Raw genomic sequence first — 59965 nt, forward strand, 5'->3', positions numbered from 1 at the left:
AATTGCCACACTGTCTTCCACTAATTTAGGTTGAACTAATTTACACTCCCATCAGCAGTGTAAAAATGTTCCTATTTCTCCACATCCTCTCGAGCATCTGTTGTCTCCAGATTTTTTAATGATCACCATTCTAACTGGCTTGAGATGGTATCTCAGTGTGGTTTTGATTTGCATTTCTCTAATGACCAGTGATGATGAACATTTTTTCATATGTTTGTTGGGTGCATAACTCCAGATGGATTAAAGATTTAAACCTAAGACCGAACACCATAAAAATCCCAGAAGAAAACCTAGGCAATACCATTCAGGACATAGGCATAGGCAAGGACTTCATGACTAAAACACCAAAAGCAATGGCAACAAAAGCCAAAACAGGCAAATGGGATCTAATTAAACTTACGAGCTTCTGCACAGCAAAAGAAACAATCATTAGAGTGAACCAGCAACCAACAGAATGGGAAAAAATTTTGCAAGCTACCCATCTGACAAAGGGCTAATACCCAGAACAAAGAACTTAAACAAATTTACAAGAAAAAGCAAACAACCCCATCAAAAACTGAGCAAAGGATATAAACAGACACTTTTCAAAAGAGGCCATGGATTTTTTTTTTTTTTTTTTTTTTTTGAGACGGAGTTTCGCTTGTTACCCAGGCTGGAGTGCAATGGAGCGATCTTGGCTCACCGCAACCTCCACCTCCTGGGTTCAACCAATTCTCCTGCCTCAGCCTCCCAAGTAGCTGGGACTACAGGCATATACCACCATGTTCAGCTAATTTTTGTATTTTTAGTAGAGACGGGGGTGTCATCTTGTTGACCAGGATGGTCTCGATCTCTTGACCCCGTGATCCACCCGCCTCGGCCTCCCAAAGTGCCAGGATTATAGGCGTGAGCCACCGCACCCAGCCGGCCATGGATTTTTAACACATATTACTTTAGGCACCATGATAAAAGAAAAACGCTGTTTACTAAATTTTGACAAAAGTGTTAAAAGCTAAAAAGTAAGTCTCAGAATAAATGAGATCCATTATTGTCTTCCGTGCACGCCTGTGGCTTCTTTCCTTTCTCCGTGTCCGGGACCTCGTTCTGTGATGCTGGGGATGCCTTTGTCTGTCTGCACATCCCATCCTCGGACTCTCTGCAGGGCTGCTCTTCAGTAGAAACTCAGAGATAACTGCTGAATGAGCAATGCACACGGGAATGCGTTTTACTTCTGAAAAACGCACGTCGTCGCGTTGACAATGTCTGGTCTCCTACCTCTTAAAATTTTTTTAAACTTAAAAACTTAAATTAGAGACCGGGCGTGGTGTTTCACGCCTTTAATCTCAGTTTTTAGAAGGCCGAGGTCAGGAGATCTAGACAAGCCTGGCCAACAGGGCGAAACCTCGTTTCTAATAAAAATGCAAAAATTCCCTAGGTGTGGTGGTGGTGGGCACCTGTGGTCCCAGCTACTCCAGTACAATGTGATTTTTGTTGTTTGTTCGTTTGTTTGTTTGTTTAGAGATGGAGTTTCACTCTTGTTGCCCAGGCTGGAGGGCAGCAGCGTGATTTCAGCTCACTGCTGCCTATGCCTCGCCTCCCGAGTCCAGGCTATTCTCCTGCCTCAGTCTCCCAAGTAGCTGGGATTACAGGCACCCGCCATCATGCCCAGCTAATTTTTGTATGTTTAGTAGAGATGGAGTTTCACCGTGTTGGCCAGGCTGGTCTCAAACTCCTGACCTCAGGTGATCTGCCCGCCTCAGCCTCCTAAAGTGCTGGGATAACAGGTGTGAGCCACAGTGCCCAGCCTGATGCTCCAGGCTTCGGTGGGTAGGGGTGGGGGATGATGGGGACGTGTCCAGCCTGAATCTCCCCTACTCCATCCTACAGGAGGGCCTGAGATCTTCTGTGCCATGCAAAGGGAGAGGAGCAGATGGGCAGGGGAGGGTTTCAGCCCATCAGGGGCTTCCAGGCTGTGTAGGAAGCTTAGAAATTGAGGATGTAGTATTTTTAGTCTGACAAAAACACGATTTTTCTGGCATAAATTTTCTTTCAGTCTTGAAGAATAGCTCATTAAGATACAACTTGGGGCACAGTGACCTCTGGATTCATCCAGTGTATCCATGGCTGCTAATCTTGACATTTTCAACTAAAAACAAGCAAACCTGATTTTGCTAAATGTTTCCAGCTATATGATATCAATTGCTACAATTTAGTTTCCAGATGATCTGCCATTTTGAACAAACTGTAATATTATGTTACATTCTTAAAATTAAAAAAAAAAGAAAACACCTATCTTCGCTTGTCACAGCTATCTAGCATTTTATGAAAGGGACGCCTGACCTGCATTACTCTGAGGTTGAGAGCTTTTGTTCAGCTCGCCTGAGGATTGAAAAAGAACTGTTACAGCTTTGCTTACCATAGTTCCTACGTTTCATAATAGGTAATATTCGTCTGTATTTGAACTGCTCATGAGAGGTATTTTGTGTTTATCTAAAGGTAACAATCAGATAGGGATGAGATGCCTATCACAGAATGCAAAAGGTTCTTACCCTAGTCTAAAATCATGGAAGTAGAAATAGACTAATTACAAGTTTTCAGATTTTTTTCCAGGTTACTCGGATTTGATTCATAGCAAATATTCTTTGTTTTAAAACAGGCTCATTCCAAAGTGTATACATTTTCCTTGGTGGGAAAATAGAAAGAAATTTCTTTTGTGTAAAAAGAATACTGTGATAAAAAGGAAAATCAGCACTCTGTGTTCAACAGTTACTCATGAAGTAATTTAGTACAGAGTTATCTCTGCAATTATCATAATTGGGTTGCCACTTAAGACCATCTTTGTTTCAAAAATGTGTGTTTTTAAAATGTTATTACTCTGTGCAAGAAAATTATTTAATTTTATGCCATAAATTGTTCTATACTCTGTAGACATTAGAAATAAGTTTTTGTGCCTGTGTACGTAGTATGTAGACTCTTTAGAAATTAATTCAAGAATTTGTTGTTGCCTTTGATAAAATACACATACAAATATGGGTCCTGTAAAAATTTTGCATACCTTTAAGCATCAAGTCTACACATCCATCTTAGCAATTAAGCAGTAAACTATGCAATCTCAAAAAAAGTATTTGTTGTTTATCTGAAATTCAAATTTACCTGGGCACAGCCAGGTGCAGTGGCTCATGCCTGTAATCCCAGCACTTTGGGAGGCTGAGAAGGGTGGATCACCTGAGATCAGGAGATTGAGACTAGCCTGTTCAACATGGTGAAACCCCGTCTCTACTAAAAATACAAAAATTAGCTGGGCGTGGTGGCAGGCACCCATATTCCAAGCGACTAAAGAAGCTGAGACAGAAGAATTGCTTGAACCCAGAAGGGGGGATTGCAGTAAACAGATCCCACCACTGTACTCCAGCTGGGGACAGAGCGAGACTCCATCTGAAAAAAAAAAAAAAATCACTGGGTAGCCTGTACTTTTATTTGCTAAATTTGGTGATTTTAAAGAGTGGCAAGAACAATATTAATAATAGTGGCAACTGTTTTTTAAATGCTTAGTGAGTACCAGGACAGCTAATGTTCTGCACTATGCTTATAATTTTTTAATTATAATTTAAAAAAAAATTTTTTTTTTTTGACAGAGAGTCTGTTGTCCAGGCTGGAGTGCAGTGGTTTGATCTCAGTTCACTGCAATTTCCATCTTCTGGGTTCAAGCAATTCTCCTGTCTCAGCCTCTGGAGTAGCTGGGACTACAATCCGGGCATGGTGGCAGGCAACTGTAGTGTCAGCTACTCGGGAGGCTGAGGCAGGAAAATCGACTGAAGCAGGAAGGCAGAGGTTGCAATGAACTGCAATCGTGCCACTGCACTCCAGCCTGGAGTCGACCAACACTCTGTGTCAAAGAAAAAAAAAAGAATTTGAAATTATAATTTATATATTATGTTATATGCATGTCACAGAACATTAGCTGTCCTGGTACTCAGTAAACACTTAAGAAACATGTGCCACAATTATTAATACTGTTCTTGCCCCTCTTTAAAGTCACCAGATTTAGCAAATAAAAGTAGAGCCTGCCCAGAAAATTTTTTTTTTTTTTGGGGGACAGAGTCTTGATCTGTTGCCCAGGCTGGAGTGCAGAGGCGCAATCTCAGCTCACTGCAACCTCCACCTTCCGGTTTTAAGCAATTCTCCTGCCTCAGCCTCCTGGGTCCCTGGGACTACAGGCACATGCCACCACCCCCAGCTAATTTTTGTATTTTTAGTATAGACGGGGTTTCACCATGTTGGCCAGGATGGTCTCAAACTCCTGACCTCAGGCAATCCATCCTCCTCAGCCTCCCAAAGTGCTGGGATTACAGGCATGAGCCATCACACCTGGCTGTACCCATTTAAATTTGAATTTCAGATAAACAACAAATACCTTTTTTGAGATTGCATAGTTTACTGCTTAATTGCTAAGATGGATGTGTAGACTTGATGCTTAAAGGTATGCCAAATTTTACAGGACCAATATTTACATGAGTATTTTGTCAAAAGCAGCAACAAGCCGGGCACGGTGGCTCACGCCTATAATCCCAGCACTTTGGGAGGCCGAGGCGGGTGGATCATGAGGTCAAGAGATCGAGACCATCCTGGTCAACCTGGTGTAACCCCGTCTCTACTAAAAATACAAAAAATTAGCTGGGCATGGTGGCGCGTGCCTGTAGTCCCAGGGACCCAGGAGGCTGAGGCAGGAGAATTGCCTGAACCCAGGAGGCAGAGGTTGCGGTGAGCCGAGATCACGCCATTGCACTCCAGCCTGGGTAACAACAGCGAAACTCTGTCTCAAAAAAAAAAAGCAGCAACAAGTTATTGAATTAACTTCTGAAGAGTCTATGAACACAGGCATGAAAACTTATTTTTGATGTCTTCAGAGTATAGAAATACAACAATTTAGGAATAAACATTTTACCACAACAAAAGGTATAAATATGTCAAACCATTTCCTTGCACAGAGTAAGAAATTTTAAAAACACACATTTTTGAAACAAAGATTCAGTGGCAACCCAATTATGATAATTGCAGAGATAACTCTGTAATAAATTACTTCATAAGTAACTGTTGAACACAGAGTGCTGATTTTCCTTTTCATCACAGTATTTGTTTTACACAAAAGAAATTTCTTTCTATTTTTCCACCATTGAAAATTTATTCACTTTGGAACGAGCCTGTTTAAAAAACGAAACAAAGAATATTTGCTATGAATCAAATCTGAGTAACCTGAAAAGAAATCTGAAAACCTGTAATTACTATGTTTTTCCTTCTGTGATTTTAGACTATGGTAAAAACCTTTTTGCATTCTGTGAAATGATCATTACGTTTAGGTAAACATAAAATGCGTCTCGTGAGCAGCTCAAATACAGTGTTTTTACATATTACATATTATGAAAAGTAGGAACTGTGGTAAGCAACACCATGAGAGTTCTTTTTCAATCCTCACGTGAGCTGAACGAAAGCTTTCAACCTCAGAGTAACGAAGGACAGGCGTCAGGTTCATAAAATGTTAAACAGCTGTGACAAGCGAAGATTTGTGGGGTTTTTTTTGCTCACTTAAGAACGTAGCAGAGCCGGGCGCGGTGGCTCACACCTATAATCCCAGCACTTTGGGAGGCCGAGGCAGGTGGATCATGAGGTCAAGAGATCGAGACCATCCTGGTCAACATGGTGAAACCCCGTCTCTACTAAAAATACAAAAAATTAGCTGGGCACAGTGGCACGTGCCTGTAATCCCAGCTACTCAGGAGGCTGAGGCAGGAGAATTGCCTGAACCCAGGAGGCGGAGGTCGAGGTGAGCTGAGATCACGCCATTGCACTCCAGCCTGGGTGACAGGAGTGAAACTCCGTCTCAAAAAAAAAAAGAATGTAGTAGAATATTAAAGTTTAACGTTTGTTCAAAATAACAGATCACCTGGAAACTAAATTGTAGCAATTGACATCTTACAGCCGGAAACATTTAGCAAAAATCAGGTTTGCTTGTTTTTAGTTGAAAATATCACGATTAGCAGCCATGGACACACTGGATGAATCCGGAGGTCGGTGTGACCCAAGATGTGTCATAATGACTATTCTTCAAGATTAAAAGAAAATGTATGCTTGAAAATTGTGTTTCTGTCAGACTGAAACTACTGCATCCAAACGGGCACAGTGGCTCACGCCTGTAATCCCAGCATTTTGGGAAGCCGAGGTTGGTGGATCCATTTAGGTCAGGAGTTTGAGGCCAGCCTGACCAACATGGTGAAACCCCGTCTCTACTAAAAATACAAAAATTAGCCAGGTGTGGTGGTGTTCGCCTGTAATCCCAGCTACTGGAGAGGTTGAGGCAGGAGCATAGCTTGAACCCAGAAGATGGAGGTTGCGGTGAACCGAGATCATGCCACTGCACTTCAACCTGGGTGACAGTGAGACTCCATCTCAAGAAAAATACTGCAGCCTCAATGTATAAGCTTCCTGCACAGGCTAGACGGTCCTGCTGGGCTGCAGCCCTTCCCTGCCCATCTGCTCCTCCTCCTTTGCATCGCATGGAAGGTCTGAGGTCCTCCTGTAGGATGGAGCAGGAAAGATTCAGGCTGGACACGTCCCCATCATACCCCACCCCCACCCACTGAACCCTGGAACTATGAGCAGAAACCACCCTGCTCCTTTCCCAACAGAGGTTTCCTTCTGTGCTGTGGCAAAAAGAGAGAGGGGAGGAATTCTCAGGACACCGAGAGCTGGTCCCGTGCAACCTGACAGCAAAGAGGGAACCCTGGCCCACACCTGCCCTGCCCCAGTGAGTGTGTAGTTGGGGGTGAGAAGTAGGTGGTCCATGTCCTCCGTGATTCAAGGAAGCTCTGAATTTCCCCTGCAGTGAACTTAGTAGAATTCAGAGACCTATATGTGACAGCCAGAGACACCGAGGACTCTGAGAAGCTCTTTATTCATTCATTCATTCATGCCACTGACATTTACCTTGCTAGGCACTGGGGATACATTGGTGAAGAAGAAGACAGAAGAAATGTCCCTTTCTCATGGGGCTTATATTCTAGCAGGTGAGACACTGACCAGCACAGAAATCAATAAAAGAGCCATCTCTAACAAGAGTCACTCACTATACACCATTTGACACATAAAGCAAGCTGAGATGACAGTGGCTGGGCAAAGTGGGGAGAATTTCTCCAAGGAGGTGACATTTCCGAAAACCTTTGAATGTCAAGAATGACCTGGAGGGCGGGGTTGCCTGGGGAGGGTTGGCGGCGGGAGATGGAGACACTGACTAGAGCCCAGCAGGTGCTACGTGTGTGTTTACTGACTGCACTAGATAATGGTTTCTCTTTTTCTTTTTCTTTCTTTTTTGAGACGGAGTTTCGCTCTTGTTACCCAGGCTGGAGTGCAATGGCACGATCTCGGCTCACCGCAACCTCCGCCTCCTGGGTTCAAGCGATTCTCCTGCCTCAGCCTCCCGAGTAGCCGGGATTACAGGCACGCGCCACCATGCCCAGCTAATTTTTTGTGTTTTTAGTAGAAACGGGGTTTCACCGTGTTGACCAGGATGGTCTCGATCTCTTGACCTCGTGATCCACCCGCCTCGGCCTCCCAAAGCGCTGGGATTACAGGCGTGAGCCACCGCGCCCGACAATGTTTTTTTTCTTTGATCAAGATCTCTCTCCCACAAGACGCCCATGAGAACATGGGCCGTATTAATTTTTCAGGATTTGTTTTCGCACAGTTCTGGAGGCTGGAGGTTCAAGGTCAAGGTGTCAGCAGTGTTGGTCTCTCCTGAGGCCTCTCTCCTTAGCTCGTGCTCAGGGTTGTCCCTCTGTGTGTGTGTCTGTGTCCTAATCTCTTCTTACAAGGACACACACCCATTGAAAGAGGGCCCACACCTAAGGCCTCGTTTTAAAGTAATCACCTCTTTAAAAACCCTGTCTCCAGCCGGGTGTGGTGGCTCATACCTGTAATCCCAGCACTTTGGGAGGCGGAGGCAGATGGATCACAAGGTTTGGAGTTCAAGACCAGCCTGACCAACATGGTGAAACCCCATCTCTACTAAAAATACAAAAATTAGCTGAGCGTGGTGGCACGTGCCTGTAGTCCCAGCTATTCGGGAGGCTGAGGCAGAAGAATCACTTGAATCCAGGAGGCAGAGATTGCAGTGAGCCAAAATTGTGCCACTGCGCTTCAGCCTGGGCCACAGAGCGAGACTCCGTCTCAAAAACAAGGCAAAGAAACAAATGAACAAAAGCTGTCTGCCAATACAATCCCGCACTGAGGTCCTGAGCATCAGGGCTCCCACATATGGCTTTCTTTTGAGTGAACAGGACACAATTCAGCTCATAACAGGGACACAGCTGACGATCACTGCGTTCTGTGTATCTTGAACCCTTCCTGGAGATGTGGCAGATGTGGAGCGAGTGGGTGGAGAGAACAGATAATACCAATTTCAGTAGCACTCAAAGGGCACTGTGACCTCCAACTGTTTGCAGAGGCGTGAGCAGCTGTACTTCCTGCCCTTCTGCAGATCTTGGCTCGGGGACGTGATTCAGTGTGCCGGAAGAGGGGCCTGTGTCCCCGGCTGGGGTACAGTGGGTCTGAGCCCCCCAGTTCTCTCCCGCCATCCATCCACCCTGTCTTCCCCTGGGGAGCACCCACCTGGTGGGACCACTGAGGCAGGCTCAGGCTGTCACCAGGGAAACAACTACAGGTTATGGACGGTGAGGGAATTGAGGAATGTATAGAGGAAGCCCCCCAAAACCAGACTTGGAGGGTGAGGGCTCAAAAACCTCAGTTCGGCACACAGTAGGTACTTCGAAAATGTTTGTCGGGAGAAGAAATAAGTACCTTTCAAGGCATGACCTGTCCCAAGTGTCTGGACTGAAACAAGAAAGTCATTCTTGTAACGCAAAACGCTCTGTGACCAGCCTGCACAGATGCAGGGAGAATGGGGAACTCGTTTGTTCTCTGCTAACTGAAACTTATTAGTGAAAGGAAGACTTTAAACCTCAGCACTAAGTGGTCTCGGCATCGACTAATGTCCGAGTCACGTGGATGTGCTCGTTTCATTCTTAGAGTCACTCACTGTGTGTGTGTCCTGGGAAGCCAGAGAGGAACTCTCCGGAAATTGTAAGAAGGAAACCGTGGAATAGATGGGTTAGGAACACCTCAGCTGAGTTCGAGGCCATGGTCCCTGGCTCGAGCTCAGCAACCAGACAGAATATCCCAACCTCTCCTAGACCCATTTCCAGTATTTTACATGCTGATAGTACACACCACCACCCATCAATCCACATGCCCCATCCATTCACCCTTTCATTACACCTGTCCATCCACCATCATTCCATTCATCCATCACCCATCAATCCACATACCCCATCCTTTCACTGTTCCATCCCATCATCCACCTACACCTGTCCATCCACCATCATTCCATTCATCTACCCACCACCACCCATCAATCCACATACCCCATCCATCCACCCTTCTATTACACCTGTCCATCCAACATCATTCCATTCACCCATCACCCATCAATCCACATACCCCATCCTTTCACCCTTCCATTACACCTGTCCATCCACCATCATTCCAGTCATCCATCCATCACCACCCATCAATCCACATGTGCATTCCTTTCACCCTTCCATCCCATCATCCACCTTACACCTGTCCATCCACCATCATTCCATTCATCCATCCACCACCACCCATCAATCCACATACCCCATCCATCCACCCTCCCATTACACCTGTCCATCCACCATCATTCCATTCATCCATCCACCACCACCCATCAATCCACATACCCCATCCATCCACCCTCCCATTACACCTGTCCTCCATCCACCATCATGCCATTCATCCATCCACCACCACCCATCAATCCACATACCCCATCCATCCACCCTCCCATTACACCTGTTCATCCACCATCATTCCATTCATCCGTCCACCACCACCCATCAATCCACATACCCCATCCATCCACCCTCCCATTACACCTGTCCTCCATCCACCATCATTCCATTCATCCATCCACCACCACCCATCAATCCACATACCCCATCCATCCACCCTCCCATTACACCTGTCCATCCACCATCATTCCATTCATCCATCCACCACCACCCATCAATCCACATACCCCATCCATCCACCCTCCCATTACACCTGTCCATCCACCATCATTCCATTCACCCACCCACCACCACCCATTAATCCACATACCCCATCCATCCACCCTTCCATTACACCTGTTCATCCACCATCATTCCATTCATCCGTCCACCACCACCCATCAATCCACATACCCCATCCATCCACCCTCCCATTACACCTGTCCTCCATCCACCATCATTCCATTCATCCATCCACCACCACCCATCAATCCACATACCGCATCCTTTCACCCTCCCATTACACCTGTCCATCCACCATCATTCCATTCATCCATCCACCACCACCCATCAATCCACATACCCCATCCATCCAGCCTTCCATTACACCTGTCCATCCACCATCATTCCATTCACCCACCCACCACCACCCATTAATCCACATACCCCATCCATCCACCCTTCCATTACACCTGTTCATCCACCATCATTCCATTCATCCATCCACCACCACCCATCAATCCACATACCCCATCCATCCACCCTCCCATTACACCTGTCCATCCACCATCATGCCATTCATCCATCCACCACCACCCATCAATCCACATACCCCATCCATCCACCCTTCCATTACACCTGTCCTCCATCCACCATCATTCCATTCATCCATCCACCACCACCCATCAATCCACATACCCCATCCATCCACCCTCCCATTACACCTGTCCATCCACCATCATTCCATTCATCCATCCACCACCACCCATCAATCCACATACCCCATCCATCCACCCTCCCATTACACCTGTCCTCCATCCACCATCATTCCATTCTCCACCACCACCCATCAATCCACATATCCCATCCATCCACCCTCCCATTACACCTGTCCTCCATCCACCATCATTCCATTCATCCATCCACCACCACCCATCAATCCACATACTGCATCCTTTCACCCTTCCATTACACCTGTTCATCCACCATCATTCCATTCATCCATCCACCACCACCCATCAATCCACATACCCCATCCATCCACCCTCCCATTACACCTGTCCTCCATCCACCATCATTCCATTCATCCATCCACCACCACCCATCAATCCACATACCCCATCCAACCACCCTCCCATTACACCTGTCCTCCATCCACCATCATTCCATTCATCCATCCACCACCACCCATCAATCCACATACCCCATCCACCCACCCTCCCATTACACCTGTCCTCCATCCACCATCATTCCATTCATCCATCCACCACCACCCATCAATCCACATACCGCATCCTTTCACCCTTCCATCCAATCATCCACCTTAGCATTTGTCCCTGTACTCTATTATCCATCCTTCCACCCACCATCCTTCCACCCGTTAACCTATCTACTCATCCATCCATGGCGGGCTGAATTGTGCCCCTGTGATAATCACATGTTAGTTTCCAGAATCTGTGAGTGTCACCTGACAAAAGGGAATCCCTACAGTCTAGGCTACAGCAGCTCAACTCTAGCACGGAAGTGTCCAAGACAGAACACAAATGATGGATGTGTCCGTGTCCCAGCTCGACCGTACAGTACAAAAGCAAGCAGGCCATAGTTTGACAACTCCTGCTTCAGCCATCTTGACCTGAATGATCAGGCCCCCACTTCACTTCCTGACCAAACCTCTATCCACTTTTCCCCTAGCTCCCTCCACAGTAGCCACGCCGGCTTCCTCGATGGTCCACCAGCCTCACGGCTACCCAAGGATACATTCTTCTGTCTGGACTGTTTTTCTTCTTCGTTTTCCCATAACTGTTCCCTCCCTCCATTAGATTCAACTATCACCACCTCCAAGAAGGCATCCTTGACCCCCATTCTAAGATCCCCCCACCCCTGCTCTTTGAATCTGAGTCATTGTTCTTGGTTGCACTCGCCACCCCCTGGAGTCTTAACTACACACAGTTCCACGCGGCACCCCAGCTAGAGTACTCGTGTCCTAGCATGTGAATGTGTCTGTTGCTCTCTGCCACACCCACCACGCTTGGCCAGGGTGTACCACTAAGTACGTGCTCAGGAAACAGCAGCTGAAAGACAGGACGGGGCCGGGCGCGGTGGCTCAAGTCTGTAGTCCCAGCACTTTGAGGGTGGATCACGGGGTCAGGAGATCGAGACCATCCTGGTCAACATGGTGAAACCCCGTCTCTACTAAAAATACAAAAAAATAAGCTGGGCATGGTGGCACGTGCCTGTAATCCCAGCTACTCGGGAGGCTGAGGCAGGAGAATTGCCTGAACCCAGGAGGCGGAGGTTGCGGTGAGCCAAGATCGAGCCATTGCACTCCAGCCTGGGTAACAAGAGCGAAACTCCGTCTCAAAAAAAAAAAAAAGAAAAAAGACAGGATGGATGGACGCATAAGTGAGGATGTGAACAGGCTCCTAACAGTGCCCCGGCTCCTTGCCTGGCATCATTTTCCTCTCTGTGTCTCCAGCAGTGTCTGGAGGGACGGGGCTCAGTGACATGTCTGGACAAGGACATGAAATACTGAGACGACACTAGGGATTTCTGTGCACATCCATGGCGGCTCCTGCAGCCAGTTTTCTGTGTTTTGTGGACACACCGCTGCTGATGACGCAAAAGTGTCATGGACCAGCGAGGCAGACGCTTTTGACGTCCGTCACATACGCACAAGAACCACCGAGGCAGACGCTTTTGACGTCGGTCCCTCTGCCCTGTTCCCCGTGGCGCTCCCACCTGCTCCCGAAGGGTGCAGGATTTCAGCGTGTTGCCATGGAAACCCCAGCTGGAAGCGGGGAGGCAAATGGGTGCGGCTCTCTCTTCACTGTGGAGAGAGAGCCGCAGAGCACGGAATTTTCCAGACCCTGCAGTAAGATGTGATTCCACACTGAAGGCCTGGACCAGTCCTCCGGCCTCGCCACGTCTCCACTGACCTCAGGACTCCCTGCCTGCATCGCCCCTTTGGGTCTCCTTGTACTTGGGCCGTCTGGAGTTCTGGGTCCATTTCTCCTACGAGTCCCTTAGAAAGGCTCTCTGCCCCCTGACTCCCTCTTCCCTCTTCCCTCTCTCTTTCCTCTCCTTCCTTCTTCCTTTTTCTTCGGAGCTGGAGTTGATCAGGCTGGCACGATCTCAGCCCACCACAACCTCCACCTCCTGGGTTCAGGCAATTCTCCTGCCTCAGCCTCCCGAGTAGCTGGGATTACAGGCATGCGCCACCATGCCCAGCTAATTTTTTTGTATTTTTAGTAGAGTCGGGGTTTCACCATGTTGGCCAGGCTGGTCTCGAACTCCTGACCTCAGGTGAGCCACCCGCCTCAGCCTCCCAAAGTGCTGGGATCACAGGCGTGAGCCACCGTGCCCGGCCCTCCTCTCTCTTTTTCTTTTCTTTCCTCTCTCTCTCTCACTAACAGTCCTGGATCGCTCCAGTTCCCACCGCCCCAGATCCTCAGTTTTGTCTCAGCTCTTATCATCGGTTTGGGGGCGCCTGTGTGGATTTCTTTCGTGGATATATTGTGTGACACTGAGGTTTGAGGCATAAGTAGCAATAAGCACTGGACCCAACTAGTAGCTTTTCAGCTCCTGCCCCCTCCCTCCCTCCCTCTCCCCTCTAGGAGTCTCTGGTGGTTATTGGTCCATGTTTATGCCCGTGAGTACCCAATGTTGAGCTCCCACTCTAAGACAGAACGTGACGTGTTCGGTGTTTTGTTCCTGTGCTCCTTCGCTGAGGCCGTGGGCAGTCCCTTGAGTTTAACCATCATCAGCAACTTGATTGCAATGAATTTCCAGCTGAGTCCCTGGTCACAGGAGGGCTTGGTGTACCTTCTGAGTACATGCCCGTCTCTTCCCACTCTGCCAAAGTTGAGTCCACTCCATGATCTTAAAAATTATGTATTATGCGGCCGGGCGAGGTGGTTCAAGCCAGTAATCCCAGCACTTTGGGAGGCCGAGGCGGGTGGATCACAAGGTCAAGAGATCGAGAGCAACCTGGTCAACATGGTGAAACCCTGTCTCTACTAAAAATACAAAAAAAGAAAAATTAGCTGGGCATGGTGGTGCGTGCCTGTAATCCCAGCTACTCAGGAGGCTGAGGCAGAAGAATTGCCTGAACCCAGGAGGCGGAGGTTGCGGTGAGCCGAGATCGCACCATTGCCCTCCAGCCTCGGTAAGAAGAGCGAAACTCCGTCTCAAAAAAAAAAAAAAAAAAAAAAAAACCTATCACTCAACTGCCCAAGGTCTCACCTTGCATGAGTGTGTCCTGGATGTGGAGCATGGAGTCAAATAAGATTATTTTGGAGCTTGAAGATTTAGTGACTGCGTTCTCATTGTTCAACACCCGCCTATGAGTGAGAACATGCGGTGTTTCATTTTCTGTTCTTGTGTCAGTTTGCTGAGAATGATGTTCTCCAGGTTCGTCCATGTCCCTACAAAGGACACGAACTCATCGTTTTTGATGGCTGCATAATATTCCATGGTGTATATGTGCCACATTTGGGGTCTGTTGGGGGGAATAGGGGAGGGACAGCAGGGGGTGGGGAGTTGGGGAGAGATAGCAGGGGGAGAAATGTCAGATATGGGTGAAGGGGAGGAAGGCAGCAAATCACACAGCCACGTGTGTACCTATGCAACTATCTTGCATGTTCTTCACATGTACCCCAAAACCTAAACTACAATAAAAAATAAATAAATAAAAATAACAACAAAAAGAAAATTTAGTGGCTGTCCTACTGGGTTTTGGATTCGCATGGGGCCTATGGCCACTTTCTTTTGGCCACTATTTGCCTTTCGGCATATGAATATTTACCCAGGACTTGTACCCCCGTTGTACCTTAGAAGTAACTAACTTGTTTTTGATTTTTACAGGCTAATAGGTGGAAGGAGCTTGCCTTGACTCAGATGAGACCTGAGACTCTGGCCTTTTGCGTGAATGAGTTAAGACTCTGGGGACTGTTGGGGAGGCATGTTTGCCTTTTGCAATGCGAGAAGCACATGAGATCTCAGGTGCCAGGGGCAGAATGATACGGCTTGGATCTGTGTCCCCACCAAATCTCATGTCGAGTTGTCGTCCCCAGCGGCGGGAGGTGACTGGGTCATGAGAAGGCATTTCTCATGAAGGGGTTGGCGCCGTCCCCTTGCGATGTTCTCCCGGAAGTGAGTTCTCCCAAGATCTGGTCATTTAAAGTGTGTGGCCACCACCCGCTCTCTCCCATTCCTGCTCCGGCCATGAGATGCGCCTCTTCCCGCCTCACCTTCTACCATGACTGTAAGCTTCCTGAGGCCTCCCCTGAGGCTGCGCAGATACCAGCACCCATGCTTTCTGCAGTGAGCCAATTAAACTTCTTTTATTTAGACCTTACCCAGTCTCTGGTCTTTCTCTCTCTTTTTTTTTTTTTGACACAGAGTTTTGCTCTTGTCACTAAGGCTGCAGTGCAGTGACATGATCTCAGCTCACTGCAACCTCTGCCTCCCAGGTTCAAGAGATCCTCCTGCCTCAGCCTCCCGAGCAGTTGGACTACAGACACCTGTCACCATACCTGGTTAGTTTTTATATTTTTAGTAGAGACAGGATTTCACCATGTTGCCCATGCTGGTCTTGAACTCCTGACCTCAGGTGATCTGCCTGCTTCGGCCTCCCAAAGTGCTGGGATTACAGGCGTGAGCCACCGTGCCCGGCCCACATATACTTTTGAATGAAGAAACGAATGGATAATCTACCTGAGCACAGAGACTGAGTGTGTACATGTGTATTTATATTCTATGGATCCCGCTGCCCTCCCACGCAGGACCCAGCTATGATCAGGGAGACCGGGGCAGTTCAGGCTGCTGCCATGGGAACCAAAGCTGGAGGAGGAGGGAGGGGATGTAGAAGGGCCGACAGCCCCTTGCAGGCCCCAGTGTCCACCCCCCAGCAGCCGGGTTGTGCGCAGTCAGCAAATCTCAGCATGGCACACAGTAGGTCTGCAGTACAGACTGGGCACACAGTAGGTCTGCAGTACAGACCGGAAAGCCACAGTCTGCGCCTCTGGATCACCCGGGGGAGGGGCTCCCTCCGTCATCCTGGAGCCTGGCCTTCCTTGAATCCGTGTTGGGAAGGCGCTTCTATCTCACGCCTTTGAATCCTGGCAAGGCTGGGTGCACTTCGTCCTCCCTGGTGAACCCTGCAGGAGCTGAGACGGGCCCCCGCGCAGGCTCCGGGAGGGGTGCACACTGAGCCCACCCAGGCGTCCCCGCAGTCCACGCACCCCGGAGAGAGGCAAGGACACCCTGTGGAAGGCTGTGGGGGGACCCGGGCAGGGGATGGGCTGAGATCTGGGTGGGCCCAGGGGAGGCCTCTCCGCTGGGAGACAGGACAGTTCCCGGGGGTAATAGTCGAGAAGAGGCAGAGGGAGAGGCCTGGCTGCCTGCAGCCTCCCTCTGCCTGAGGACATCAGCCCCGGCCCTGATCAGCCCTGGCCCTGCCTCACCCCCTGGGAGACAGCACGGACCTGGCCTCTGACCAAGGCGAAGGTGGTTTGCTTAGAGACCACAAACCATGTCCAGAGATCAGCAGGTGCCCGTTTCCAGCCCCGGTGCTGGGTTTAAAGTTTTTTTTGTTTTTGTTTTACACAAGCCTGGAGTCTCACTCTCTCTCCCACGCTGGAGTGCAGTGGCTCAATCTCGGTTCACTGCAGCCTCCCCCTCCTGGATTCAAGGGATTCTCCTGTCTCAGCCTCCTGAGTAGCTGGGACTACAGGCGCACGCCACCATGCCCAGGTAATTTTTGTATTTTAAGTAGAGATGGGGTTTCACCATGTTGGCCAGGATGGTCTCGATCTCTTGACCTTATAATCTGCCTGCCTCAGCTTCCCAAAGTGCTGGGATGACAGGTGTGAGCCACTGCACCCAGCCCGGGTTTAATGTTTTAAACCTCCGTGATCTGTGTGGCTGCATATTCTGAGGGGTTTGTCCTATGTGGTGTCCAGCTGGGCAAGCGCTTCCTCCACTTGCTGGCCCAAGGGGGCTGCAGGCAAGGTAAGGGCCTAGCCAACTCCAAAATCCACCACAGTGTGCATCAGCATGCTCCTCGGATGCCCATGGAGACTCCCATGTAACTGCTGGGCACATCTGCTCCCTGTGCACATAAATGCACATCTTTGGACACACCAGTGTTCCACTCTGGAAGGCTGAAAGCCCAGACCTCGGAACTCTGACGTGGGGAGGGCCCGCTGGACAGGCTCCCCCAACATCCAGATATCTGTCATTTTTGGGAAATGAGAACCGTGTCACTCATAAGTTTGTATTTTTTTTTTTTTTTTTTTTTTGAGACGGAGTTTTGCTCTTGTTACCCAGGCTGGAGTGCAATGGTGCGATCTCGGCTCACCGCAACCTCTGCCTCCTGGGTTCAGGCAATTCTTCTTCCTCAGCCTCCTGAGTAGCTGGGATTACAGGCACGAGCCACCATGCCTGGCTAATTTTTTGTATTTTTAGTGGAGATGGGGTTTCACCATGTTGACCAGGATGGTCTCGATCTCTTGACCTCGTGATCCGCCCACCTCGGCCTCCCAAAGTGCTGGGATTACAGGTGTGAGCCACCGCGCCCGCCCGGCCCGCAAGGTTGTTTTACGGCAGGGTTGCTGCAGAGCCAGGAGCGCCTGCTGGTCTGAGAAGCCAGGTATTCGCTGTGTGCAGCTCTCTCGGGGCCTTCGGGGTTCTACACGGCGCGGCTCCCAGCCCACACTCCAGCTTCATCTCCAGCCACTCTGTCCTTGACTCCTCTTTCCCAGGTGTATCAGCCTCCTCTCTCTGCCAGCAGCAGATGAAAACTACGTGAGCTCTGGGCTTTTCTGGGCACTGCTCCCTCGCATCTGTTTCCCATGGGCATCCCACTGCCTACTTCCTCCCTCCTGCATTCAGGTTCCTGCTCAGGTGGGGCCTCCTCCACCTACACATCTGAGAGAGGCCACCCAGCTTGCTCCTCAGCCCCACCCTCCGGGCAGCCGTCACACCCATAAATGAACCAAATCTTCCAGGCACAGAGGACAGCCAGTGCAAAGCAGAATGGGTTTCTGCTCTGCACTCTGCTCCTTTATGGGTGTGACGGCTGCCTGGTGTCCCCACTGTATGAATGTTCTGAATGTTCATTCCTCGAACATTCCTCGTGATGACTTACCTGGCGCCCCACTGTAAGGCAAGCTGCAGCAATGTAGGGGTGTCTGTTATCACCGCCCCCACCCTTCAGCCCCTGGTGGGACCCAAAGCAAGCTCCCACGAAGACCTTGTTTTAATGAGGTTTGGAGCAAATGAACGAGGGTGCTGCTGTCTCTCCTAAGAACTTGTTGGCTCTGGGAGGGGGTCCTTTTGTGATATGGTAAAAGCCCCGTAAAACTGTGTACCCCAGCCGTGCCTTGGCTTTCTGTTGAAACTGCTCTCTGTAACCCAAAGGCGACAGGCGAGCGGTCCAAACCCACGCCATCTTGGCCCCTTCGACTTGTAATAAGTAATTAAGGACTGTGATTGCCACCCTACCCAGACAATGTGTAACGAATGCTAATCGTGACTTTTGTGAACCATTTAAGTAACAATCAGAATGTCAAAAGTCCCCTGGCCCTCGGAGTGTCCGAGTCCCCCACCCTCATCTTCCCCCAGGAATCCACTGGAGCGTCCAGAGCCCCCACCCTCATCTTCGCCCAGGAATCCACTGGAGCGTCCAGAGCCCCCACCCTCATCTTCGCCCAGGAATCCACTGGAATGTCCAGAGCCCCCACTCTCATCTTCGCCCAGGAATCCACTGGAATGTCCAGAGCCCCCACTCTCATCTTCGCCCAGGAATCCACTGGAGCGTCCAGAGCCCCCACCCTCATCTTCGCCCAGGAATCCACTGGAGCGTCCAGAGCCCCCACCCTCATCTTCGCCCAGGAATCCACTGGAATGTCTGGAGCCCCTCACCCTCATCTCCACCCAGGAGGTGATTTACAGAATCCACTAGCCCTCAGAACGGCTGAAGCCCGCCATCCCCACCCCTGCCCCTCACCCTCACTCCCAAGGTGGTTTTACGGGTATAAACGGTCTTGACACCCTCCTTTCGGAGCCACGGGTTGGAGAGACGCGAGTCCTCCGTGGCCGCCGGCAATAAAGGTCGTACAATTTGGCATAGTTATGTCTTGGTGTTGACTCTCTGTGCTCGGGCCAATACAACACCTTCTCCTGCCGTCTTATTCCCTGCACCTAGATCAGCGTCTGGAGATGCCAGATGTTGGAGACGCTGCGACAGTGCATCTGAGTGAATGGTGACTGGGAAACCTGGTGCTCAGGGGAGACTGGATTCTCATCATGCCTGCAAAGCTGCCATTGTCAGCCCTCCCCTGCTGCAGGAAAAGGGGTGGCCCAGGACGCGTTGTAACGTGCGTAAAACATGCGGATGAACTGCCGATGCAGAGACTGCACAGAGAAACCTCTCTCGCCCAGACAGGCTGCTCTGACGTTCACACCCCCCACCCCCCAACCCAGAAACCCAGCTCAGGGATGGTCATGGAAACCACCACTGGAGTAGGGGAGGGGAAAGACTCAGGGGAGGAAAAGCAGAGAGAGCCCAGGAGACTGGAATCTGCCTGGGTGTGGGGTTTAGGATCAGGACCCCGCCCAAGACAGGTGCTTCCAAAATGCCAGCCGAAAGACCGTACCTCAGAGAATAACCCTGCGGGGTCTCTCCACCACACAATGTGATTGGAACGGAGTTAATTCACTCCAATTTGGGAGCAGAAGTACCTAAGGTCTTCCTTTACTGAGAAGAATTCTGCAGGGGCAAGTCAGCATGATGGCAGCAGGACTCTGGGGTAGAGATTCTCACATCGGATTTACAAGCGCACCTCCAAGTATCCTCAGAGCCACCCTGTGGGTGCTAATTATTCCTGTTTTCTAATGAGGGAACTGTGGCCAAGAGCCTCGGGTGCATTTGGATGGAATAGAGACGGTGTTGGGAAGATGCTCTGGGGAGACTTTTGTAGGAGGAGGGTAACAGGTGCGAAGGGCCTGGGGCCAATCTTCTTTGCTCCTTTCCAGCAGCAGAGTGAGGGACAGTAATAGAGGAGGGGTGTGGGCACGGGGATCAAGAGGGAGTTAACGGGGCCGGGCGCAGTGGCTCACGCCTGTAATCCCAGCACTTTGGGAGGCCAAGGTGGGTGGATCACGAGGTCATGAGATCGAGACCATCCTGGTCAACATGGCGAAACCCCATCTCTACTAAAAATACAAAAAATTAGCTGGGCATGGTGGCGCGTGCCTGTAATCCCAGCTACTCAGGAGGCTGAGGCAGGAGAATTGCCTGAACCCAGGAGGTGGAGGTTGCAGTGAGCCGAGATTGCACCATTGCCCTCCAGCCTGGGTAGCAAGAGCGTAACTCCATCTCAAAAAAAGAAAAAAAAAAAAAAAAAAGAGGGAGTTAAGTCAGTAGGGGTCTGAGGCAGAAATGCAACAGCATTTTATTGCGGAAGCAGCACGAGGACGCTTAATGAAACAGAGTCACAGAGCGGGTGCAATCGGAGCTATGCACGCAAAGCACCTCTCGGGCTGCTCTGTGGAAAACAGACTGGTCAGGCAGCATGGCTGGAACAGAGGCTGAAGCTTCGCAGGCACCCAGGGGAAAGACTGGGGCTAAGGCTTCCACGGACACCCCAGAAAAAACTGGAGTGGCTTGGGTGGGGTTGGGGATGGGGGGGATGGACATAGTGGAATCGTAGCAGGGAAGTAGAGATTTGCAGAGATCGATGGGGTTGCAGGAGGATTTCCTTTAACTCGATTACGGGCTTAGCGGAATGGCTTTTTAATTTTGAGAAAAGGACGAAGAAAATGCCTTTTATGCACCTAAGCAGTACAGAGCGACGGAGCAGGAAGTGGGTTTACAGAAGCCAGAACAAAGAGCAGCTAAGTGACTGGCGACACGTTTCGTGATGTGCTTTACATTTGAAAAGTAACATTCTGAGAAGCACATTTTGCAGTTTTGGTTTGCTTTGTAACCTTGCAGCTGGTTAGCAAAAAAAAAAAAAACAAAAAATACACACACAAAAAAAAAACAGGGTTTTTTAAATGCCTGGATATGCTGAAAATGTAGGGAGAATAAATAAGGTTTAGTAGTTTGCAGAAAGGCAGTTATTTTGCCTTAAACGAAGCCAGGACGGTATTATGTTAAGCAGCACACGACACGGCAACGTTTACTTTATCATACAGCAGCTACAAATTATAAAGTTTTGCTTTACTATTATTGTTATTTTTTTTTATTTTTATTTTTTTTGAGACGGAGTTTTGCTCTTGTCACCCAGGCTGGAGTGCAATGGCGCGATCTCGGCTCACCGCAACCTCCGCCTCCTGGGTTCAGGCAATTCTCCTGCCTCAGCCTCCCGAGTAGCTGGGATTACAGGCACGCGCCACCATGCCCAGCTAATTTTTGTACTTTTAGTAGAGACGGGGTTTCACCATGTTGACCAGGATGGTCTCGATCTCTTGACCTCGTGATCCACCCGCCTCGGCCTCCCAAAGTGCTGGGATTACAGGCGTGAGCCACCGTGCCCGGCCTTAATATAGTCTTAAAACCACCCTTTAAGCCCGAGAGCCCGCTCAGGAGGAGGTCAGCCAAAGATTCCCCCCTAACGGTGTTTGCTGTCAGCACCAGAACCTGTGCTTCATCTTCAGCCTGTAGCAGTGTTGACTCCAGCCTCTCTGTCAGTTAAACTTTACCAACTACATGTGAATCTCACCAGCTGAGCAGATGCCACTATCTACAGCCCTCTCCAAGGTGCCCGTGAGCCGCCCAGACCCTCAGCGGAACTGGCAAAGGGTAACATCTGCCTGTCAGCGTACTTCATTCATTCGTCACTAAGTCAGTCTGCAAGACAGACGGCCGCGAGTAGTGACCCTGACGGGGATGAACCAGGAAAATGGAAAGATGGCCTCCTCTGTGTGTGCTAACACCTTGGGGTTGAATGAGGTTTTCATCAGCACATCTTTCTGACTTCTAAGCCAAGTCCTGAATGCCCCTCTCTCTTCCCACACTCCCCTGTCTTGCTGCCATCCGCATTCACGATGCCATACGCAAGGATGGTGCCTCTCAGAGTTCGTCTGGACCACAGACTCCTGTACAGTCGCTGGTACCCTCATCTCCACCGGCACTTTTTAGCTTCATGAGACAGGGTTTTGCTCTGTCACTCAGGCTCCAGTGCAGTGGCATGATCTCGGCTCACTGCAGCTTCAAGCTCCTGAATCAAGCAATCCGCCCACTTCAGCCTCCCGAGTGGTGGGACTACCACTACCCTCCCTGACTCACTTTTATATTTTTTTAATAGAGATGGGACCTCGCCGTGCTGCCCGAGCTGCTGGGAAATTCCTGGGCTCAGGCAGTTCTCCAGCCTCAGCCTCCCAAAGAGCTGGGATTACAGGCACGCGCCACCATGCCCAACCAATTTTTGTGTTTTTAGTAGAGATGGGGTTTCACCACATTGGCCAGGATGGTCTCGATCTCCTGACCTTGTGATCCACCCACCTCGGCCTCCCAAAGTGCTGGGATTACAGGCATGAACATAATAAATAGGAACAGAACTTGAAATGGTATCATTCCCACCTCAGACATCACCATTGTAAATGGGAGAATGGAAGTAAAGAGAACAGGAAAATATAGAAAAATACCTAATCTGCTGAGGGTTACCTAAAGATACATTTCTGAGACCAGCTTGATTTGCTGATCGACCAGATGGGTGACGAGGATGAGGGTGATTTTTAACCCCTGCATCTCAAGCTCCACGTGCTTGGGAACTCCCGCCCATGTATGTAGATGCATCCTTCACCACACGTCCGGTCCACGTCCCATCCATTCTTCCTACTAAACAGCTTGCTAGTAACACAGCTTTTCCCACGTTTCCTTCCTGAATGACTGCAGCAACCATCTATTTCTTCGGCCCCTCTAAGTGAAACCTAAAAGTCCTCTTCGTTCCATAGCTCTTCTTGGGGTTTCTGCAGCTTAGGATGAAACCCGACTCCCCCCACAAGAACCAAACCATGGACACCCTTTAGTCTAACCCTGGGAGGAGCTTGGTTGGAGAGTCTGGCTGGTGGGGAAGGCTGAGGGCCACTGGGACTTGTCTCAAAGCTCCTATTTGCTTAAATTCTTAACAAGCAGTCTTTGCATCACTTATGAATGTGTGTGTGTGTGTGTGTGTGTGTGTTTTCTGGTCACTCCATAACAAACACCCAAGCTTAGCAACATTCAGCAACAATTATTTTGTCACGTTTGCAGATTCAGAAAGTGCAAGGTACAGATGGCCTCTTTCTAGTCTACTATGCCTGGGGTTAGAGTTAGGAAGATTCAATGGCTGGGAATAGCCCAACATTTAGAGGGATGTAAAGAGCTTAGAAAGCACTAAGAAGTGTTAATCTGTCATAAGGTTCGAGGGCAAAAAAAGTAGAAAGTACTAAAAGGTGAAAGTTGTATCATTGTCTTCTAAACTATGACACCAGTTCTCCACCTGGGATGATTTGACCTCCCAGTGGACAATGGCCACGTCTGGACACTGTTTTGATTGTCACTGCTGGGGAAGGGAATGTGTTCTGGGCATCTAGTGGGTGGAGGCCAGGGGTGGCCTTCGGTGCACAGGAAGGCCCCCAGGACACACACAACAAAGAGTTATCTAGCTCCAAACGTCATGCCGTAGCTCGGAATTTCCTTCCACAAGCATATCTGTAAACAGGTTTGTATCGCGGCGAGGAAACGTGAAATGTGCTCCCATAAGGGCCAGCTGTGCGCTGCGCCCATTTACGAGCATGTAGGACAGGAATTCATTATGTCAGACAATGAGGAGCAAAGGCAGCCAGCCCTAGGAAATTGAAGGAAAGCTGGCCATCGGCAGCATCTAGGGACGTGATCTGCAAAGCAGACAGCTGCGATCTAAATGTTTGCGTGGTTCAGAAATGGACAGTTCCGCACTGCTGGTCGTGATGAGCTGTTTCCAAGAGCTACTCCCTTCCTGAGTTGCTTGGAGTTGCATATATTTCCTGGACCTCAGCTGAACCCTGGATTCGTCTCTTGGAGGGAACAATCCCGGGTGGGTCGGTGAGCTGAGCTTAAGTCTGGCAACTGGATGGTCTTGACTTTCTAACTGCGTCTTCTTGGACACCACGGGACTCACGTTGTTACAATAAGTAGCCAGTCAGGCATGTGCAAGGCAGGAGGGGGCTCTCCCGGCCCCACCAAGAGTGTCAGGTGACCATCAGGTGATGGCCAGGCAGTTGTCACACTGCCTTTCTAAAATAATAACTGGCCACAGCCAGTGCCAGGGAAAAGTAGTTTCCCAATAGATAAAATCACCTGAAACTGGTGATCGGCAGCTGCCCAATAAGATATCAAGAGCTGGGCAAGGGGGCTGGAGCATGCCCATGACAAGGCAAAATGGTAGAGTTTAACTGGTATATGACCTTCTGGAAATGGTGGAGGTTAACTGGTATATGACCTTCTGGAAATGGTGGAGGTTAACTGGTACATGACCTTCTGGAAATGGTGGAGGTTAACTGGTACATGACCTTCTGGAAATGGTGGAGGTTAACTGGTACATGACCTTCTGGAAATGGTGGAGGTTAACTGGTACATGACCTTCTGGAAATGGTGGAGGTTAACTGGCACATGACCTTCTGGAAATGGTGGAGGTTAACTGGTACATGACCTTCTGGAAATGGTGGAGGTTAACTGGTACATGACCTTCTGGAAATGGTGGAGGTTAACTGGTACATGACCTTCTGGAAATGGTGGAGGCTAACTGGTACATGACCTTCTGGAAATGGTGGCGTTTAACTGGTATATGACCTTCTGGAAATGGTGGCGTTTAACTGGTATATGACCTTCTGGAAATGGTGGAGGTTAACTGGTATATGACCTTTTCTGCAGAGACCCACCTGCCAGGTTACAACAAAGTCACCTGGACACATGCACACTGCTTTTTTTTAAATAATTCAATTTTTTAACGATAGGATCTCACTCCATCACTGAGGCTGGGGTGCAGTGGCACACTCACAGCTCACTGCAGCCTCAACCTCCCCGGCTCAAGCAACCCTCTTGCCTCAGCCTCCCAAGTAGCTGGGACCACAGGTGCATACCATCACACTCAGCTACTATTTTATTTTGTTTTGCAGATAGTGTTTCACCATGTTGCCCAGGCTGGTCTCAAACCCCTGGCTCAAGTGATCCTTCCCCCTCCGCCTCCCAAATTGCTGGGATTACAGGCATGAGTCACAGTGCTTGGCCTTATATATTGTTGAGAGCTGGTTTAGGTTCACACCAAATCAGGTAGAAGGTACCGAGAGTCCCCAGACTCTGCACCACAGACGCACAGCCTCCACCATCGTCAGCGTCCCCACTGGGAATGGAAATACGGACTGGGTCCCCCAAGTGCATCTGTTACAGTGGACGCACCTGCAGTGGCCCATCGCCCAGAGTCCGTAGTTCACGTGAGGGCTCAGTCTTGGTGTGGTACATTCTGTGGGTTTGGACAGATGCAGACTGACAAGCCCCCACCGTTGTCATGTCACACTGGACTGCTTCACTGCCCTGGAAGGCCTCTGTGCTTTGCCTATTCAGCCCTTTCTCCCCGCTTACCTCTGGCAACCGCAGATCTTTTAACTGTCCCCATGGTTTTGCGTTTTCCAGAATGTCACGTAGTGGGAATCATACGAAAGTAAACACACTCTTACGATCCAGCAGGCCTGCTCTTTGGTATTTATCCAAAGGAACCCAACACTGATTTCCAAACAAAAACCTCCACCCTGAGGACTGTAGCAACTTTTGTCATAATTACAAACACCTGGAAGCAGCCAGGATGTCCTTTAGTAGGTGAAACAAACTGAAAAGACAATGGAATATTATTCAGTGCTAAAAAGAAATGAAGCATCAAGTCATAACAAGACACGGAAGAGACTTAAATCCACGTTGCCGAGTGAAAAATGCTAATCAGAAGAGCCTTTATTTTGTTAATGGCAACTTGATGTCCCATTGGACGGCTACACCGCTACTTATTTAGAAATCCCATTTTGGGATGACTCTTAAAATAAGACTTTGAGACAATTAATGGGTAACTAATCTCAGGTCTGCTGCAGTGAAGAACTACACTGGTGAATGGAAGAGTTAAAGAAAGAAGAGAGAAACACAAAAAGCGGTTTATACGTATTTCATACGTATAAATAAACCCCTCGGGTTTACTTTGGAGAATCAAGCTGAGGGGGCTGATTGCGGTCACGAGCCTTCTCTCTTACACGTTAAGAATATTTAAGGTTCAGGGCAAGAGAACTTATCGCAGGCTTGGAATATTTGTGTGTGGGGAGAAGTTTACGGCGCGGCTGGAATGTCTCCAGTCGGACGGGAGGTTATCTTGGGGCTGGCATGTCTCTGCTTGGAGAGGGGTTTATCTTATAGTAGGAATGTTTCTGGCCAGAGATGTCATCTGTGGTTTATGGTCATGCTGACCTTAGCCATTAGGCTGGTGCCCTTTGGGTTCAGGCTGTGTATTATCAAGGCGAACTTTAAAACAGCGGCGCTGGTCCCAGATGGCTATGCTCCTGCTCCGTCAGTGAATATTTCAGATGTGTGCATAATCACAAAGACAGATCAGCCTGGGGCACGGAGAAAGGTCACCACAGGCCTCCACAGGATGGACTTTTCATGTTCCCTCCGTTTAAAAACATTTGCAGGTTTCCCCTAAACCCTCTGTCACCCCACTGACCACCCCACTGACCACGCCCCGCGAGAGCCATGATGTCGGAGAGTCAGATTCCATCCTGTGTATTTTTTTTAAATGGCCCTCTGTCCCTGGAACGCCCTGGAAAGACCTGCCCACGCCTTGATGTGGACTTCCAGTCTCCACAGCAATATCACACATGTCGGTTGTTTCTGCCACCCAGTGTGTGGGACTTGATTTAAGGCAGTCCTAGCTTAAATAAGGCACTCGGAACTCATCCGTCACACCGCTTTCTGTCACGTTTGCTTCCCAGACTCCCCTCCCCCAGCCTGGCTGCCCACTGGGGCTCCCACAGGTTGTGAGAGAGGCAGGGGCGGTGTGAAAAGGGTGCCTCCTGCATCTGAACAGTATTTGGTCAATATCGATGCTCGACATACATGTTTTGAATAAATACAGGATGTGCCAAAGGTGATTTCAAAGATGTCTGTGTCCTCTCATGCAACAGTATCCTGTCCAGAATACACCCTGCAGGGATGCCCAAACACATGCCAAGTGTGAGATGCATGGCGTTATGTTCTACAGCTTTTCTAGACCAGAAGAAAAGAATGGAAACGGCTTCGTTGTCCGTGGAAGGGCAGCTGGATAAATAAATCTTAGTATCCTCACATTTTGGAAGGTTCTGCTACAATAAAAGAGAAGAGGCCGGGCGCGGCGGCTCACACCTGTAATCCCAGCACTTTGGGAGGCCGAGGCGGGTGGATCACAAGGTCAACAGATCGAGACCATCCTGGTCAACATGGTGAAACCCCGTCTCTACTAAAAATACAAAAAATTAGCCGGGCATGGTGGCGCGTGCCTGTAATCCCAGCTACTCAGGAGGCTGAGGCAGGAGAATTGCCTGAACCCAGGAGACGGAGGTTGCGGTGAGCCGAGATCGCGCCATTGCACTCCAGCCTGGGTAACAAGAGCAAAACTCCGTCTCAAAAAAAAAAAAAGACAATATACAAATGGACAGTAAACACAAGCAAAGATGTACAACATAATTAGCTGGCAGAAAAATGCAAATTAAACTATGATACTATTTGACAATTACCAGGACGGTTAAAATACAAAAGACTAAAACATCAAATATTGGTGAGAATGTAGAGAAATAGGAATTCTCACACATCACAGATGAGGGTTTATAATGGCACAGCCGTTGCAGACAAACAGTCTGAGTATTTCTGAGAATATAAACCATATAGATAACCTCTGACTGGGCCATCTCGCACCTAGGTATTTGCCTGAAAGAATGAAGACTTATGTCCATAGAAATAATTACAGGCCAGGCGAAGTGATTCACACCTGTAATCGCAGCACTTTGGGAGGCCCAGGTGGGAGGATTGCTTGAGCACGGAGTTTAAGACCAGCCTGGGTAACATAACGAGACCCCATCTCTACAAAAAATATATAAATTTGCCAGGCATGGTGGTGCATGCCTGTAGTCCCAGCTACTCAGGAGACTGGGGTGGAACCATCGCTCGAGCTTGGGGAGGTTGAGGCTGAAGTGAGCTGTGAGTGCACTACTACACTCCAGCCTGGATGACAGAGTGAGACCCTGTCTCAAAAAAACAAAAACAAAAACCAAGAAAGTTAGGTCTGAGCGTAGCTGTGCAGAGATGCTAGCCTAAGGCATCCAGGCCTCCTTTTAGCTGGTTAATGCAGGTACCCCATAATCTGCGCATTTGAAAACTTCTGCGTGGGTCATCTCAGGAATCCCCGAATGTATCTGCATCCCCGAATCTTGCTTTCCATCAACCCCTAAACCCTCTCTGAGGATGCTTGAAGCATTTTGCCTCCCTTTTCAAACAACACGATTAGCTCAGGGCTGTGATATTTTAGGTACAGGAAGTGGCCTTTGTCATCCTAATTCTGCACTGGCATAAGAAATAAATCTGGTCCTTAATCCCTGGAACATCCAGAGGAAAACATTTTTTCTTTTTTTTTTTTTTTTTCTTTGAGACGGAGTTTTGCGCTTGTTACCCAGGCTGGAGTGCAATGGCGCGATCTCGGCTCACCACAACCTCCGCCTCCTGGGTTCAGGCAATTCTCCTGCCTCAGCCTCCCGAGTAGCTGGGATTACAGGCACGCACCACCATGCCCAGCTAATTTTTTGTATTTTTAGTAGAGATGGGGTTTCACCATGTTGACCAGGACGGTCTCGATCTCTTGACCTCGTGATCCACCCGCCTCGGCCTCCCAGAGTGCTGGGATTACAGGCTTGAGCCACCGCGCCCGGCCGCAGAGGAAAACTTATTCAGTTCATTTAGGAGAAAGTCTAATATTAAGGCAGCTGTTTAAAACCACATGTGATTTTTTTTCTCATCAATCTCTTTCCTGGGTTACTGAGTGGGCATGCGTTTTCTTTCCATCCCAGTAATTGCTATTTTACTGTGACATTCTGGTGTAAGACTTTGACATTTAGATGATAAATATCATGTCTCGAACCTCAGCACAGAAAGATGTTGCTGCGGAATTGCTAATAGCGGTCTTCATTTACCAGTTCCCAACCTGAGCTGATCCTCACACGGCTGCACTATTCATATAATTGGAGAAATGACTCACCATCCCTGAATCGTGATTCTCCGCAAGGCACGACTCTCTAAAGGTGCCAGGAAACTCCCACTTTTAAACAAGGTGCCTTCCACAAGGGAAATAAACATTCACCTTTCTTGTCTTTCAAATGTCAGAGAATTGTTTTTTCTTACAGCAAAGAATCGTCCACAAGTTAAAATTTGTTATCCATTTTCTTTTTTTCTTTTTTTCGAGACGGAGTTTCGCTCTTGTTACCCAGGCTGGAGTGCAATGGCGCGATCTCGGCTCACCACAACCTCCGCCTCCTGGGTTCAGGCAATTCTCCTGCCTCAGCCTCCCCAGTAGCTGGGATTACAGGCACGCGCCACCATGTCCAGCTAATTTTTTGTATTTTTAGTAGAGACGGGGTTTCACCATGTTGACCAGGATGGTCTCGATCTCTTGACCTCGTGATCCACCCGCCTCGGCCTCCCAAAGTGCTGGGATTACAGGCGTGAGCCACCGTGCCCGGCCTGTCATCCATTTTCTTATTGTGAGGTTTAAAATAAAGGAAAAAATGTGCATGAAGTTCATGGGCACAGGTGAACAAAGGATTGTAACAACTTCCTGAGTTCAGAAAGACCAGGGCTGGCTTCCCAGAACCCCCAGCCTTCCGAATCTACAACCCACTTCCTCCCTCGGCTACCTGCTTCCACCCCGCACCCGGGACGTAACCACAATTCTGACTTTTCTTTCTTTTTTTTTTTTTTTTTTGAGATGGAGTCTTATCCTGTTGCACAATCTTGGCTTCACCTCCCAGGTTCAAGTGATTCTTGTGCCTCAGCCTCCCAAGTAGCTGGGATTACAGGCACCTGTCACCACTCTCGGCTAATTTTTTCTATTTTTAGTGGAGATGAGGTTTCCCCACGTTGGCTGGGCTGGTTTCAAACTCCTGACCTCAGGTGATCTGCCCACCCCGGCCCCCCATAGAGCTGGGATTACAGGCGTCAGCCACCACCCCTGGTCTATTCTGACTTTTCTTTTTTTTTTTTTTTTTTTTTGAGAGGGAGTTTCGCTCTTGTTTCCCAGGCTGGAGTGCAATGGCGCGATCTCGGCTCACCGCAACCTCCGCCTCCTGGGTTCAGGCAATTCTCCTGCCTCAGCCTCCCGAGTAGCTGGGATTACAGGCACGCGCCACCATGCCCAGCTAATTTTTTGTATTTTTAGTAGAGACAGGGTTTCACCATGTTGACCAGGATGGTCTCGATCTCTTGACCTCATGATCCGCCCGCCTTGGCCTCCCAAAGTGCTGGGATTACAGGCGTGAGCCACCGCGCCCGGCCTCAAATTCTGACCTTTCTAATAATTTATTTTCTGTTCTTTATCCTTTCACTGCCTGGGTCAACCACTGTTTATTTTTGTTTATAAGACAGTAATCTTTTTATTTGTTAAAATGTCAGTAACCCTTGCTCTGTGTTGCTGTTTTTCACTCCTCCATATCTCCCTCTTCCCCACATTGATGGAAAATGAAGCTGGTTCTGTTTGTCTTTGTTTCCATCTACTATGGAGATTAAAGATTTTTTCCTTAAAATTTTTAATTTGGTAAAATACAAGCACCATAAAATGTACCGTTGGAACCATGCTGAAATGTACAGTTGAGCATATTAGTCTATTCCCATCCTGCAGCCATCACCGCCATCCATTTCCAGAACTTCCCATCATCCAAAACTGAAACTCTGTACCCCTTACACAACTCCTCCCAGACCCTGGCAGCCACCATTCTACTCTTTGTATGTATAAATTTGATGACCCAAGACACCTCACCTAAGTGGAACCACGCAGTATTTGCCCTTCTGTGCCTGGATTATTTTACTGAGTATCGTGTCCTCAAGGTTCACCCAAGCTGCAGCATGTGTCAGAGTCCCTTCCTTTTGAAGGCTGAGTAATATTCCCCTGAACAGATGGACCGCACTTTGTTACCCACTCCCCCATCAATGGACCCTTGGGCTGCTTCCACCTCTTGCTACTGTGAACACGTGACTGCTGACAGCTTCATTCCTAGGCTACGCAGGAGTGATACAGAGTGATCAGCTGATACAGAGATATTAATCTATGTCCTCATAATGGGGGCAGGAATAAAGAAGAAGGTAAGTGAATGACAAGACGATGTCTAAGACACCCGCATAGCTGACTAGAAAACTAAGATTTCTAGCCAAGCACGGCGCCTCACACCTGTAATACCAGCACTTTGGGAGGCTGAGGAGGGAGGATCACTTGAGCCCGGAAGTTTGAAACCAGCCTGGGCAACATAGCAAGACCCTGTCTCTACTAAAAATTAAAAAATTATCCAGGTATGGCGGCACATGCCTGTAATCCCAGCTACTCGGGAGGCTGAGGCAGGAGAATTGCCTGAACCCAGGAGGCGGAGGTTGCGGTGAGCCGAGATCGCGCCATTGCACTCCAGCCTGGGTAACAAGAGCGAAACTCTGTCTCAAAAAAATAAAAAAGAAACAAAGAAAAAGAAATCGATTTCTGAGCCTGTAAAGGCTGAGTACACTCGGGTTTTCCCCTTCTCTAAAGTCCTTAACCAAAGACACAATTTAACACACATAAATCACAGGCACCAGCAGGGTATGAGTCCTCATCTCTGCCTTCTTTCCCTCCAGCTGGGCCCATTTCTGGGCTGTTATTTCAGTGCAATCCCAGCCCCTCCCCAGCTTCTCACAGCCGTGGGGAATTGAGGTGGGCTCAGGCTGCTGTCATGGAAACCGCAGTGATTGGGAGAAAAGGCAGCGCATAGAATGCTGTGCATTAGTACATGCTAGTTATTAGTATTGCTATAAGCCAGAGCATAAACGGTATATATGAAAATGCTATCATTTGTTGTAAAAAAATTAGCCGAGCATGGTGGTGCGCGCCTGTCCTCCCAGCTACTTGAGAGGCTGAGGCAGGAGAATCACTTGAAACCAAGAGGCAGAGGTTGCAGTGAGCCAAAATCGCACCGTTGCACTCTAGCCTGGGTGACAGAGCAAGACTCCATCTCAAAAAAAAAAAAAAAAAACTACGAGGTTTTAACTAACTCAAGTTAGAGGCCTCCTTTGAACCTTCAGCCAAAAATCAATTAAAAAATAGATGAGAAGTTAGTATTTGTAAGAGCTTCTATTAGGAAGTTCTTCCAAAAGATCTTGTCAGGGGCAGAAAACCAACACTAATTGGGGAACAGGATTGTAAGGGGGTGCTATGGGCTGAGTGTTTGTGCCTCCTCCCATCAAATGCCTCTGTTGAAACCCTCACCCACAAGGTGGTGGAACTAGGAGGTGAGGCCCAAGGAGGTGATCAGGGCGTGAGCTCCTTCACCCCTCTCACCATGGGAAGACGCGGTGAGAAGAGGCACCAGGCACCTGGAAATGGGCGTTCGCCAGACACGGCCCCTGCTGGTGCCTTGATCTTGAACCTCCAGCCTCCAGAACCATGAGAAATCAGTGACTGCTGTTTATAAGCCACTCGGTCTGTGGTGTTTTTGTGATAGCAGCCTGAATGGGTTAAAACACGGGGTTTAAATATTAGGCCAGTGACCGATCAACAGCGATAATGCTCATAACACCCCAAAAATAAACACCTGCAAATCATGTGAGAAGGAAATAATCTTGCCTTATCGCAGGATGAACTGTAATGTATAACAAGTTAAGTAAACAGGAGAACGATGCATACAGAGATGAAGAGGTGACGCTTCTCACAGAAAACCCAGGCAGGAAAACATTCTGTGCTTTTCCCGGTAATCTGAAGGATTCACGTGAAACATGAACACAAAATCCAATTTTCTCCTAATGGATGGATGGACTGTGGCTCACGCCTGCAATCCCAGCTTTGGGACGTGGCTTCCAGATGGCCTGTTGTGGGACCTTGTGATCATGTGAGTTTAGACTTTATAAACTCCTCTTTAGACAGATACAGACAGATAAAGATATACATATCCTGCTAGTTCTGTCCCTCTAGAGAACCCTAATAACCCAGTCTTCGGAATCCCCCTCACCTTCAACACCAGCACTCTGGCCTGGGGACTAGACATGCTGGCCTGTCCCTTCACGACCATCCCAGCACCACAGAAGCCACTGTGGCTGCATGGACCTGACACCCCTGACCTGTTACTCCCTCGCCTCACCTTCCATTGTCCTGTCACTCGGGACGGCTCCATTTCCTGAACTCCCTGAATCCAGCTTCCACACTCCATCTCCATTGCTACCACCCTAGGCGAGGGCACTGAGATGTCTCCCCTACATGACCACGGCACCCTCCACACGGGGCTCCCCACCTCCACACCAGGCCCTGGGTCTTCCACCTTCCCAACAGGAGCCAGAGGGAGAGCTTTAAGTCATAAATCAGATGGTGTTGCCTCTCCCTGTCATTCGGACTCACAGCCTCCCAGTGGCCTCCAATGAACCTGCGACGAAATCCAAAATCCCCAGCCTAACAATGTGCAGGAGAAGGAATTTGCAAACGTGTAGAAAAACTGCACGCACATTTTCCCTCCGGCCCAGAGGTGACTGGCTAATACTTATCTAAACTGCAGACACACATAACCTTGAGTCAAACACGGCAATTACATTCTCAGAGTTCAACCAGGCGTCAGAGCAACATTCGGCCATAACATCTGTGTAACAAGATTGTTCAGTGTATCACACGTTATTATGACTGTAACACAAACACAACAGAAACTCATCAGGAGACGTGTCCACCAAATTATCAGAAACCCGAGAATGCAACGTCCTATGGACATAAATAAGGATGTAAAATGTCTGGATATGGATGACATAAGGTTGTCACCAACATGTGGCTGGCAAAAGCAAAGTACCGGAAGGGCGCGACAGCTCACACCTGTAATCCCAGCACTTTGGGAGGCCGAGGCGGGTGGATCACGAGGTCAAGAGATCGAGACCATCCTGGTCAACATGGCGAGACCCCGTCTCTACTAAAAATACAAAAATTAGCTGGGCATGGTGGCGCGTGCCTGTAATCCCAGCTACTCAGGAGGCTGAGGCAGGAGAATTGCCTGAACCCAGGAGGCAGAGGTTGCGGTGAGCCGAGATCGCGCCATTGCACCCCAGCCTGGGTAACAAGAGTGAAACTCCATCTTAAAAAAAAAAAAAGAAAAGTAGCAAACACCACGATGCTCGGCTTCTCACTGTGTTGCTAAAACAGGAGAAAGGAGTGAGGATAAGGGGATATACAACTGCTGTTATTTGTACATAATACCTCTGCAAGGAAACACAGAAAACTGGAATTTGGATTTGTCACTAGACTTTGGGGCAGGCTGTTCTTCTAAAGAGCCTACCACTCAGTTCAGCCACTGTGAGGGCGAAGGCAGTCACAGACAATTCCTAAGGAATGGGTATGACTGTGTCCCAATAAAACTTTATTTACAAAGATCTGCGGAGCCAGACCTGGCCTGTGGAAAAGATAGTCTTCGATCCCTGGTCCAGAGAATGAAAACTTGGGGTGGCGAGGATGGATGAGGGTCAAGATTGAAAAAGAAACGTATCATCCCAAAATCAATGTACAAAAATGAGTAGCATTTCTGTATAGTAATAATGCTCTAGATGAGAGCCAAATCAAGAACACACCCCCATTTACCGGGGCCACACCAAAATAGAAATACCTATTAATATTTCTAATCAAGGAGGTGAAAGACCTCTACAAGACCCCCGAAACAGTGCTGAAAGAAATCAGTGGTAACACAAGCAAATGGGAAAACATTTCCATATCCATGCTCATGGATAGGAAGAATCAATATATTTTTTTTTTTTTTTGAGACAGAGTTTCTCTCTTGTTACCCAGACTGGAGTGCAATGGCGCGATCTCGGCTCACCGCAGCCTCCGCCTCCTGGGTTCAGGCAATTCTCCTGCCTCAGCCTCCCGAGTAGCTGGGATTACAGGCACGCGCCACCATGCCCAGCTGATATTTTTTGTATTTTTAGTAGAGTCGGGGTTTCACCATGTTGACCAGGGTGGTCTCGATCTCTTGACCTCGTGATCCACCCGCCTCGGCCTCCCAAAGTGCCGGGATTACAGGCTTGAGCCACTGCGCCCGGCCAGAATCAATATTTTTTAAATGGCCACACTGCTGAAAGCCATTTTACAGATTCAACGCTGTTCCCATCAAACTACCAACATCATTTTTCATATAATTAGAAAAAAAAACTATTTTAAAATTCACATGAAACTAAAAAAGAGCCTAAATAGTCAAAACAATCTGAAGCAAAAAGCACATAGCTGGAAGCATCACATTACCCAACTTCACACTATCCTGCAAGATTAGAGTAACCAAAACACTACGGTACTGGTACCAAAATAGACACATAGACCACAGAACATAAACAGAGCATGGAAAGAAACCTTCACACCCACAACCATCTGCTCTTCCACGGTCGTCGAAAACAAGCCATGAGGAAACGACTTTCTATTTAGTAAATGGTGCTGGGATATATGCAGAAAACTAAAACAAGACACCTACCAGACTCACCATATACAAAAATTAACTCAAGATGAATTCAAGGCTTAAACGTAAGATCTCACACTGTGAAAAACCCTAAAAGGAAACAGCATTCTTGATATTGGCCTCAGCAACGGCAACAAAAACAGAAATTGATAACTGGAGCTAATTAAATGAAAAATCTTCTCCACAATCAGAGAAACTACCAGGGGGGTTTACAGACAACCTACAGAATGGGAGACATTTAAAAAGTGTGCATCTGGCCGGGCGCGGTGGCTCACGCCTGTGATCCCAGCACTTTGGGAGGCCGAGGCGGGTGGATCGCTAGGTCAAGAGATCGAGACCATCTTGGTCAACATGGTGAAACCCCGTCTCTACTGAAAATACAAAAAATTAGCTGGGCACGGTGGCACGTGCCTGTAATCCCAGCTACTCAGGAGGCTGAGGCAGGAGAATTGCCTGAACCCAGGAGGCGGAGGTTGCGGTGCGGTGGGCCGAGATCGCGCCATTGCACTCCAGCCTGGGTAACAAGAGCGAAACTCCGTCTCAAAAAAACAAAAAAAGTGTGCATCTGACAAAGGCCTAATCCCCAGAATCTGTAAGGAATTCAAGCAAATCAACAAGCAAAACCAAAATAACCCCATTAAAAAGTGGGTAACAGACATGAATACACCCTTGTCAATAGAGGACATTCACGCGGTCAGCAACGCAAGAAATATTAGCCTCACTAATCATCAGAGAAATGCAAATCAAAACCGCAGTGAGATCCCATATCACACCAGTCAGAATAGTTATTTTTAAAAAGTCCAAAAATAACAAATGCTGGTGAGGTTGTGGAGAAAAGGGGACGTTTATACACAGCTGGGGGTGCAAATTAGTCCAGCCACCGTGGAAAGCAGCTTGGAGATTTCTCAAATAACTCAGAGTTGAACTACCATTTGACCTAGCAATCCCATCATTGGATATAAACCCAAAAGAAAATAAATCATTCTACCAACAATACACATGGACCCAAATGTTCATCGCAGCACTATTCACAATAGCAAAAATGGACTCAGAGCAGGTGCCCGTCAAGGGTGGACTGGATAAAGAATATGTGGTATATATACATCATGGCATACTATGCAGCCATGAAAAAGAATGCAATTTTGTCCTTTGCAGCAACATGGATGCAGCTGGAGGCCTTAAGTTTCTGGCCCATCACACATGCCTAGCCTGGCCAGCCTGGAGCCTTGAGCAGCCGGCCCATCGCAAAAGCCCAACCTGACCTGACAGGTGCCCATTGCTCCAACCCGAATCCTCATGAGAGCTTTTACCTGTTGTGGTGAGGGAGGTGGTCTGAGGATAGGCCACAGAAGCTGCAGGTGAAGCAAGGGAGGAGAAGGGCCTGCAGAATAGTCCCTAACATGTAATATTAAGTAAAAGGTGGGCCCCAAAGAGGATATGTGAGATGGTTTCATTGGTTGTTTTTAAAAAGAGGGAAGATTATGGTTTGGATATAGATGACTGGAGAGAGAGAGAGAGAGAGAGAGAGAGAGAGAAAATCGACAGATGGATAAATATGGCAGATAGGTAGATAAGACAGATGAAAGACTGATTGATGGATAAATATACATAATAGGTAAGATAGGTGATATATACTTGACAGACAGCTAGATGGATGACGGATAGATAAGATATATAGATGGATGATTGATGGATGAACAGATACACACACAAGAGATAGATATTTAATGGTAGCTAATGGAGTAATAATAGAGAAAAAGAAAAAGATAGGGAGAGAGAAGGAAGGGAGGACAGAAAGAAGGGAAGGAGAAGGAAGAGAGGGAAGGTGAAAAGAGGGAAGGAGAATGTGTGACATGACAAAAGGAAGTCGGAGGATGAGAGCTCAAGGCTGAGAGAAGGTTCTTCTCGGTACCACCTTTGGAGCATGCATTACATTTCCGAAAAACAAATAAAGACAGAAAGCCCACAATTAAGACCGAACATAAGATGCCAGCCACGTAGATACAGTCCTATCAGAATCTGCCCTCGCACTTTCCACCACGACCAGTTCCAGGGGGGTTGAAAATGAACACCAACGTGGCTTCTGTGCCCAGGCCTTCCAAAATAGAACAGCAGAGTTAGAGCACACGAAGGACGCCGTGGACGCGTGGAGCGGCGGGCAGCTTCGGAAGCCTCCCTGACCCCACACTCCGCTAAGTGACTTTCAAAGACTATATTGCTCAGTCTCGGAAAGGGAGCTGTGTCTACAACAGCGGCATTAACTGACCACTCACTATGTGCCGGGCGCTCTCACGACTTCTATTCTTCTGTAAATCTATAGTTTAATTTATACACCATTAGATACTTTACATATAACTATATGTATACATATATATATTTTTTTTTTTGAGAGGGAGTTTTGCTCTTGTTACCCAGGCTGGAGTGCAATGGCGTGATCTCAGCTCACCACAACCTCCGCCTCCTGGGTTCAGGCAATTCTCCTGCCTCAGCCTCCCGAGTAGCTGGGATTACAGGCACGTGCCACCGTGCCCAGCTAATTTTTTGTATTTTCAGTAGAGACGGGGTTTCACCATGTTGACCAGGAGGGTCTCTATCTCTTGACCTTGTGATCCACCCGCCTCGGCCTCCCAAAGTGCTGGGATTACAGGCGTGAGCCACCGCGCCCGGCGCAAGGGAGTTCCATGAGATCTGATGGTTTTATAAGTGTCCGTCATTCCCCCCGCTTCCACTCACTCCATCCTGCTGCCCTGTGACGACGTGCCTGCTTCTTCTTTGCCTTCTGCTATGTTGTAAGTTCCCTGAGGCCTCCCCAGCACTGTGGAACTGTAAGTCAAACAAACCTCTTTCCTTTATGAATTACCCAACCTCGGGCAGTTCTTTATAGCAGTGTAAAAACAGGCTAAGACACTGTTCCCCTGCCTGGAATGCTCTGCCCCCACTCCCGCAGCTGGGCAGTGCCAACACAAGCTTGAGATACCAGCTTCAGTATCCTGTCCACAGGAAAGCCTTTCTGTAATGCTGACATGTTACATAACAACGATCCACACACAAATACATGTTTCACGTCACACACACATATGCACACAAACACACACAGTGAGACCCCGAAACAAACAAAACTCTCTCCATTCTAACACGTCCACGAGTGGAACTCCTCCAGTGGGCATTTACTGAACGATAGGCAGCTTCGAGACACCATGAAGAGTCCTTAAATCCTATTACCAGCTCTGAAAATCATGTTATAAAGGGATCAGTTCTCAAATGCTAGAGGAAAAACTAGTGAAAACAGAGTGCAGTTGTGGATTTGTCAAACAGATGGTCGGTGTTAAGTATGTTTTTGGACGGGGTTGCTTCCAACATGTTGTCTGTGCTGTATCCAAGGAATCCATCCCTTCCTCAATGACAGGGATGCGTGTCCCGCTTGGAATCCAACCTGGCCTTTGGCTCAACAGAAACGCCACAGACAGCAGGAGAGCTGAGGCTCCACTGTGGCCACGCAGCCTTGTGGGAAAGTTCTAACGGCTTCCCCTCCCTTGGAAACGTTTCCACCATCTGTCTCCCTAGACCCAGGCGCCAGGATGGGTGAGGTGCTCAGATTAGGGCCAAAATCGAAGGAGGCAGCGTGCACACATCAAGTAATCAAGGTAATTCATATTTTATGCAATGTTCCTTTAACGTTTCTGAATTAATGCAAAACAATCAACGACACACAAAATGCCAACATTTTAACCAAAGGTGGGATCTGACGTGGTTGGCATTAGGAAAAGGGAGGGAAGTGAGCTCTGCAAAACACTCCCTTAAAATACTATTTATCAGCCGGGCGCAGTGGCTCACACCTCTAATCCCAGCACTTTGGGAGGCTGAGGTGGGTGGATCACCTGAGGTCAGGAGTTTGAGACCAGCCTGGCCAACATGGTGAAATCACATCTCGACTAAAAATACAAAAATTAGCTGTGCGTGGTGGCAGACGCCTGTAATCCTAGTTGCTTAGGAGGCTGGGGCAGGAGAATTGCTGAACCCGGGAGACAGAGGTTGCGGTGAGCCATGATTGAGACACTGCCCTCCAGCCTGAGTGACACAGTGAGACTCAGTCTCAAAAATAAAATATATATATATATACTATTTATCTTGATTACTGAGGTTTTCCACTGCCCTTTGAATTTTGCATGTGAGGCCAACACCTCCCTTGCCTGACACTGGCCATGCCTTCACCATCTGAATGGCTGTTGGATCTTTTTTTTTTTTTTTGAGACGGAGTTTCGCTCTCGTTACCCAGGCTGGAGTGCAATGGCGCGATCTCAGCTCACTGCAACCTCTGCCTCCTGGGTTCAGGCAATTCTCCTGCCTCAGCCTCCCGAGTAGCTGGGATTACAGGCACGCGCCACCGTGCCCAGATAATTTTTTGTATTTTTAGTAGAGACGGGGTTTCACCATGTTGACCAGGATGGTCTCGATCTCTTGACCTCGTGATCCACCGCGCCCGGCCCCACCCTAGAGTTTTCTACTGCATGTGATGAACAACCACAGGCAGCTTGTAACCATCCCCTCCGTGTCCCAGTCTTGTCCAACCCACGAAATGTCATTACCACTTAACAAGCCACTCAAGACAAAACTGAGCATTCATTCTGCTTCACTCCTGTCCTCAGAAGCCTGAGTCCCACCCACCTGCACGTCCTGTATTAATTCTACTTAGTCTCCGACCATCTAGAAGTCGCTAACCACCACCCACTCCTCCCTGTTCCACGCCGCCACCTGTGGCTGGGATGACTGCGTGGATTTTCTGAGCTCCTTTCTGTCCTCTGCCCAGACTGTCCCGGAACACGGACAGATGCACGCACAGTGGGAATGCCGTATCAGATGGCTGCGGGCTAAAGATAACCGTGTCTCACCATCATCATGCTATTCCCTTGCCAAGTCTCTCTGTTTCATTCAGAAAGACACTCCTCGTAGGTGCTGGTGTGCCTTCAACATTTCCATCTCACTTGCTAATTGCTTTTTACACAAAGGAGAGCCTTGCTCAGATCACTGGCACACAACAGCTTCTAGCCCAGGGTTTCCCAATCCCGGCCGTGTGGACATTTTGGGCTGAATCATCGTGTTGTGGGTGGGCAGGAGGACCGTCTTCTGCACTGCAAGCTGATGAGCAGCACCCCTGGTCTCTACCTCCTGGATGCCAGGCGCAAGGCCGTCTTCCCCATGTGTGACAACCGAAGACATCTCTAGACATTTCCAGGTGTCCCCATGTCGGCAAAGCCACCCCTGACTGAGAACCACTGCACACTTGTGCAGGTTGGTTTTTTTCTTTTCTTCTTCTTTTTTTTAATCATTGTTCTTTCTTTTACTCTGCCTTCCACTTAAGGGAGGTGATGCTGGCTCTCCATGCATGTTCATGCTATCAAAACTTTAAAATGATTCTCACTTGGGTGTTTAAAGTTAATGTTATAGGCCGGGCGTGGTGGCTCACGCCTGTAATCCCTGCAATTTGGGAGGCCGAGGCGGGTGGATCACTTTAGGTCAGGAGTTCGAGACCAGCCTGGCCAACATGGTAAAACCCTGTCTTTACCAAAAATACAAAAATTAGCCAGACATGGTGGCACACGCCTGTAGTCCCAGCTACTCAGGAGGCTGAGGCAGGAGAATCACTTGAACCTGGGAGGCGGAGGTTGCAGTGAGCTGAGATTCCACCACTGCATGCCAGCCTGGGTGACAGAGCGAGACTCCATCTCAAAAACAAATAAATAAATAAGAATAAACGCTTATGTTATAGAACAATGGTAAATAGTACCTCGTGGCCTAGTTCTTAATACAGATGGGGCAAAATTTCTGAAAAGTAAACAGACAGGTAACATCAATCCCGCTATCACTCCTCACATTAAATGTCAAATCCAACTTTCCAAATTGCAGATCCTACTGTGTCGCTCTGCTATTCTAATCCCTGCTGCCCTCTGGAAAAAGGTTTTTTTAAGCATACTTAATTCTTATTCTGAAGCACATTTGAAAGAAATAATTGAAAATGAAAAACTCTGCTTAATTCTCAACATACTCAGAGCTGCAAAACTCTATTGGTTTCTTGGGAAGAGTATGAAATATTCATGAGGCCGGGCGCAGTGGCTCATGCCTATAATCCCAGCACTTGGGGAGGCCGAGGCAGGTGGATCACGAGGCCAAGAGATCGAGACCATCCTGGTCAACATGGTGAAACCCCGTCTCTACTAAAAATACAAAAAATTAGCTGGGCATGGTGGCACGTGCCTGTAATCCCAGCTACTCAGGAGGCTGAGGCAGGAGAATTGCCTGAACCCAGGAGGTGGAGGTTGCGGTGAGCCGAGATCGCGCCATTGCACTCCAGCCTGGGTAACAAGAGCGGAACTCCGTCTCAAAAAAATAAAATAAAATAAAATATTCGCAAAGCCTATAATTATATCTTTGGCTCGTTTAAGAGCTTCCTTCCATGGCAAAGTTCACAGGCATTTTCCCACCTACAATCATTTTATTGTAAGCACCCATCTTTGAATGACGAGTGATAAATACATCTCAGAAATCATCAGTAATATATTCCACGTTGACGACCTAAAGGAGCCTTCACCCAGAAATTTCCAAACTAACAGTTCCTTATGACGTATACAGACTACCTATAACTTCCCGTACAAGATCTGATCGGGCCGAATATCTATACCATTTGCAGCCAGATGTGGCCACGAAACCACGGTCTGGCGGATAGCACAAAAGCACTTAGAAGGCATATGGACAAAGAGGAGCCTCAAAGGGAATGCTGCGGGCGGAATCCTGCTTTGCCTCGTCGCTCTTCCTCTCAGCTAGAAGGCAGAGATGCTGCCTGAATTCAGCCTGCTCTCTAGACCGTGAGGTCGAAGCCACCTGCTGAGGAATTCAGAGTCACAAGACAGGAGGAGCCTGGGTCCTGTGTTCATGAGCTCCAGCTGCCATAACAAAATCACACAGACTGGATGGCTCAAACAACAAAAATGTCTATTCTTACAGTTCTGGAGGCCGCAGGTCCAAAACCACGGCACCGGCAAATTCTGTTCCTGGTGGGGACTCTCTTCCTGTCCTGCAGAAGACCACATTCTTGCCGTGTCCTCACATGGCAGAGGTGGTGGGGAAGGGGGAGAGATCTATCTAGCGTCCCTCTTCTTATGAAGATTACAGTTATAATGAATTAAAACCCCACCCTTATGACCGCATATAATCTCAATGACTGCTCTAAAAGCACCATCTCTGAATACGGTCATATGGGGGGTTAGAGCTTCAATGTAAATTTTGGGCAGTGAGCACCATTCAGTTCATAGCAGCCTCTGACAGCAAAGAATCCTGAATTAGACTCAAGATTTCTGCCACACAAGAGGGGGACGATGAAATCCTGTTCAGTCATGAGGCTCACCTCTCACTGACTCACACTCACACACACTCTAAGACACACAGCTCCCAGCCACGCGCAGAGCGTGGCAAACACATTTCCTACTTCAACCTTTGGGGGAGCTGGGAGGCGGGGATCACTCTTACCCACTGTCCAAAGTGGAGAAATGGAGGCCCCCAAAGAGCAACTCTCCTGGCAGGGTCAGAGAGTGAGTCTGCTGTCAAACGCCTCGTGTGTGCAGTTCTGACAAGACTCAGAGTAATCTGAGGATGGAAGAGGTGTGAAGGTGAATGGAACTGGAAAGAGACAGACAGAAATCTGTTCTTAAAAGCCCCGTGCATGTGTTTATTGTAGCACTATCCACGACAGCAAAGACGTGGAATCCATCTAAATGCCCCCATCAGCGGTGGACTGGATAAAGGAAACGTGGCATCTATACACCATGGAATACTACACAGCCAGAAAAAAGAAGGAAAACATGTCCTTTGCCGTAACATGAAGGAAACTGGAGCAAATTAATGTAGGATCAGAAAAATCAAATAATGCATGTTCTCACTTATAAGTGGGAGCTAAACAACCAGAACCCATGGATTCGTGGAGGGGCCCACTTGACGGGGGAGGGTGGATGGAGGGAGAGGGTCAGAAAAGATACCTGGCCGGTACTACGCTTATTACTTGGGTGATGAAATTACCTGTACACTGAACCACTGTGGCACTCAGTTTACCTTTATAACAAACCAGCGCATGTATCCCTAAACCTAAACCTAAAATAACTTTTTTTGTTTTTGAGATGGAGTTTCGCTCTTGTTACCCAGGCTGGAGTGCAATGGCGCGATTTCGGCTCACCGCAACCTCCGCCTCCTGGTTTCAGGCAATTCTCCTGCCTCAGCCTCCCGAGTAGCTGGGATTACAGGCATGCGCCACCGTGCCCAGCTAATTTTTTGTGTTTTTAGTAGAGACGGGGTTTCACCATGTTGACCAGGATGGTCTCGATCTCTTGACCTCTTGATCCACCCGCCTCGGCCTCCCAAAGTGCTGGGATTACAGGCGTGAGCCACTGCGCCCGGCCTAAAATAAATTTAAAACGAAAAGACCCACAGCTATTCTTGTCGCCGGAGTCTTCCGGACTTTGGGTTTTTGTTCTCGTCATCATGGTGTTTTCTTAAAACATTCCCGTTCTCCTGAAAGGATACCTGGAGGCCTCACCCAGATTCCTAGGGTCCTCTATCCCCAAAACGTTAGCTGAACCATGTCTCTGATTTTCAGAAAATCTGGGTGTGTGTGGTAAGACCCTCGTAGAAAGTGGAACAATTTGCTATGGGGAAAGTTGCAGAGTGACCAAGCATGCCTCAAATAACTCTGCCTTTTCATGACTTGGGAATGCCTTTCAGAATCACACAGCAAGGGAATTACACGCTGGCTCGTCATCCATGACAAATTCCATGCAGCCCATGGCTATCAGCATCCGTGCCCTTGCCAACAGCTTGCCGCAGCTGCCGCTGAGCAGGGCGGTGGATCCCCACGGCCTTCCGTGAAGGAGCAGGGGCTGGTCGGAAGCATGGTCTGATGGGCCACTGGGCCAGCCCAGCTGTTAGGGGGGATTAGCTGTAAGGAAAGCCGCTCCCATGACACATGCCTTCGGTATGTCCGCCCCTGGAAAACGTGACCTTCCAGGTTTGCATTACAGAACTCCGTTCGCTTCAAAAGGTACAGAACACTTTTGTTTTCCGAGTCCCCGGGGTAGCACGATGAACACAACTTTGGAGGTACCCAAAGAAACGGAACACAGAATCCCAGTGACACATCGGCTGCACACATGGTAAACATCTGCTGGTGTGGGAATCGCTGAGCTAAGCCTCCTCTGGGCGGTTTCTCAGAATGTATCGCTGATGATTTCTGACGTGTTCTCTTCATCATGCACAAGTGCCTTCCAGTAAGACGCTTGCAGAAGGGACAGTATCTGTGAACTCTGCTCCCCGAGGAGGAAAGCCTAGGACCTCAGGAGCCCAAGGGGTCATTTCCGGCTTTATCAATATTTCATTTTCTTCCCATAAAACCGATACGCATTCGAAGCCCTGAGCGTGCTGAGAATTAAGTTTTACCTGTTTCTGATTCTTTCCACAGGGTAGTGGGGATTTGAAGTGGGGGAATGAGGCGGTCCTCTCTGCTGTTTGGAAAGATTACCTTGGCTTTGCTTGTGAGAAGTGACGGATGGGGGACAGTGTCACTGAGGGAGTTTGAGAATATACAAAGGTAGGAAAATAGCCTCACGAATCCCTTCTCCCCACTGTCTGCAGTTATAGCTCGTGGCCCGACCTGTTGTGTGTATGCCCCCATCGTACCACTGCCACTGCTTTTAAAGCAAATCCCAGACATGACACCCTGTCCTCCATAAGCATTTCCATATCTGTTTATTTATTTTTTTTTTTTTTGAGACGGAGTTTCACTCTTGTTACCCAGGCTGGAGGGCAATGGCGCGATCTCGGCTCACCGCAACCTCCGCCTCCTGGGTTCAGGCAATTCTCCTGCCTCAGCCTCCTGAGTAGCTGGGATTACAGGCACGCGCCACCATGCCCAGCTAATTTTTGTATTTTTAGTAGAGACGGGGTTTCACCATGTTGACCAGGATGGTCTCGATCTCTTGACCTCGTGATACACCCGCCTCGGCCTCCGAAAGTGCTGGGATTACAGGCGTGAGCTACCGCACCCGGCCCCGTATCTGTGTTTCTTAAAGACTTGTGTAAAGTTGACTTCTGAACCAATGCACAGCTTGCCTTTGGAAGGTCACCGCCTGATCCTGTCCACTGCTGGAGAAAGAGCAGCTGGCATAAGCATTTCTACCCACAAAACTGGTTATAGAAAACACCAGGGAAATTCTGCTCCTTGCATGGGGGTTATACATTAGATACGCTATGATCTGGCTCTACAAGCATTTATTGATTGTTGATTCCTTGCCAGGAGCTGTTCTGAGCATTAGGATGTGGTCCTTACCCCTCAGTCTAATGGATAACACAGACCAAAAAAACAAGTAATAAAACCAATGTGACGCGTGACACGTAACGGCAAAACGTATCCCGTGCCGAACGCGCCAGACTGGTGAAGAAACAAGAACAGAAGCAGAATAGCTGGGACTTGCCGAGCACCAAAGATACAAAGCAACAGGTTAGAGAAGATGGTCGTTGTTTGGAAATCAGAGAGAAACCGGTGGAAAAGAGGATTTAGAGTTAGGGTTTAGAGGACGACGACCAGCTTCCACATGTTTTTATGGTTTAAAAATGGCAACTCCAAGGCCGGGTGCAGAGGCTGAGTTGGGTGTGGATCACCTGAGGTCAGGAGTTCAAAACCAGCCTGGCCAACATGGTAAAACGCTGTCTCTACTAAAAGTACAAAAAATCAGCTGGGCATGGTGGCTCACACCTGTAATCCCGGCACTGTGGGAGGCCAGGGCGGGCGGATCACCTGAGGTCAGGAGTTTGAGACCAGCCTGGGAAACATGGTGAAACCATATCTCTACTAAAAATACAAAAGTCAGCCAGGCATGGTAGCAAATGCCTGTAATCCCAGCTACTCGGGAGACTGAGGCAGGAGAATGGCTTGAACCCCGGAGGCGGAGGTTGCGGTGAGCTGAGATGGCGCCGTTGCACTCCAGCCTGGGCAACAAGAGTGAAATTCGGCCTCAAAAAATAACAACAATAAAATAGAATCATAAATAAATAAAAGATGGAGCACTACACGGCTACAGAAAAGCAACACTGGAATGCTTACGTTCCAAATGGCATGATCTCTAAAACACGCTTCTGTGAAAAAACAAAAATGTTATACCAAAGCGGGAAATTGATAAACACACTTCCTTGTGTGTCCACGGATGCCTGTTTCGTGGCTTGTATCATTGGTTGCTTCCTGGGAAGGAAACCAGGTGGCCACAAAACTGAGAAGAGAGCCTTCATTAAATCTCTTTCTGAACCTCGTCAATGTATTACTTACTCAGAAAATGAATGGAATTTAAAATTAAAATAACACTAGAAAAATAAAAAGCAGAAGGATCCGTTGTCCAGACAGACAGAGACAGGGAGAGGTAGCGAGGTGTGTGCCAGGCTGTAGATGCAGTCGTTGAGATTGAGTTTTCTGGGGCCAGACTCCTGGGCTGAGGCCCCAGTTCCACAAGTTACTAGCTGTGCGCCCTCAGGCAAGTTACTTAACCTCTCTGGGCCTGGGCCACCTCTGTAAATTAAGGATCATAAATCACGAGGTCAGGAGTTTGAAACCCCATCTCTATCAAAAGTACAAAAACTAGCCAACTGCAGTGTCGGGCACCAGCAATCCCAGCTACTCGGGAGGCTGAGGCAGGAGAATTGCTTGAACCCGGGAGGCAGAGGTTGCAGTGAGCAGAGATCACACCACTGCACTCCAGCCTGGGCAACAGAGCAAGACACCGTTTAAAAAAAAAAAATTAAGGATCATAAAATTACCCTCTTCCTGTGGTTTTTAGGCAAATTAATGAATATGGTGAAATGCTTGAATACAGGGCCTGGCCCAGAGTAGGCTGTGCAATACATGGGAATCTTTTTTTTTTTTTTTTTTGTGATGGAGTCTCACTCTTGTTACCCAGGCTATATCTCAGCTCACCACACCCTCCGCCTCCTGCGTTCAGGCAATTCTCCTGCCTCAGCCTCCCGAGTAGCTGGGATTACAGGCACGCGCCACCATGCCCAGCTGATTTTTGTATTTTTAGTAGAGACGGGGTTTCACCATGTTGACCAGGATGGTCTCGATCTCTTGACCTCGTGATCCACCCGCCTCGGCCTCCCAAAGTGCTGGGATTACAGGCGTGAGCCACCGCGCCCGGCCCACATGGGAATCATTTCCATGGCTGCTTTTCTCCACGCCATGCTGTAATGACAACTGTGATTAGCAGAGCTCTGTGCTGGGCGCTGAGGATGCTGGGGAGGCAGCGATGCCCATGGAGAAATGCTCCACCCCATAGCACAGGAATGCCATACATCCCAGCAGGGTGAGGACTCCAGGCCAGGCCACCGAAGAGAAAGGGCGGGCCCCAGTTAGGAAGACGTCTATACGATGTGTTGCCTGAGAAGAGAACACCAACCACAGAACCGAGGCTCAAGAACCAGCCTCTCTATGCCAAAGCCTGGCTAATGGCCCTCAGATAAGAAGTCATCAGGTGGCCAGGTGCAATGGCTCGTGCCTGTAATTCCAGCACTTTGGGAGGCTGAGGCAGGCATATTACCTGAGGTCACGAGTTCGAGACCAGCCTGACCAACATGGAGAAAACCCCGTCTCTACTAAAAATAGAAAATTAGCCAGGCATGGCGGCGCATGCCTATAATCCCAGCTACTCTGCCCGTCACAGTCCCAAGCCCAGGTGGTGAGAGGAGGCTGCAGGATTTGGTGAAGGTTACATCTGGGGGGGTCTATTTTAGATCCTGGTCAGCGGCTTAGTTTCCACCCTGAGTGTGGTAAGAGCCTCCGTGGGTCACAGGAGGGCAGGGTCACACTGTGTCCATGCAAGACTTCTCTAGCCGAACCGGATGCCAGAGGAGGCCGTGTGGAATTCCAGGGAAAGACTGGAGATACGCTAGGTCGGCAGGGTAGACAGGCCTGAGCAGGGGACACAGTTTGCACCCGTGCCATCAACGCATGGGCATCTTAGACAGGCCTGAGCAGGGGACACAGTTTGCACCCGTGCCATCAACGCATGGGCATCTTAGACAGGCCTGAGCAGGGGACACAGTTTGCACCCGTGCCATCAACGCATGGGCATGTTGCCTTCCACCTCCCCCACTAGCAACCAAGCTCGTGAAAGAGCTCGCACCCCTGCCTCTCCCCTCCGCTCCCCTTCTCCCCGTGGAGCAGGGATCGAGGCTAAGGTCTTTCCATTCTCAAACTCTGCCCAGGATTTCTTTCCTGGTGTAGATTTTAGACTGACTCTATGCCGCCCTCTACTGACCACGTGCGTCTCAACCAGCGCGCTGTCCAGCCCCGTGAGGTCCTATCCTGCGGCCGGAGGCCACCTCGGCTACCCACGCTTACAGGGGGGTTGGGGGGGATTGAGGTGGGTTCGAAGGGAAGGCACAGGCCACATCTCGGAGCCGTTGTCACCAAAAGCACTGGAAAATATCCCATTAATAGTATTGTACAGTGACTGCGTGTTGATGTCATAGTATTTTGAAAGTCTTGGGCTAAATAAGATACAGTGGCTTTGTTTTTTGTTTGTGTTGTTGTTTTGTTTTTTTTTTGTTTTGTTTTTTAGAGAGAGTCTTGCTCTGCCCCCCAGGCTGCAGCGCAGTGACACGATCTTGGCTCTGTAACCTCTGCCTCCTGGGTTCCGGCGATTCTCCTGCCTCAGCCTCCCGAGTAGCTGGGATTACAGGTACCCGCCACGCCCAGCGTAAAAAAGAAACAGGTAAAATTAATTTTAAGACTACATCTTGGCTGGGCGCTGTGGCTCATGCCTGCCATCCCAGCACTTTGGGAGCCTGAGGCGGGTAGATCACCTGAGGTCAGGAGTTCCAGACCATCCTTGCCAACGCAGTAAAACTCTGTCTCCACCAAAAATACAAAAATTAGCTGGGTGTGGTGGTGCACGCCTGTAATCCCAGCTAGCCGGGAGGCTGAGGCAGGAGAATCGCTGGAACCTGGGCGGCAGAAGCCGCAGTGAGCCAAGATAGAGACACTGCACTCCAGCCTGGGCGTGAGGCTCCAACTCAAAAAAAAAAAAAGAACGAAAAAGAACAAATCCATTGAAATCCATTCATTCATTCATTCATTGCAGTCAGGTCATCTATATTGAGGCCCTACTGTGTGCCAAGGTCTATCGAAGGCAGTGCCCGTGCAGCCATGAAGAAGACGGACACAGCTCTGCTCGGGAAACTCCCCGACACAGAACAAAGAGAGGGAATCACTTAGAAAGGAATTAAAAAAAAAAAAAAGAAAAAGGATTTCAGGCCCAGACAAGTTATTTAGAGAAAATAACACAGAGAAATGACTGGCGTGAGGACAGATGTGAAAGATTCCAAAAACACATTTTTCTCTAAGGTCTTGCTGGGAGCCTCGTGTTTAATCCGAGCTGAGGGTGATTCTGCGGTGAGGGTGGGGGCCTAGGGCTCCCTTGGCAAACCCTGCCTTGGACCAGCCTGGGTTATCCCTCTAGGCCCATGGGGGGGTCAGGGTGGAGGAGAAGTGGCCTCCCCCCAGACTCTCTTCTGGGTACCCACCCCACCCCCAAAACTTTAGAGAGTACCCGCGGTGAGGCCAGGCTGGGATCTGAACACACACGCCCCCACAGGCTAAGCCCTGAGCCTAGAAAGTTCCAGGCCCCGCATCCATCCCGCAATGGCGCAGCCCCTCCTCTTCCTGCTGCAGTGGTTTCCAAGGCAACAGATGTCACCGGGTGAGAGAGCTGAGGGGACGAACCTCCCAGGTACCAGGTGGGGACGAGGAGGGCCGGATGCACTCAGAGTCCGCTCACGACTTTAATGCGGTTAAAACGCATCCTCAGACAGGTGTCTTTGCAGAACAGGGCAGGAAAACAGGCCTGTGGGGTGTCTGCAGGCTCTGGAAATCCCAGATCGCCAGAAAGGACCCGTGACGGTAATGTCTGTCCTCCATTTACTCATCCATTCATTAAACCACTTATTTCTTGCACAAAGCTCAATTCGATCAATACAGATGACTAACATAGTTTTATGAATATATTAATGCTACATCTATTTCAAGCTGCTGGCATCGCTCTAGGGAGACAATGTTGCAGAAGAAAAGGCCTGCAGTGCCTGTTTAGCAGGGGGCTTAGCTGGGGCTGCCACACACACAGGTGGACCCCTGTGTGCCATATGACGGCAGGCTTTGATAAGTCCTGTAAGGAAAGTGAAGCAACCCACATTGCTTTGGATTTAATTTCCCTCATTTCGAAGTGGTGATACGTTCACAGTCAAATCTACGTTTTAAGATGTGGTTTTAATTCTGCCACTGGAAATACTGTGCACTGAAAATTAAAGATCACACCCTCATCCCAAGACCCCCGACGCCCCTCCCAGAAGCCAACTCTGTGGCTCATTCCTTCATGAATAATTCCAAGCACATCGTACTGTCGCCACAACCTACAGATTCAAGTGGAAAAAAAAAAGAAGTTTACCCAGTTTTAGAAGAGAAAACTGAGACTCAGAAGAGTGAAGTCACTTTGTCATAATCCCACTTTTTGTTGTTGTTTGGTTTTTTTGAGATGGAGTCTGGCTCTCTTGCCCAGGCTGGAGTGCAGTGGTGCGATCTCGGCTCACCGCAACCTCCAACTCCTGGGTTCAAGCGATTCTCCTGCCTCAGCCTCCTGAGTAGCTGGGATTACAGGCGCGCGCCACCACACCTGGCTAATTTTTGTATTTTTAGTAGAGACGGGGTTTTGCCATGTTGGCCAGGCTGGTCTTGAACTCCTGACCTCAGGTGATCCACCCGCATCAGCATCCCAAAGTGCTGGGATTACAGGCGTGAGCCACCACGTCCAGCTGTATTTTCATTCACACACACACACACAAATAGGGGACTCAGTCTATGGCAGCTTGGGATTCTAACCCACACACAGCCTGGAAAGTTCCATCCTCTGAGTGCCTCTCAGCCTCCTCCCCAGCTCCTCGCTGCAGTTTCCATGGCAACCAGCAGAGCCTGCCTGCATCCCAGACCCCCAGAGAAGGCTGCTAAGGACCAGGGCAGAACGATGGGGGAGGAGCCAAGCAGGGGGAGGGCGCAGGCCTGCTGTACCCCCTTGGGGATTGAGGTCAAGCACATCCTTAGGGCATATTAAAACTTAAGATGTGCACACTGAAAACCATGTCCTTGAAGAAGGGCGAAACCCAGCCCTGTGTGCCTTTACCGACAGGTGTGGGGATCACAGGTTCCATGGCCGCCGCCAGCACCGAGGATACAAACCGCGTTTGTTCTCTCCGACAATTCCCCACTTGATTGACTGATTATACCAACAAATATGTGTTGATTGCTGACTGTTTGCCAGACCTCGTTTCAAGCGGCAGCATCTGAGACAGATGCAGTCTTTGTTCCCATCAGAGCTGACAATTTACTGAGAGAGATAATAAACAGATATTGATGTGGACATAGCTACAGAGGGGGCCGGAGATTTGAAGAATGCGAGGCCTTTCAAATGCTCGGGCCCAGAGAAGCATGAAAAGGAGGGGGCAGTCACACCCTACTCCAGGCTTTGAGAATCTCTTGAAACTGCTTGCTTTCGCCCTAAGTAGCTGTAAATTCGCAATGCCCAATGGGAGGCTCGAACCCATACCCTACAGCTTAACGATTGTCGGCAGTAAAAACTCATTTCCGCCAAATATTTAAAGAGGTTTATTGTAAACCAGGACGAGTGACCCACAGGTCACTGGCCGGGCTGGGCTTAGACTCCTGACCTCAGGCAATCCTCCCACCTTGGCTTCCTAAAGTGCTGGGATTACAGGCACGAGCCACCTGGGGTCACACAGTCTCAGGAGGTCCTGAGGAGGTGCACCTGAGGTGGTCGGGCTCCATTCGGTTTTACACATTTTGAGGAGACAGGAACTGCAGGTAGAATCACAAATCAATACATTGAGGGTAGATATGAACTTGGCCTGAATCTGTGGACATCTTGAACAAGAGAGCTTACACATCATAGTAGGTTTTAAGGATTCTTTTCTTTTTTCACTGCTTCCTACACACTGAAGATCTGAAAATGTTTCTTGGGGTGTGTGTGTGTGTGTGTGTGTGTGTGTGTGTGTGTGTGTGTTTTGAGGCAGGGTCTCACACGACCATGGCTCACCGCAGCCTTCACCTCTCAGGCTCAGCTGATCCTCCCAGCTCAGCCTCCCAAGCAGCTGGGACCGCAGATGTGCACCACCTCGCCTGGCTAATTTTATTTTACTTTCTGTACAGACAGGGTCTCACTGTGTTGCCCAGGCTGGTCTCAGACTCCTGGGCTCAAGCAACCTGCCTGCCTCAGCTTCCCAAAGTGCTGGGTCTATAGGTGTGAGCCACTGAGCCCAGCCTTGAGGATTCTTTAGTTGGAAATTTGAAAGAGTTACATTTTGTCTAAAGCAACTCAGTAGAAAGAAATGCTGCCGTTAAGGGGGTCTCCTGTCTGTCATGCAATGCTACACCAGAGATGGGCTGGAGAGTCGGTCCCGTGATACTGCGTTACTAAGAGAACCTGTTTAACAAGGTTTTATGCTTCGTAGAGTGCGACTCCCTAGGCCACCTAGATAGGAATTTAGACAAGAGAAAAAAAGGTCATGGAGTCCTCACAATGTATACCTATTCACTAACCAATGTGATTTCTGTAAATTATAAACACAAAATAAAATTCTAAGCCCCCCAACCTACTGATGGACCCTCCCCACAGCCAAGCCAAGGGCATCCCAAAGCTAACCTGAAGCCGGGCGCGGCGGCTGGCACCCGTCATCCCAACACTTTAGGAGGCCAAGGCAGTCAGATCACCTGAAATCAGGATGGTCTTGATCTCCTGACCTTGTGATCTGCCTTCCATCATCTCCCAAAGTGCTGGGATTACAGGCGTGAGCCACTTTGCCCGCAACCCGTTATCTTAACCCGGACACTCCCTTCTATTGATTCTAGATCTTCGACGATAACTTGACTCTTCCAAACAAATGCCAATCAGAAAACGCTTGTCTCCACCTGTGACCTGGAAGCCGTCACTTCCGACGGTCCTGCCTTTCTGGACAGAATCGATGTACATCTTACATGTATGGATTGATGTCTGAGGTCTCCCTAAAATGTATAAAACCAAGCTGCCAAGGTGGGTGGATCACGAGGTCAAGAGATCGAGACCATCCTGGTCAACATGGTGAAACCCCGTCTCTACTAAAAATACAAAAAAAAATTAGCTGGGCATGGTGGCACCTGCCTGTAATCCCAGCTACTCAGGAGGCTGAGGCAGGAGAATTGCCTGAACCCAGGAGGCGGAGGTTGCGGTGAGCCGAGATCGCGCCATTGCACTCCAGCCTGGGTAACAACAGCGAAACTCCGTCTCAAAAAAAATAAAATAAATAAAATAAAAAAATAAGACCAAGCTGCACCCTGCCACCTTGGTCATATATTCTCAAATCTCCTGAGAGCTGTGTCACAGGCCATTGGTCACTCATACGTGGCTCAGAATAAATCTCTTAAATATTTTACGGTTTGACTCTTTTTATTGACAAAAGCAGTGAGATTCCAACCAAACGACTTCCTATCAGCCTACTCCCTGTGTTCCCTTTTTGTCTTTAAAAATCCTCTTGCGGGCCAGGCACAGCGGCTCACGCCTGTAATCCCAGCACTTTGGGAGGTCGAGGCATGTAGATCATTTGAAGTCAGGAGTTCGAGACCAGCCGGGCCAACATGATAAAACCCCATCTCTACTAAAAATATTAAAATTATATTTTTTTGTTTAGCCAGGAGTGGTAGTGTGTGCCTGCAGTCCCAGTTACTTGGGAGGCTGAGGCAGGAGAATTTCTTGAACCCAGGAGACAGAGGTTGCAGTGAGCCGAGATCAAACCACTGCACTCCAGCCTGGTGGACAGAGCGAGACTCTGTCTCAAAATAAATACGTAAATAATAAAAATAAAAATTCACTTGTAACTGCTGCTAATCAGAGCGTGTAATCAGGGCAAGTCAGATCTGTGCTCTTGGGGTGTAATCCACAAGGTTGGCCCAAATAAACTCTACTTCGATTAATTCTGCCTCCGTTTCCTCCTTTTGGGTTGAAATGATAGAGACAGGGATAGAGGCACACACGTGGTACACCTGTTTTACCATAATCTATGTGTACATAGATATTACCATATAGAACAAAATTCGCTGTCGTTTTGTCTTTTGACATTGGAAAGCACAGCTCTAAAAACCACTAAGAAAAGAAGTTATCAGGGTAAGAAGAGAAAGAGCAGCAGATTGGGATGGCGAATTAATACTCTGCACAAAATATTTTGTCTGAAGACGTGTAGGTCGTAGCCAGGAATTGACAATTCGAAAATCTCCACCTGCACCAGGTGACCGCCTGTGCAGAAAACCCCAGGCAGGCGGGGAGCACTCCAACGCTCCCAACAGCCCTGCTAGCTAGGGATGGCGACCATTCCCCCTGCAGGAGAGGACTTCTCTTCTGCAAAAGCAATTACCAAAGAAAGATCAGACTATTCATCTCCATCTCTCCCCTAATAACACATAGAGGTATTTATCGAACGCCGGCTCTGTGTTTTCACATCCACGCCGTGTGTGCTCAAGGGCCTGGAAAATTCCAGTCTGCAGGGCTTGCTCACCCCGTCCTGTCCCCTACACTACAGTGGTTTCCATAGCAACAGTCTTGGTCGCAAACATCCCTTGAGTCCCCTGAAGGGGAGGAGGAATAGGCTGATGGCGGAATAGCCCGGGCTGAGAATGGTGGGGTGAGGAGAAGGATTGAATTCTGCCATTCCCACTCCACCCCGTGTTCCCGGTTCACTCAGGCTTTTAGGGTTCCATCAAGGTCTCCTCGAATGGGGTTTCCGTCCAAGAACAAAAAATAACCTGGGCTGCAAGCGGCTGCTGGCTCAAAAAAAAAAAAAAATAGAAATCTCAGGTTCTCCATGGAGCAGCGGCCACAGGTGCCCGTGACGCCCCCAGCATCTATTCTTACCTTTCAGTAGCGCCTCATTCTTCCTTCAACACAATCTGACGGAGAGCAGATTATATCCCAGGGACGATGTGAGGGATTTGAGCATAATATCAAAATCCTCCTTGCTATGACGAATAAAAACTGCTCTGCGCCGGGCGCGGTGGCTCACGCCTGTAATCCCAGCACTTTGGGAGGCCAACGTGGGAGGATCACCTGAGGTCGGGAGTTTGAGACCAGCCTGACCAGCATGGAGAAACCCTGTCTCTACTAAAAATACAAAAGTTAGCCAACCGTGGTGACAGGTGCCTGTGATCCCAGCTACTCAGGAGCCTGAGGCAGGAGAATCGCTTGAACCTGGGATCGGAGGTTGTGGTGAGCTGCCACTGCACTCCAACCTGGGCAACAAGAGCGAAACTCTGTCTCAAAAAAATAAATAAACAAATAAAAAACTGGTCTGCAAAAGCCTCAAGTGTGTCTCTCCCAGAAACACAAATGTGTGGAGCCCTCTGATTCTCATTTCAAAAGATGTGGGCCCCTGTTTTCTGGCACCCCGTAACCCCAAACACCTAGAGGAACTAAGAGGAAATGAAAGCAACCTAAGACTCGACCATCACCCAGGACACAGGCTACATTCTATTGAACTCAGCGGAGTGGGGGAGGTGGCAGGTGGAGACCATTTAGGGAGGCGAATTCAGAAATTAATTGCAGTCGCTTTCAAGATGCTGCAATGATTCATCACAACGCGAAAATCTCGGGACAGGTGCTTCCCGGCTGAACTTTTGATGGTTGGAGAGATTCTCAATAATTGCGTGTGGCAGAAAAAGAGGCAGATGGTATATGGAGCAGGCAGCCCTGAACATCTGCTTGAGCAAATGTTTGTTTCCTTTTTCTCTTCCATGAAACCGCATAAACTGTCAATGTTTTCTTCTAATGATTGTCGGCCTTTTCCTAGATTACTTTTTTTTAAAGCATGCCCATCCTGGCTCTAAAATATCACGGTCCTCAACAGATCGTGGCAGTTTAGAGGGGAGAGTTTGTGCAGAAGGCCGTGGAGAATAAACTTCGGGTGTTTGCCTTCAGAGAGAGTTTGTGTCATGACTCCTGGCGGAATGAATAGAGACTGAGGAATTAAAAGAGAATTTTTAAAACCCACACAGATGGATGATCTGAAATATAGGCCCAGGTGCACTGGCTCACACCTATACTCCACACACTTTGGGGAGGCCCAGGTGCAGTGGCTCACACCTATAATCCACACACTTTGGGGAGGCCCAGGTGCACTGGCTCACACCTATACTCCACACACTTTGGGGAGGCCCAGGTGCACTGGCTCACACCTATAATCCACACACTTTGGGGAGGCCCAGGTGCGCTGGCTCACACCTATACTCCACACACTTTGGGGAGGCCCAGGTGCAGTGGCTCACACCTATAATCCACACACTTTGGGGAGGCCCAGGTGCAGTGGCTCACACCTATAATCCACACACTTTGGGGAGGCCCAGGTGCGCTGGCTCACACCTATAATCCACACACTTTGGGGAGGCCCAGGTGCAGTGGCTCACACCTATAATCCACACACTTTGGGGAGGCCCAGGTGCACTGGCTCACACCTATAATCCACACACCTTGGGGAGGCCCAGGTGCGCTGGCTCACACCTATAATCCACACACTTTGGGGAGGCCCAGGTGCAGTGGCTCACACCTATAATCCACACACTTTGGGGAGGCCCAGGTGCGCTGGCTCACACCTATAATCCACACACTTTGGGGAGGCCCAGGTGCAGTGGCTCACACCTATAATCCACACACTTTGGGGAGGCCCAGGTGCACTGGCTCACACCTATAATCCACACACTTTGGGGAGGCCCAGGTGCAGTGGCTCACACCTATAATCCACACACTTTGGGGAGGCCCAGGTGCGCTGGCTCACACCTATAATCCACACACCTTGGGGAGGCCCAGGTGTGCTGGCTCACACCTATACTCCACACACCTTGGGGAGGCCCAGGTGCAGTGGCTCACACCTATAATCCACACACTTTGGGGAGGCCCAGGTGCAGTGGCTCACACCTATAATCCACACACTTTGGGGAGGCCCAGGTGCACTGGCTCACACCTATACTCCACACACTTTGGGGAGGCCCAGGTGCACTGGCTCACACCTATACTCCACACACTTTGGGGAGGCCCAGGTGCACTGGCTCACACCTATAATCCACACACCTTGGGGAGGCCCAGGTGCGCTGGCTCACACCTATAATCCACACACTTTGGGGAGGCCCAGGTGCAGTGGCTCACACCTATAATCCACACACTTTGGGGAGGCCCAGGTGCGCTGGCTCACACCTATAATCCACACACTTTGGGGAGGCCCAGGTGCAGTGGCTCACACCTATAATCCACACACTTTGGGGAGGCCCAGGTGCACTGGCTCACACCTATAATCCACACACCTTGGGGAGGCCCAGGTGTGCTGGCTCACACCTATAATCCACACACCTTGGGGAGGCCCAGGTGCAGTGGCTCACACCTATAATCCACACACTTTGGGGAGGCCCAGGTGCGCTGGCTCACACCTATAATCCACACACCTTGGGGAGGCCCAGGTGTGCTGGCTCACACCTATAATCCACACACTTTGGGGAGGCCCAGGTGCAGTGGCTCACACCTATAATCCACACACTTTGGGGAGGCCCAGGTGCGCTGGCTCACACCTATAATCCACACACTTTGGGGAGGCCCAGGTGCAGTGGCTCACACCTATAATCCACACACTTTGGGGAGGCCCAGGTGCACTGGCTCACACCTATAATCCACACACTTTGGGGAGGCCCAGGTGCAGTGGCTCACACCTATAATCCACACACTTTGGGGAGGCCCAGGTGCAGTGGCTCACACCTATAATCCACACACTTTGGGGAGGCCCAGGTGCACTGGCTCACACCTATAATCCACACACTTTGGGGAGGCCCAGGTGCGCTGGCTCACACCTATACTCCACACACTTTGGGGAGGCCCAGGTGCACTGGCTCACACCTATAATCCACACACTTTGGGGAGGCCCAGGTGCAGTGGCTCACACCTATAATCCACACACTTTGGGGAGGCCCAGGTGCGCTGGCTCACACCTATACTCCACACACTTTGGGGAGGCCCAGGTTCAGTGGCTCACACCTATAATCCACACGCTTTGGGGAGGCCCAGGTGCAGTGGCTCACACCTATAATCCACACACTTTGGGGAGGCCCAGGTGCAGTGGCTCACTCCTATAATCCACACACTTTGGGGAGGCCCAAGTGCAGTGGCTCACACCTATAATCCACACACTTTGGGGAGGCCCAGGTGCAGTGGCTCACACCTATAATCCACACACTTTGGGGAGGCCCAGGTGGGTGGATCACCTGAGGTAGGCATTTGAGACCAGCCTGGCCAACATAATGAAACCCTGTCTCTACTAAAAAATAAAAAAAAAAAAAAAATAGATGGGCATGGTGGTAAGTGCCTGTAATCCCAGCTACTCGGGAGGCTGAGGCAGGAGAATCACTTGAACCAGGGAGGCAAAGTTTTCAGTGAGCCAACTTTTGCACCACTGCACTCCAGCCTGGGCAACAGGGCAAGACTCTGTCTCAAAAAAAGAAAGACAGAAGAAAAGAGAAAGAAAGAAAGAAAAGGAAGGAAGGAGAAAGAAAGAGAAAAGAAAGAAAGAAATAGGGTTGCCAGGCACAGTGGCTCACGCTTGTGATCCCAGCACTTTGGGAGGCCAAGGTGGGCAGATCACCTGAGGTCAGGAGATCAAGAACATTGAACACCTTGGCCAACATGGTGAAACCCCGTCTCTACTAAAAATACAAAAATTAGCTGGGCGTGGTGGCTCGTGCCTGTAATCCCAGCTACTCAGGAGTCTGAGGCAGGAGAATAAATTGAACCAGGGAGTCAGAAGTCGCAGTGACCTGAGATCGTGCCACTGTACTCCAGACTGGCAGCAGAGCAAGACTCTGGAAAGAAAGAGAGAGAAAGAGAGACAAAAGAAATATACAGGGTGTGGGGGAGTTAGCGCCAGCCTGGCCCACATTATTTATTCCTTCTGGCTTCCCTCTACTTAGTCACAAGCAAACTTAAAAC

The 59965-nt window shown here is 49.1% G+C and overlaps 1 long non-coding RNA gene across 1 annotated transcript; it reads right to left on the reverse strand.

Moving 5' to 3' along the window:
- Window positions 1-4904: 4904 nt before the first annotated feature.
- LOC128930547 (uncharacterized) lies at window positions 4905-55990 on the reverse strand. The gene is made up of 2 exons (XR_008478753.2): window positions 55862-55990; window positions 4905-6550 (listed from the first exon to the last, which is right to left on the reverse strand). It is a non-coding gene; the product is annotated as an uncharacterized LOC128930547 (long non-coding RNA).
- Window positions 55991-59965: the final 3975 nt, after the last annotated feature.

This window comes from Callithrix jacchus, chromosome 22 (genome assembly GCF_049354715.1).
Source record: "Callithrix jacchus isolate 240 chromosome 22, calJac240_pri, whole genome shotgun sequence".
In the NCBI taxonomy this organism is placed as follows: Eukaryota; Metazoa; Chordata; class Mammalia; order Primates; family Cebidae; genus Callithrix; species Callithrix jacchus.